At 45.7% G+C, this 72,089-nt stretch overlaps 3 protein-coding genes across 3 annotated transcripts; 1 reads left to right on the top strand and 2 right to left on the bottom strand.

Annotated features, from left to right (window-relative positions):
• Positions 1-260: 260 nt before the first annotated feature.
• LOC142920266 (uncharacterized) lies at positions 261-15,688 on the bottom strand (the record flags this gene model as incomplete). Its single annotated transcript, XM_076062782.1, has 2 exons — positions 261-2,115; positions 14,970-15,688. Coding segments are annotated over 2 exons (2,574 nt in total), but the record flags the coding sequence as incomplete, so codon positions are not given.
• Positions 15,689-24,319: 8,631 nt separating this feature from the next.
• LOC142920267 (uncharacterized) lies at positions 24,320-39,704 on the bottom strand. The gene is made up of 2 exons (XM_076062783.1): positions 39,675-39,704; positions 24,320-26,345 (listed from the first exon to the last, which is right to left on the bottom strand). The coding sequence occupies exons 1-2, from the start codon at positions 39,702-39,704 to the stop codon at positions 24,336-24,338; spliced, it is 2,040 nt and encodes a 679-aa protein (XP_075918898.1). The 3' UTR covers positions 24,320-24,335.
• A 4,842-nt stretch (positions 39,705-44,546) lies between these two features.
• Positions 44,547-54,023, top strand: LOC142920268 (baculoviral IAP repeat-containing protein 7-like). Its single transcript, XM_076062784.1, has 3 exons — positions 44,547-44,653; positions 51,817-52,370; positions 53,832-54,023. The coding sequence occupies exons 2-3, from the start codon at positions 52,041-52,043 to the stop codon at positions 54,021-54,023; spliced, it is 522 nt and encodes a 173-aa protein (XP_075918899.1). The 5' UTR covers positions 44,547-44,653; positions 51,817-52,040.
• The last annotated feature ends 18,066 nt before the right edge of the window (positions 54,024-72,089 follow it).

A 72,089-nucleotide genomic window follows, 5' to 3' on the forward strand; every position in this document is an offset into this window, starting at 1 on the left:
GTTTCAGACGAGATACAAAACTCCGAGTTGCTGAAGCGGTTAAGCAAGCACCGTGTAAATGCAATTATTATAACATAGTGAATGCTTGGGAGCGTATTGTCTCTCGCTCCTGGTTAGAGATCTACCCAACCCACAGGTCCACAAAGACTGGCCGCTCTTACTCTGCAGGTTGAACCTAGCAACTGAGTGTCCAACTTCACATTCTTGTCATTAAAGGCCTGTGACAAAGGTGCATCTATTGGAGCGACATCGTCTCAAGCTTACACATCTACCGCGTCTCTATTTGACTTTGTATTGTCTCGGAAGAAGTCCACCCACACCTCCACTTCCACAAACTGCTGGGAGTTGCCTCGCTCTGCCTCACAGGCAGAATTCACCTCCTGCTTCACGCTGTCTCCGTCGATGTGAAGGTCCGATTTTGGAGTTGCATCTTCATCTTCACATTTCACCTTCACTTCTTCCCTCTTCACCATCACCTCTTCATATTTCACCTCTATACCTTTAAAAGTGTCCAAGCTGGGATTTTCTTCCGGTTCTTGTTTAATAATGGATGGGCTCATTGCGGCACTTTGACTTTCACAAGCTGATTTCAGACTCCACTCCTTGTGGATCTTCTGATGCTTCTGTGTTCTCTGGTGTACTTGAAGATGTTGTTGCTGTGCAAACGTTATCTCGCACGGAATGCACTTGAAGGGTTTCTCTCCGGTGTGTGTTCTCTGGTGTGTTTTAAGAGCAAATGAATCTGAAAATGCCTTCCCACACACACTGCACCTGAAGGGTTTCTCTCCCGTGTGTGTTCTCTGGTGTTTTTTAAGAGTAGATGAATCTGAAAATGTCTTCCCACACACACTGCACTTGAAGGGTTTCTCTCCCGTGTGTGTTCTCTGGTGTGTTTTAAGAGCGGATGACCATGAAAATGTCTTCCCACACACACTGCACCTGAAGGGTTTCTCTCCCGTGTGTGTTCGCTGGTGTTCTACAAGTGTAGATGAATGTGCAAACGCCTTCCCACACACACTGCACCTGAAGGGTTTATCTCCCGTGTGTGTTCTCTGGTGTATTACAAGAGAACATGAACGTGGAAACGCCTTCCCACACACACTGCACTTGAAGGGTTTCTCTCCTGTGTGTGTTCTCTGGTGTGCTACAAGAGCAGATGAATGTGCAAACGCTTTCCCACACACACTGCACTTGAAGGGTTTCTCTCCCGTGTGTGTTCTCTGGTGTTCTACAAGATTAGATGAATGTGCAAACGCCTTCCCGCACACACTGCACTTGAAGGGTTTCTCTCCTGTATGTGTTCTCTGGTGTTTTTTAAGAGCAGATGATTGTGAAAATGTCTTCCCACACACACTGCACCTGAAGGGTTTCTCTCCCGTGTGTGTTCTCTGGTGTGTTTTAAGATTAGATGAATCTGAAAATGTCTTCCCACACACACTGCACTTGAAGGGTTTCTCTCCCGTGTGTGTTCTCTGGTGTGTTTTAATATGAAATGAATCTGGAAATGCCTTCTCACACACACTGCACTTGAAGGGTTTCTCTCCCGTGTGTGTTCTGTGGTGTTTTTTAAGAGTAGATGAATCTGAAAATGTCTTCCCACACACACTGCACCTGAAGGGTTTCTCTCCCGTGTGTGTTCTCTGGTGTGTTTTAAGAGCAGATGACTGTGAAAATTCCTTCACACACACACTGCACTTGAAGGGTTTCTCTCCCGTGTGTGTTCTCTGGTGTTTTTTAAGAGCAGATGACTGTGAAAATGCCTTCACACACACACTGCACTTGAAGGGTTTCTCTCCCGTGTGTGTTCTCTGGTGTTTTTTAAGAGCAGATGACTGTGAAAATGCCTTCACACACACACTGCACTTGAAGGGTTTCTCTCCCGTGTGTGTTCTCTGGTGCCTTTGAAGATTAAATGAATCAGGAAATGCCTTCCCACACACACTGCACCTGAAGGGTTTCTCTCCCGTGTGTGTTCTCTGGTGTGTTTTAAGAGCAGATGACCGTGAAAATGCCATCCCACACACACTGCACTTGAAGGATTTCTCTCCTGTGTGTGTTCTCTGGTGTGTTTTAAGAGCAGATGAATCTGAAAATGTCTTCCCACACACACTACACCTGAAGGGTTTCTCTCCCGTGTGTGTTCTCTGGTGTATTTTAAGAGCAGATGACTGTGAAAATGCCTTCCCACACACAGTGCACTTGAAGGGTTTCTCTCCTGTGCGAGTTCTCTGGTGCTGTGTCAAATTTCCAGTCCGATCCGTGCTGTATGCACGCTGGTCGCATTGTTGACTTGTCGTACCGAGCTGCTGTGCTGAGGGCCTTTGCTCCATCAGACCAGCGTCAGCTGCAGACAGAAAATAAGAATATCCACACCATCTACACGTCAGTATCGAGCCATGGAGGAATTAATATATACAGTCACACGTGAATTACACGTCTATATTCATTCATATATTCACGACTAGCTGTACTACCCGGCTTCGCCCGGGACTTGGATCCACCACGTCCAGCCGCATTTGTCTCCCCAGTGGCGATGTTTACATCGCAACAGTTACTCGTTTGAGGCTGAGTCGACCTAGGGGAGGCCCAGAAGCGGTTAAAATAATCGTCGCCGGTGGTGTCCGTGAGTGGGAATCGAACTCGGGTCGCCGGGTTCGTAGCGTAGCGCTAACCGCTACACTACAATGCGTTACGCTTACACACACACACAGACGCACACACACACACAGACACACAGACACATACACAGACACAAACACACAGACACAAACACACAGACACACACACACAGACACACACACACACACAGACACACACACACAGACACACACACAACAACAACCGCCATTCGCCACTAAGTGGCGGTGACGTCACCACGACGCTTGTGCCAGGCTATGTGCACCATGAGGCCACGTGAAGTGTCGAACGCCCGCTGGCAGGAGGTCACTGGGCAGACCCAGGTGCCACGGGTCGACTGACTGAGATGACTGGCTGATGCACCACCTGTGCCCCCTACTGTGCCAACCTGCTGTGCTTTAGCCACCCGGCGCTCCGCTCGTTGTTGTGAGCGTCGCTCCTCCGCCCTCCGTTGTTGTTGGAGGGTGACTGCCTCCAACTGCCCAGTAGCATCCTTCACGAGCCTCCTACACAGAGGCCGATCTTGACACCGCTGGTACCAGTCATCGGCAAGTCCACTCAGCTCCACGTCCTCCTGTACCACATCACTCCATCTGTTCTCTAGCCCGTGCCGCGCCCGCTTAGCCCCCTCAATCCGGCCAAACAAAAGCTGTTTCGGCATGCGGTGGCTGGGCATGCGGGCTACATGACCCAGCCCATGCAGCCTTGCCTGCCGGAGGAGCTCACCGATGGGACCCTGCCCAGATCTTTCAAGGATTTGTGAGCTCCTCACACAATCCAGTCTGGTTAAACCCAGGATGGATCGTAGACACACACACACACACAGACACACAGACACACACACACAAACAACGCTAACCGCTATACTACAATGCGTGACGCTTCCACGTGCGAGGGTCACATGCAAGATTTGACGTCACAGCTCACTTGCCGTGCAAAAAATCTATACATTATTGAGCTCTCCCCCCCCCTTAAAAAAACTAAAAGTGTATTTGCATAATGTTTGTACGGTGTACATTCTGGAAAGTACCCACATGGAAAATGTACAGTTTGTTGCATGTCGGAAAGTACGCTAAACATTTTGAACAGACAACACACACAATCACAACTTTGCCTTTTATATATATTTGGAGATGCAGTGAAAAACTTTCCCAAATTCATCACGCGGTTTCAGTTTTTTTTTATTTTCAGTTTGATTTATTTTGGTTATAGTCCCGTGAGCCATTCGGCTCTTGAATCGGGTGCAACCACAACAAGCAACAAAACAAAAACACGACCAAGAAAATCATCTTACAGTGACTATGTGTGACTGTGCAAACAGCACTGTCATGGCACGCAATGAGAGGGCAAATGTCATAAATATCCCTGTAAGCCGTCGCATCTTCAACATTAATGTTGCCATAGAAACGTTGTGGGGTTTTTTGCTTCATTGTAAAAAAATATATGTTATTTTTATTTTATTTTCTATCTACGTGACTTTACCGAAAGAACCAAGAATATTAATTCCTGCAGTCACCAAAGTTTTAAGTCGAAACATTCACACACGTTGACAAAGCCTCACCTTGTGTTGTTGTGGGCAGGTCGCTTCTGATAACAAGAGCGGTATAGCAGCTCAAGCGGGCTTGGCCTGGTAACAAAAGAAAATAAAAACTGCGTGAATATTTACAATAAAACAAAGTTACAAAGTGGCGAGCCGGGTGAAGACAAATTAAACTTAAGCGAGATAATTAAAGTGAATGCAATCAGGCGAGGGCAGGAGGCAAGGCCCCGGGTGGCATGGCCCCGCGTTGTAAAGTTCCAACCTGGACATCGATTCCCATGCTCGCTGCTACTCAACTGACATCCCTGAGAGAGAGAGAGAGACTCTACCTTGGTAAACAACAACAACCACGACCACCATGAGAATTTCTCACCTCGGATTTCAGTGCAAGCGCGGATAGGCAGCCTCCTCTTACCTATCGACGTCACGCGGGTAAGCAAGTAACATGACGTCACTCCCGGGGTAAGAGACACGCCTCTTCCACAATGAGCGGCTCTGTAACTGAATAAATTATGTTAATGGTTCGGCCCATATGTCGAGCGTTGGGGGCGTGGCTGCTGAACCCGTCGCAATGAACTCTCGACGGCTTTAACGGATACATTATGTTAATGAGCCGCCAGTCACTGGGCGTAGCTTTGCCCAAATAAGGATTGCCACTGGATTGATATCGGCAGTGACCCAAGCGGAGGTGACGTCACGCTCAAGAGCGCTGTGGACGGGGGAGGGCTGAATACCTTGGTGACATGACACCACTAGCTGCCACTTCATGCCGATGAGGTCACGGGGATGGAGTTTAAGTTGATTTAGATTCATTTTCCATTGCCCCTCCCTTGAGTGCATGAACTCAGCAACAACGTGGACATTATTGTGTATACGTACACACTGTGTACACTTTGAGGCCACGTGAAGCGTCAAAGGCTCGCTGGAAGGAGGAAGTCGCGTGACAGACTCAGCAGTTGCGATGGGTTAACTGACGGATGGCTATCGATTAGAAATCACATATCCCCGAGTCTCACCTGTGAGTGGCACCGCCTCACGCTGTTGTGGATCCCCACGTGGCTCGGAGCCTCAAAAGCTCCGTGACTCCTGGGTGGTGATACAAAGACAAAGATCCCCCATGTAGCCTTAACAGACTGTTGGGGCAAGTGCTGTTAGCAAGTAGCAGCACCACCTATGAAGGCCAGAACAGTACACGAGGGGGTGGGTGGCCAGCACCGTGCCCGACCGCCTTTGTCTCCCCAGTAATGTTTACACACCGCACCGGGCACTCATTTGAGGCTGAGTTGACATAGGGGAGGCCCAGAACCGGTTCAAATAATCGTCACTGGGTGTTGGCTGTGAGCGGGAATCAAACTCGGGTCGTTATGTTCGTAGAGCAGCGTACTAACCGCTAGACTACCGCCACACACGTTACACACACACACGCACAGTACACACACACAGTACACACACACACACAGTACACACACACAGTACACACACACACTGTACACACACACAGTACACACACGCACAGTACACACACGCACGGGACACACACACGGTGCACACACACGCACGGTACACACACACGCACAGTACACACACACACACAGTACATACACACAGTACACACACACAGTACACACACACAGTACACACACACGCACAGTACACACACACACAGTACACACACACACGCACAGTACACACACAGACGGTACACACACACACGTTACACACACACACGCTACACACGCACGCACAGTACACACACACGGTGCACACACGCATGACACACACGCACAGTACACACACGCACAGTACACACACGCACAGTACACACACAGTACACACACACGCACGGTACACACACGCACGTTACACACACACGCACGTTACACGCACACGCACGGTACACACACACACGGACGGTACAAACACTCACGGTACACACACGCACGGTACGCACGCACACACGCACGGTACACACACGCACGGTACACACACACACGCACGGTACACACACACACGCACGGTACTCACACACACTCACAGTACACACACACAGTACACACACAGTACACACACACGGTACACACACACGGTACACACACACACAGTACACACACACAGTACACACACGTCCGCACGGCACGCTCACACTCCTTCAGTCACGTGACTAAGGTTGACGCGCCGCCCAGTCTCCCGAGGTGACCTCTTGGCTCTCTCGTCTCTCCTCGACACGTAGATTCATTTCTTACTCTTACCTAGAAACCTCATTGTCTGTCTCTGTGGAGGCAGCTTGCGAGGAATTGTACTCACAAACTGGGGTTTACGTTTCAAATAAAGTGCCCAGATACCACGCGATAAGCCCTGTGGTGAGCCAGTGCTATTCCTATTTCCAATCCGTCAACATGAAAGTAGTTAAATTAACAATTTATTACTAATCTCCATATATATCAAAGGCAAAGTTGTGAATGTGTGTGTCTGTTCAAAATGTTTAGCGTACTTCCCGACACGCACCAAGCTTGAAATTTGCGATGTGGGTAATTTCCAGACTGTACACCGCGCAAACATTATACAAATAGACTTTTGTTTATTTTTTTTGGAGCGCAATAATGGATAAGCATGAAAACACCACGATACATAGGACTTACTTTGATAAGAATCTTGGAATTGATTGTGTACATGTTGAAATTGTTAAATGAGCATTTTGAGCACACTGCTGTTTTAATAAATGTTCATGATTCTGAGAATATAAGTGTAATTCTGAGCATCATAATGACGATATTGGAATTGTCATCATGAATGGGGGTACAATGATTTTTAATAATAGGAATGCGGTTTTGAGCAAGATTATTGATATTTCAGACTCATTTATGACAATAGATTCACGATTAAATTGCGATTTTGTTTTGCTCATCAGGACACTGTTAATGATGCGCATGCCCATAAATTGTTGAAATTACTAGAAATGCAAGTTGTGTATACTCTCCAACCCCATTCCTCTACCTACCCATTCCCTTGACGGGCTCCGTGCCCACTTAAACCCCATGACGATGGCGGTGATGATTCCACCTCTTGCTGTAACAATCAAAGCACCTCCAACTTCTGAATGCAAAGGTGCTGGTTGGTGCAACGCCAAAACACATCGTCAACGCCGCTCCCAAGCCCGCCCTACGTCAGTTACATCGTTAGAATCAACAAAATAAAAAGTTCCACAGAGGAAACTAAAATGACATTACGCAATCCCCAAAGTGGCACGCGGTAGGCTACACGACTCAGAGAACAGCGTCAGACTTCAAGACTTGCATCGCCATCATCATCATTCTTCCTCTCCACAAGTCATCGCACGTCAATATTCAACAAGCTGCACACACGTGCAAGTAACCTCTAGACCCGCCACCTGCACAGTTAACGCGATCAGACCCGGGGGTCAAATTAAAATTGTGTCTTTGTTGACGTATTACAATCGGTGTAATTTTAATGATGTACGTACAGCAACTGCTGTACGTGTATCGAATTATATCATTGACAACGGGGTCCTTTTTTGCGATATCTGCGTGCGGTCTTTTAATTATATATATACGTAGTCAGTTCATTAGTATGGGGTTCCTCTATAAGGAATTGTAATTGTAAAATGTATTACTTATAAATACGATTCCAGGCCGCACTTAGCTTGTAGCAGTCAGAGCAGTTAAAATGACTGTACATGTGTAGGTATGAAATAAAATAAATTTAATTTAAATAAAATTAATTTTATTTATTAAAGCATTTCATTTCATTTAACGTAGGTATAAAATGAATGCAATTTAAATTAAATAAATGTAATTAATTTAAATTTTTTAAATGAAATAAATTTAATTTATTAAAAATTTAATTTAACGTAGGTATAAAATAAAATTAATTTAAATAAAGTAATGTAATATATTTTAAAAATTAAATTAAACGTAGGTATTAAATAAAATAAATGTAAATAAAATATATTTAATTTATTAAAAATTCAATTTAATTTAACGTAGGTATGAAATAAAATAAATACAATTTTATTTATTACAATTTAAATAAAATTTAACGTAGGCATAAATAAAAAGTAATTAAATAAAATCATAAATAAATTTAATTTTCTACCTCCGTGACTTTACCGAAAGACGCAAAGAGTGTGGACCCACGTGACATCAAGGCTGTCCTAGTCTAGGCAAGGCCTCAGGGTGTACCGGGCCTTTCACAACAACAGCCGCAGCAGCAGAAACAACGGTTCTCTTGAGAAAATGATTAAAAAAATAAAGTCAACGTAGCTTACCTTGACACTCGCGAACTTTAATGATGAAAATAATTAAAACAAAACTAAACACTCACACGCACATGGGCGCGCGGCATTCAGCGTGCAGGGCATTAAAAATGGTAGCGTCCTCCCGCGATCTGATTGGTCGCCGCGTGCCAAAGTGGGGAGGGGGGGGAAGGCCAGTGATCCGATTGGTCGAGAGGCAAACCTGGGAGCGTCTCCGGCGATGGTGCGCAGCGATTGGTCAACGGTTGTCCTATGCTAATTTTGGTATGCTAGTTAGTTTTAATCTGTATGCTAATGTAGTTTATTTATCCATACTCATTAAGTTCAATGTTTATCCTAAATTAGTTACAAATTTATGCTCGTTTAGTTAACATTCTATGATAGTATCGTTATACTTTTTTTATGCTATAACAGCAGTGCATACTGGCTGTGGTGGTACCTGCTATGATTACAGCAGGTATACTGACTAGAGGTACCTGCTATAATTACATCAGGGCATACTGTGGTGGTACCTGCTAAGATTACAGCAGGTATACTGACTAGTGGTACCTACTTTCACTACAGCAGTGCATACTGCTGTGGTGGTACCTGCTATGATTACAGCAGGCATACTGCTTAAATGCTTTATCACGTGTCGTGAATGTGATAGTTTCATCCCAGAAATGGTGTCCTTGACCGGCCCAGAGCAGACATTTCACTTTGCCTTAGAACCTGAGGTGGCACAGCATTAGCAATTCCAAGTTCTTTATGTGACCAATAGCAACGAATTACGTGGCAAGCATTTGAAATGAGTGGGTTATGACGTACTGTACTTCACTCTTATCGACCACTAACATAAGTCTGTGTGACTGGCGTTGTGCTGCCTTGGCTGGTACCAACTTCTTCTTTGACCACGTGGACCACACGGATGAACGGTCTACGCGAGTCGAGCGACCGATGGAGAAGACCTATGGGGGCACGCGGTGGGAGACTCTCAGGCGAAATCGTGGAAGTCGCGTGACAGAAGCCAAGCGTGGAGGATAGATGCATGCTGGCGAGACGTCGTCTTCAGTTTAATTTAAGTTTCATGTGTCAGGTGTAGAGCCCTGTGAGCCGTGCGGCCCTTGACTCGGGTGCAACTGCAACAAACAAAAACGTGAACATATTCATGTTGTGGGTCACTGTTGATGATGTGGGTCCCTACTGACGAGGTGAGTGTCCATATTCATGTTGTGGGTCACTGTTGACGATATGGGTCCCTAATGACGAGGTGAGTATCCATATTCATGTTGTGGGTCACTGTTGACGATGTGGGTCCCTACTGACGAGGTGAGTGTCCATATTCATGTTGTGGGTCACTGTTGACGATGTGGGTCCCAATTGAAGATATGGGTCCGGATTAAAGAGGTGAGCATCCCTTTTGATGTGGGTCTCTATTGACAAGGCGAGCATCCCTGTTGACGATGTGGGTTCCTGATCACGATTTGGGTCCGTGATAACGATGTTAGCACTGAATTGGTCCTCGTCTAATAGCCTATATGTTCTACCATATGTAAACCCATACGAGAATAAATGTTACAATACATAGCATGTATAAGAATTCAAATTCATGTCAACCACCACTCACCCTTCCCTCGACTCACTCCCACGCTCAGCCCTCCACTAGGGTACCCCCCCCCCCGCCCACACCGGTGGCAGAGGGCCTTGTTTGACCCAAGACACCTCTCCTTCTTTCCACAGAGCTACAAGACAATCAGAGTCTAGTCGTCCTTCACATCGTCAGCAAGACGGATGAGGTGAGCTACGTCTGGCTGTGTGTGGCGCTTAGCGTGAATATTTTCTTCTCTTCTGCAGCGTGCGTCCACGTCAACTTTCACCATCAAGCACGCCCAGACTCCTCCACGGCTCCGCTGTCTCTCCTGCCTTCGTCCTCCTGCTTCCGCTCCGTCCGATCGCCCCCCTCTCCTCCCGCCCCTTGCCGTCTCTCTTCACACGCGCACTCCGACCTCCCTCGCCTTCCACGTCAGGAGGTACGCCCGAGATCATTCGTCCTGCCCGCACCAGCGGCTCACCCATCGTCCGACCGCGTCTCCGTTCATGCAGGTAAGGGCACCATCACAGCATAGCGGTTAGCGGCGCTGCGCCATTCTCGCTCACGGCCAATACCAGCGACAATTAGGGGCCATCCGTGAATGACGTCACACACCTAGAGGGGGGGGAGGGGTTGAGAAATGTGACGTCACATCAAATTGCGCAACTTTAAATAAATATAAACACGTTCTACTTAATTAGACTTTGTATTGTTTTCTACCTACAACATCAGAGCGCAGCGCCACATTAACGACGCACTACAATGACAATAGTTTAAAGGGATTTGAAGCATGTTTTATTTTGGGGGGGGGGGCAGAGCTTTGTTACGTCATATTTGAGGGGGAGGGGTATGACTTTTCGTGACGTCATATGACGATGGGGGCGGGGGTCAAAAATCCTCTAAAATCGCGTGACGTCATTTAAGGTCGGCCCCTTACCTGAAGCAGTCCTGAGCGTCACTTAGGTGGACTCAGCCATAATTAAGGTGGTGGTGAGGGGGGTGGGGGTGCTAACATCAGAATTTGAGAGCGGCCAGCCGTGGTTCTGTCCACACCAGCCCCTGGTGTTGTTCCATCGCGACCCTCACCGGTGCTCGCTAACAGCGCACGCCCAGTGGGAGTCGATGAGACCATGGGTTTCTGTGCGAGTCCGTGGGTCCATGTGTGGGTCTGTGGATGCGTCAGTCTACATTGGGGAGCCTGTCTTTGCAGTTTGGGGACTAGTGCAGCACTAGTGTGTAGTAGTGTATAGTGTAGTGTATAGTAGTGTAGTGTATAGTAGTGTAGTGTATAGTGTGTAGTGTATAGTGTAGTGTAGTGTATAGTAGTGTAGTGTATAGTTGCAGTGTATAGTGTAGTGTATAGTAGTGTAGTGTATAGTGTAGTGTATAGTAGTGTATAGTGTAGTGTATAGTTTAGTATACTAGTTATCACGTGACTAGTGTAGCTAGCCAGGTGGTGACCACACCCGTGTTTGCATCTCCACTCGTCCGTGTTTGCAAGTAAGCGCTCGTGTGTGTATGTGCACCCGCGTGTTTGTTCGTGTCTGTATGTACGCACACTGTTGCACATGGTTCGCTCGTGTGGGTGTGTAGTGGAACGCACTAATGAAAACGTTGCCTCGTTACGCGGTAAATGATGCGGCACAACAGGAGGGCACTACAGGGATGAGGCTCTCCACTCTTGGTGCTGTGAATTAAAACAGCGCCAGGGTGGAGAATCCTGTCCCTACAGCTCGTAGCTGTGACGGAGCGAGAGTGATCAGCGGACAGCCACCATGGTTGCCAGGTAAGGGGAGACTTCACCTGGAACTCTCCTCCACACGTGTTCCCCGTGAACATTGTCGCAATAAACGTACGATCAGGAATCTTTAAAATATCAGATCTTCGTCGTTCCGCAAGAATATTAACGCTCAAACTCGTATCGAACTCTTCATGAATTCACTTGGTCAAACAGTTCAGGTACTCGGCAAAGCATTTCACCACCCGGTATGCAACAGTTAAACAATCTACTCCAAATCAACACCGAAATGTCAAATTATCATCCACCATTGACTTCCACATCGATGGAAGCCATTTGCCATGACGTCCAAGCCATTAAACAACGGGACAACGAACGTGCCATTCAAATACATCTTGAAACCCATTATCTGAAGTGTTTTGTATTAAACAATAACTAAATAATAGAAACACGTTTACAATTTCGATTTAAAGCTTTCGTGACTGCAATGATTCATCTTCTTTGGTTCTTTCGGTAAAGTCACGTAGAATGAGAATAAAATAATAAATTGATAAAATAAAATAACACAATATTCTCACGACGTTTCGGCCACAACACAAGCGGCTTTCATCAGGTGAAGGGACGAGACTGTCTGGTAGACAGTCTCGTAGACAGTCTCGTCCCTTCACCTGATGAAGGCCGCTTGTGTTGTGGCCGAAACGTCGTGAGAATATTATTGTTATTTTATTTTATCAATTTATTATTTTATTCTCATTCTACGTGACTTTACCGAAAGAACCAAAGAACACGTTTACAATATTGAGCGAAGTTATAGTCACGGAGTTTTTCCAACTTTAGCTCAACAGGACCACAAAAGCTCGGATGTGGTTCATAATAAATTAATCAATCTGATTGAAATCATCAACTGGCCAAACACTTTTCGATTTCAACATCACCTCATAAAAGAATAACATTTTAAATATAAGCGCACAACTTTATCTATCTGTGATGAGCGCTGCACCTTTCCGTTGTTTTCATGCAGGGGGCGCTGCAAACCTACGCACCCCCTGCATGGACGACAGAGGCGCAGGGACAGACGTTCGATTACGTTGGAATCGATCTGCAGACGGCGGTCTTCTCGCATGGCCAGCAGCTCCGTGTCGCCTTATCTCGATCCCGCAATCCCAAACAGGTGATAGTCCGAACCCCCGGCAAGGCCGTCTACTTAACGTTGAGAGAAAATTAACACGAAATGTCCTTTTCAATGAAGTCTTCCAGATGTAAATTGAGACAAGCTTTTAATGAAGAAATACAATAATCTAATCCAAAACACAACACAATTCAAAGATGTTTCATTTTAAAACTTCAAAACGGAGCATGGGGTACTTGCGTGAATGCGTCCTTCGTGTGCAAATGTTGTGACTTTCCTGGCCTGAAAGCCGTCAATGTGTTGGACCCTTATTGGTGCACAGCGTCTCAACAACAGCAGTGTGGTTTGCTTCAACCGATAGGTACGAACATCCAGACGTCAATCAGCAAGGACCACTTCCAGTCCTAGTTAGACAAAATCTATGTCGACACGTAAGACAAAACTACAATTCGTGTTGTAGAGAATGTACCTCCTCCTATACGTGTAACTTTCAAGTGGTATGCCTTGTAACTGATGAATGATCCGAGCGTGATCCCTATTTCAAAGACAATGAGTTGCTCCAGAGGCAGACGCTTAGTGGAACAAAAAAATACCCTTTGACCTGTATCACAAGAACAACGGATCTCAACTGAGTTCTCTGTACAGCTTACTTCCAAAACACACACACACACTTTGTCCTAACATCACTTATTCAATGTTTGACCCTCAGACAAAATGTTACATGTACGCGCACAATCAGACAAGTATTCATTCTAAATTATTGACAGGCATATTAACAAAATAGAATTTCTGCAGCGAAATTGACTGCATCACGTTACATCGTATTAACAAGAAGTTATTTTACAAATACGCACCGTCTGCTTAACCGTGTATGTACAACGTACTATTGTTGCGTCATTCAAAACGAGTAGGCCGTTGCATGCTGGCGCCTGGGTCAAAATGTAGCAAATTCAAACCATTACGCTACAAATAGATCACGGCACTTCGATGGCAACACAAGCAATCGTCATCAGGTGGGACAAGCACAGCAGCAAGAAGAAGAAACTGCTGGAGTAGGCGCCTACTACTTCAGCAGTTTCTCTTGCTGTGGTTGTCCCACCTGATGACGATTGCTTGTGTTGTGATCTAAACGCCGTGATCTGTTATGTTTCTACTACGTGGTGACTTTACTGAAAGAATTCAAGAGTGTGGATTCCTGCAGTCACGAAAGCTTCGAATCAAGATTGCCTACAAACTACACAACTGAGATGACGCATCAATCATCGCCCCCTACTGACAGGCTCTTGTCCACATGCAGGCCGGTGCAGGGCCACCACCTTGTGCCACACAGGGGCAGCTGCTACTTGGGGATGTTTCAGACGAGGTACGACACAAAACTCTGAGTTGCTGAGGCGGTTAAGAAAGCACCGTGTAAATGCAATTATAACATAGTGAATGCTTGGGGGCTTATTATCTCTCGCTCCTGGTTAAAGATCTACCCAACCCACAGGTCCACAAAGACTGGCCGCTCTTACCCTGCAGGTTGAACCAAGGAACTGAGTGACCAACTTCACGTTCTTGTCATTAAAGGCCTGTGACAAAGGTGCATCTATTGGAGCGACATTGTCTCAAGCTTACACATCTACCGGGTCTCCACTTGACTTTGTATTGTCTCGGAGGAAGTCCACCCACACCTCCACTTCCACAAACTGCTGGGAGTTGCCTCGCTCTGCCTCACAGTCAGAATTCTCCTCCTGCTTCACGTTGCCTCCATCGATGTGAAGGTCCCATTTTGGATTTGAATCTTCATCTTCACATTTCACCTTCACTTCTTCACTCTTCACCATCACTTCTTCACATTTCACCTTCACTTCTTCACATTTCACCATCACCTCTTCATATTTCACCTCGATACCTTTAAAAGTGTCCAAGCTGGGATTTTCCTCCGGTTCGTGTTTCATGAGGGATGGGCTCATTGCGGCACTTTGACTTTCACAAGCTGATTTCAGACTGCACTCCTTGTGGATCTTCTGATGCTTGTGCGTTCTCTGGTGTACTTGAAGATTTGATGAATTTGCAAATGACTTCCCACACACACTGCACTTGAAGGGTTTCTCTCCCATGTGTGTTCTCTGGTGTTTTTTAAGAGCAGATGACCGTGAAAATGCCTTCCCACAAACAGTGCACTTGAAGGGTTTCTCTCCCGTGTGTGTTTTCTGGTGTCTTTGAAGATTAGATGAATCTGAAAATGCCTTCCCACAAACACTGCACTTGAAGGGTTTCTCTCCCGTGTGCATTCTCTGGTGTTTTTTAAGAGCAAATGAACCTGAAAATGTCTTCCCACACACACTGCACTTGAAGGGTTTCTCTCCCGTGTGTGTTTTCTGGTGTCTTTGAAGATTAGATGAATCTGAAAATGCCTTCCCACACACACTGCACCTGAAGGGTTTATCTCCCGTGTGTGTTCTCTGGTGTGTTTTAAGAGCAGATGACCGTGAAAATGCCTTCACACAGACACTGCACTTGAAGGGGTTCTCTCCCGTGTGTGTTTTCTGGTGTCTTTGAAGATTTGATGAATCTGAAAATGTCTTCCCACACACACTGCACCTGAAGGGTTTCTCTCCTGTGTGTGTTCTCTGGTGTGTTTTAAGAGCAGATGACCGTGAAAATGCCTTCACACAGACACTGCACTTGAAGGGGTTCTCTCCCGTGTGTGTTCTCTGGTGTACTTTAAGATGTGGTGACTGTGAAAACGCCTTCCCGCACAGAGTGCACTTGAAGGGTTTCTCTCCCGTGTGTGTTCTCTCGTGTACTTGAAGATTTCATGACTTTGCAAACATCATCCCACACAAAATGCACCTGAAGGGTTTCTCTCCTGTGTGTGTTCTCTGGTGTATTTTAAGAGCAGATGACCGTGAAAATACCTTCCCACACACACTGCACCTGAAGGGTTTCTCTCCTGTGAGTTCTCTGGTGGGTCTTAAGAACTGATGGCCATGCAAATGCCTTGTCACACACACTGCACTTGAAGGGTTTCTCTCCCGTGTGTGTTCTCTGGTGTCTTTGAAGATCAGATGAATCTGAAAATGCCTTCCCACACACACTTCACTTGAAGGGTTTCTCTCCCGTGTGTGTTCTCTGGTGTGTTTTAAGAGCAAATGAACCTGAAAATGTCTTCCGACACACACTGCACCTGAAGGGTTTCTCTCCCGTGTGTGTTCTCTGGTGTTTTTTAAGAGTAGATGAATCTGAAAACGTCTTCCTACACACACTGCACTTCAAGGGTTTCTCTCCCGTGTGTGTTCTCTGGTGTGTTTTAAGAGCAGATGACCATGAAAATGTCTTCCCACACACACTGCACCTGAAGGGTTTCTCTCCCGTGTGTGTTCTCTGGTGTGTTTTAAGAGTAGATGAATCTGAAAATGTCTTCCCACACACAGTGCACTTGAAGGGTTTCTCTCCCGTGTGTGTTCTCTGGTGTATTTTAAGAGTAGATGACCGTGAAAATGCCTTCCCACACACACTGCACTTGAAGGGTTTCTCTCCCGTGTGTGTTCTCTGGTGGGTTTCAAGAACTGATGGCCATGCAAATGCCTTGTCACACACAGTGCACTTGAAGGGTTTCTCTTCTATGCGAGTTCTCTGGTGCTGTGTCAAATTTCCAGTCCGATCCGTGCTGTATGCACGCTGGTCACATTGTTGACTTGTCGTACCGAGCTGCTGCGCTGACTGCCTTTGCTCCATTAGACCAGCGTCAGCTGCAGACAGAAAATAAGAATATCCACACCATCTACACGTCAGTATCGAGCCATGGAGGAATTAATATAAACAGTCACACGTGACTTACACGTCTATATTCATTCATGTATTCATGACTAGCTGTACTACCCGGATTCGCCCGGGACTTGGATCCACCACGTTCGGCCGCCTTTGTCTCCCCAGTGGCGATGTTCACACCACAGCAGTTACTCGTTTGAGGCTGAGTCGACCTAGGGGAGGCCCAGAAGCGGTTCAAATAATCGTCACCGGTGGTGGCCGTGAGCGGGAATAGAACTCGGGTCGCCGGGTTCGTAGCGCGGCGTAGCGCTAACCGCTACACTACAATGCGTTACGCTTACACACACAGACACACACACAGACACACACACAGACACACACACAGATACACACACAGACACACACACACAGACACACACACACACAGACACACAGACAACGCTAACCGCTACACTACAATGAGTGACGCTTCCACATGCGAGGGTCACGAGACAGATTTGACGTCACAGCTCACTATACATTATTGAGCTCCCCTCCCCCCCTAAAAAACACAAAAATGTATTTGTATAATGTTTGCACGGTGTAAAGTCTGGAAAGTACCCACATGGCAAATTTCCAATTTGTTGCATGTCGGGAAGGTCGCTAAACATTTTGAACAGACAACACACAATCACAACTTTGCCTTTTATATATATTTGGAGATGCAGTGAAAAACTTTCCCAAAATTCTTCCCGCGTTTTCAGTTTTTTTTATTTTCAGTTTGATTTATTTTGGTTATAGTCCCGTGAGCCATTCGGCTCTTGAATCGGGTGCAACCACAACAAGCAACAAAACAAAACACGACCAAGAAAAACATCTTACAGTGACTATGTGTGACTGTGCAAACAGCACTGTCATGGCACGGAATGAGAGGGCAAATGTCATAAATATTCCTGTAAGCCCTTGCATCTTCAACATTAATGTTGCCATAGAAACGTCGTGGGGTTTTTTGCTTCATTGTAAAAAAAGAAAAAATTATTATCTGTTATTTTTATTTTATTTTCTATTTACGTGACTTTACCGAAAGAACCAAGAATATTAATTCCTGCAGTCACCAAAGTTTTAAGTCAAAACATTCACACACGTTGACAAAGCCTCACCCTGTGTTGTTGTGGGCAGGTCGCTTCTGATAACAAGAGCGGAATAGCAGCTCAAGCGGGCTTGGCCTGCTAACAAAAGAAAATAAAAACTGCGTGAATATTTACAATAAAACAAAGTTACAAAGTGGCGAGCCGGGTGAAGACAAATGAAACTTAAGCGAGATAATTAAAGTAAACGCAATCAGGCGAGGGCAGGAGGCAAGGCCCCGCGTGGCTAGGCCCCGCGTTGTAAAGTTCCAACCTGGACATCGATTCCCATGCTCGCTGCTACTCAACTGACATCCCTACCAGAGAGAGAGGCTCTACCTTGGTAAACAACAACAACAACAACCACCACCACAACGACCACCACAACCACAACGATGAGAATTTCTCACCTCGGATTTCAGTGCAAGCGCGCACACGGCAGCTTCCTGTTACCTCGCGACAGCAGGAAGTAGTATGACGTCACTTCCCTCCCTAGGGCGGCTCTGTAACTGAATAAATTATGTTAATGAGGCCGGCCCATATGTCGAGGGATGGGGGCGTGGGCGCTGAACCCGTCGCAATAAACTCGCGACGGCTTTAACGGAACATTATGTTAATGTATATCCTTAGTTTTTTCGGTAAAGTCACGTTGAAGGGAAACAACAAAATAATAAAACATATATAAAACAATAAAAAATTCTCACGACGTTTCGACCATAACTCAAACGGTCGTCTTCAGGTGTGTTGGTTTGCACAAATTTATTTTTAAACGGCGCATTTGTTTATTTATTAAAACGTTAGCGCCACGCGCAACGATTTGGCAGTTTATTTAGGACTAGTCCATCTATATTCTGAAAAGAGGGGGGAGACGAAATTTTTTATAATGTATGCTGTCTGAAAGCCACTGTAAGCGTGAATAATCAATTAAGACCTGAAATGGTTTATCAAATCTTTCCAATGATTGCTAAGATAGAATCCATCTTCTCGGTTGAAATTGTCTATGTGCTTGTATATGTGGATAGTCTCATGAACGAATCTCTCATGGTAGCCAGATGGCTTACAAAGAACCTCTGTCTTGGAAAAGTCAATGGCATGTGAGCCTACTAAATTAGAACAATGATCTGCCACGGCCGAGGTGTTGGTCCTACCGTGTTTAAGGTCTGCTTTGTGTTCACGAATGCGGTCCGAGACATGGCGTTTGGTTTCTCCAATGTAACTACTACCACAGAGGCAACTTAGTTTGTAGACACCAGGGTATTGTATGTCCGGAATCACATTTTACAGACGGAACCAGATCACGGATTTTATGTAATGTGTTGAAACGGACCTGGATCTTGTGTTTATTCAAGATTTTGGAGATCTTTTTTGTGATCCCCGCAATGTAGGGTAAAGTGATGGTTTTGAAAGGCTCCTCAAGAGGGTTCTTCTTCATGGTTTGAGTGATAGCTTTGCGGATTGTATAGTCGGAGTAACCATTAGCCCTAAGAGCTTGGTGTACGTGCTTGAGTTCACTGCTTATGTGTTCCTGGTCGGATATGCATTGGGCTCTATGATACAGAGTCTTGATGAGAGAATTCTTCTGTGATGGATGGTGGTGGGAATCCGGTTTCAGATAAGCATCCGTATGGGTAGCTTTCCTGTAGACAGAGTGGCTCATTGAACCATCAGGTCTCTTTTTAATTAGGACATCCAAAAAAGGTATCTTGCCATCTATTTCGACTTCCATGGTAAATCTGATGGCTGGGTGTATGGAATTGATGTGGTCGAAGAATTGGTCTAGAGCAGGCCGGCCATGTGGCCAGATGACAAAAGTGTCATCCACGTACCTCTTCCATAAGGTTGGGCGCAGAGTGGCAGTCTGGATGGCGTCAGTCTCAAATTTCTCCATGAAAATGTTAGCTATAACTGGAGAACGGGGGGAGCCCATTGGGGTGCCCTCAGTTTGTTTGTAGAAAGTTCCATTCCAAGTGAAGTATGTATTGGTTAAACAGTGTCTCACCATGTGTGGTGACGTCACAGAGTTGGAGTTTAAGTTGATTTAGTTTATTTTTCCATTGCTCCCTCCCTTGGGTGTGTGAGCTCAGCAACAACAACGTGGACATTATTGTGTATACACTGTGTGTGTACACTGTGTGTGTACACTGTGTGTCACTGTGTGTCGCTGTGTGTATACACTGTGTGTGTGTACAGTGTGTGTCTACCTGTGTGTGTGCGTCTACCTGTGTGTATACACTGTGTGTGTGTACACTGTGTGTGTGTACAGTGTGTGTACACTGTGTACAGTGTGTGTGTACACTGTGTGTGTACACTGTGTGTATACACTGTGTGTGTGTACACTGTGTACAGTGTGTGTACACTGTGTATGTACACTGTGTGTGCACACTGTGTGTATACACTGTGTGTGTGTACACTGTGTGTGTACATTGTGTGTGTGTACACTATGTGTATACAGTGTGTGTGTACACTGTGTGTACACTGTTTGTGTACACTGTGTGTGTGTACACTGTGTATACCCTGTGTGTGTACACTGTTTGTGCACACTGCGTATACACTATGTGTGTACACTCTGTGCGTGTACACTGTGTGTATAGACTGTGTGTGTACACTGTATGTACACTGTGTGTACAGTGTGTGTATACACTGTGTATGTGTACACTGTGTATGTGTACACTGTGTGTGTGTACACTGTTTGTATACACTGTGTGTATGTACACTGTGTGTGTGTACACTATGTGTGTACACTGTTTGTGTCCGCATTGAACCGAACCCCCGGCAAGGCCGTCTACTTAACGACGAGAAAAAAATCACACGAAATGTCCTTTTCAATGAAGTCTTCCAGATGTAAATTGATACAAGCTTTTAATGAGGAAATAAAATCATCTCATTCAAAACACAACACAATTCAAAGATGTTTCCTTTTAAAACTTCAAAACGGAGCATCGGGTACTTGCGTGAATGCGTCCTTCGTGTGCAAATGTTGTGACTTTCCTGGCCTGAAGGCCGTCACTGTGTTGGACCCTTATTGGTGCACAGCGTCTCAACAACAGCAGTGGGGTTTGCTTCAACCGATGGTTACGAACATCCAGACGTGAATCAGCAAGGAGCATTTCTAGTCCCAGTTAGACAAAATCTACGTCAACACGTAAGACAAAACTACAATTCGTGTTGTAGAGAATGTACCTCCTCCTATACGTGTAACTTTCAAGTGGTATGCCTTGTAACTGATGAATGATCTAAGCGTGCTCCCTATGTCAAAGACAATGAGTTGCTCCAGATGCTTCGTGAAACACAAAAGTACCCTTTCACCTGTATCACAAGAACAACGGGTCTCACCTGAGTTCTCTGTACAGGTTACTTTCAAACAGACACACTTTGTCCTAACATCACTTATTCAATGTTTGACCCTTATAGATCAAATGTTACAAGTATGCACAAAACCAGACAAGTATACATTCTAAATTATTGACAGGCATATTAACAAAATTGGATTACTGCAGTGAAATATACTGCATCACGTTACATCGTATTAACAAGCTTTTTAAAAAAGTTGCAGTCTGCTTCACCGTGTATGTAAAACATACTATTGTGTCATTCAAAACGAGTAGGCCATTGCATGCTGGCATCTGAGTGAAAATGTAGCAAATTCTAAACATTACCTACAAACTACACAACTGAGATGACACATCAATCATCGCCTCCTACTGACAGGCTCTTGTCCACATGCAGGCCGGTGCAGGGCCACCATCTTGTGCCACACAGGGGCAGCTGCTACTTGGGGATGCTCTTTGAGTGTTTCAGGCGAGTTACGACACACAACTCCAAGTTGCTGAGGCGATTAAGCAAGCACCGTGTAAAAGCAATTATTATAACATAGTGAATGCTTGGGAGCTTATTGGCTCTTGCTCCTGGTTAGAGATCTACCCAACCCACGGGCCCACAAAGTGTTCAACTTCACATTCTTGTGATTAAAGGCCTGTGACAAAGGTGCATCTATTGTAGTGACATCGTCTCTGGCTTACACATCTACCGGGTCTCCACCTGACTTTGGATTGTCTCGGAGGAAGTCCACCCAAACCTCCACTTCCACAAACTGCTGGGAGTTGCCTCGCACTGCCTCACAGTCAGAATTATAATCCTGCTTCACGTTGCCTCCATCGATGTGAAGGTCCCATTTTGCAGTTGAATCTTCATCTTCACATTTCACCTTCACTTCTTCCCTCTTCACCATCACTTCTTCCCTGTTCACCATCACCTCTTCATATTTCACCTCGATACCTTTAAAAGTGTCCAAGCTGGGATTTTCGTCCGGTTCTTGTTTCATAAGGGATGGGCTTATTGTGGCACTTTGACTTTCACAAGCTGATTTCAGATTCCACTCCTTGCAGATCTTCTGATGCTTCCGTGTTCTCTGGTGTACTTGAAGATTTTATGAATGTGCAAATGCCTTCCCGCAGAGTGCACCTGAAGGGTTTCTCTCCCGTGTGTGTTCTCTGATGTACTTTAAGATGTGATGACTGTGCAGACATCATCCCTCACAGAGTGTACCTCAAGGGTTTCTCTCCTGTCTTCTCTGGTGTACTTGAAGATTTGATTAATGTGCAAATGCCTTCCCGCACACACTGCACTTGAAGGGTTTCTCTCCCGTGTGTTCTCTGGTGTTTTTTAAGAGCAGATGACCGTGAAAATGTCTTCCCACAAACACTGCACTTGAAGGGTTTCTCTCCCGTGTGTGTTCTCTGGTGATTTTTAAGAATAGATGAATCTGAAAATGTCTTCCCACACACACTGCACAAGAAGGGTTTCTCTCCCGTGTGTGTTCTCTGGTGTGTTTTAAGAGCAGATGACCGTGAAAATGTCTTCCCACAAACACTGCACTTGAAGGGTTTCTCTCCCGTGTGTGTTCTCTGGTGTTTTTTAAGAGTAGATGAATCTGAAAATGTCTTCCCACACACTGCACCTGGAGGGTTTCTCTCCCGTGTGTGTTCTCTGGTGTTTTTTAAGAGCAGATGAATCAGAAAATGTTTTCCCACACACACTGCACAAGAAGGGTTTCTCTCCCGTGTGTGTTCTCTGGTGTGTTTTAAGAGCAGATGACCGTGAAAATGCCTTCACACACACACTGCACTTGAAGGGTTTCTCTCCCGTGTGTGTTCTCTGGTGTGTTTTAAGAGCAAATGAATCTGAAAATGTCTTCACACACACACTGCACTTGAAGGGTTTCTCTCCCGTGTGTGTTCTCTGGTGTGTTTTAAGAGCAGATGACCATGAAAATGTCTTCCCACACACACTGCACCTGAAGGGTTTCTCTCCCGTGTGTTCTCTGGTGTTTTTTAAGATTAGATGAATATGAAAATGTCCTCCCACACACACTGCACTTGAAGGGTTTCTCTCCCGTGTGTGTTCTCTGGTGTTTTTTAAGAGTAGATGAATCTGAAAATGTCTTCCCACACACACTGCACTTGAAGGGTTTCTCTCCCGTGTGTGTTCTCTGGTGTCTTTGAAGATGAGATGAATCTGAAAATGCCTTTCCACACACACTGCACTTGAAGGGTTTCTCTCCCATGTGTGTTCTCTGGTGTGTTCTAAGAGCAAATGAATCTGAAAATGTCTTCCCACACACACTGCACTTGAAGGGTTTCTCTCCCGTGTGTGTTCTCTGGTGTGTTTTAAGAGCAAACGAATCTGAAAATGCCTTCCCACACACACTGCACAAGAAGGGTTTCTCTCCCGTGTGTGTTCTCTGGTGTGTTTTAAGAGCAGATGACCGTGAAAATGTCTTCCCACAAACACTGCACTTGAAGGGTTTCTCTCCCGTGTGTGTTCTCTGGTGTTTTTTAAGAGTAGATGAATCTGAAAATGTCTTCCCACACACTGCACCTGGAGGGTTTCTCTCCCGTGTGTGTTCTCTGGTGTTTTTTAAGAGCAGATGAATCAGAAAATGTTTTCCCACACACACTGCACAAGAAGGGTTTCTCTCCCGTGTGTGTTCTCTGGTGTGTTTTAAGAGCAGATGACCGTGAAAATGCCTTCACACACACACTGCACTTGAAGGGTTTCTCTCCCGTGTGTGTTCTCTGGTGTGTTTTAAGAGCAAATGAATCTGAAAATGTCTTCACACACACACTGCACTTGAAGGGTTTCTCTCCCGTGTGTGTTCTCTGGTGTGTTTTAAGAGCAGATGACCATGAAAATGTCTTCCCACACACACTGCACCTGAAGGGTTTCTCTCCCGTGTGTTCTCTGGTGTTTTTTAAGATTAGATGAATATGAAAATGTCCTCCCACACACACTGCACTTGAAGGGTTTCTCTCCCGTGTGTGTTCTCTGGTGTTTTTTAAGAGTAGATGAATCTGAAAATGTCTTCCCACACACACTGCACTTGAAGGGTTTCTCTCCCGTGTGTGTTCTCTGGTGTCTTTGAAGATGAGATGAATCTGAAAATGCCTTTCCACACACACTGCACTTGAAGGGTTTCTCTCCCATGTGTGTTCTCTGGTGTGTTCTAAGAGCAAATGAATCTGAAAATGTCTTCCCACACACACTGCACTTGAAGGGTTTCTCTCCCGTGTGTGTTCTCTGGTGTGTTTTAAGAGCAAACGAATCTGAAAATGCCTTCCCACACACTGCACTTGAAGGGTTTCTCTCCCGTGTGTGTTCTCTGGTGTGTTTTAAGAGCAGATGACCGTGAAAATGTCTTCCCACACACACTGCACAAGAAGGGTTTCTCTCCCGTGTGTGTTCTCTGGTGTGTTTTAAGAGCTGATGACCGTGAAAATGTCTTCCCACAAACACTGCACTTGAAGGGTTTCTCTCCCGTGTGTGTTCTCTGGTGTTTTTTAAGAGTAGATGAATCTGAAAATGTCTTCCCACACACACTGCACCTGGAGGGTTTCTCTCCCGTGTGTGTTCTCTGGTGTTTTTTAAGAGCAGATGAATCAGAAAATGTCTTCCCACACACACTGCACCTGAAGGGTTTCTCTCCCGTGTGTGTTCTCTGGTGTTTTTTAAGATTAGATGAATATGAAAATGTCCTCCCACACACACTGCACTTGAAGGGTTTCTCTCCCGTGTGTGTTCTCTGGTGTTTTTTAAGAGTAGATGAATCTGAAAATGTCTTCCCACACACACTGCACTTGAAGGGTTTCTCTCCCGTGTGTGTTCTCTGGTGTCTTTGAAGATGAGATGAATCTGAAAATGCCTTTCCACACACACTGCACTTGAAGGGTTTCTCTCCCATGTGTGTTCTCTGGTGTGTTCTAAGAGCAAATGAATCTGAAAATGTCTTCCCACACACACTGCACTTGAAGGGTTTCTCTCCCGTGTGTGTTCTCTGGTGTGTTTTAAGAGCAAACGAATCTGAAAATGCCTTCCCACACACACTGCACTTGAAGGGTTTCTCTCCCGTGTGTGTTCTCTGGTGTGTTTTAAGAGCAGATGACCGTGAAAATGTCTTCCCACACACACTGCACAAGAAGGGTTTCTCTCCCGTGTGTGTTCTCTGGTGTGTTTTAAGAGCAGATGACCGTGAAAATGTCTTCCCACAAACACTGCACTTGAAGGGTTTCTCTGCCGTGTGTGTTCTCTGGTGTTTTTTAAGAGTAGATGAATCTGAAAATGTCTTCCCACACACACTGCACTTGAAGGGTTTCTCTCCCGTGTGTGTTCTCTGGTGTGTTTTAAGAGCAAACGAATCTGAAAATGCCTTCCCACACACACTGCACTTGAAGGGTTTCTCTCCCGTGTGTGTTCTCTGGTGTGTTTTAAGAGCAGATGACCGTGAAAATGTCTTCCCACACACACTGCACAAGAAGGGTTTCTCTCCCGTGTGTGTTCTCTGGTGTGTTTTAAGAGCAGATGACCGTGAAAATGTCTTCCCACAAACACTGCACTTGAAGGGTTTCTCTCCCGTGTGTGTTCTCTGGTGTTTTTTAAGAGTAGATGAATCTGAAAATGTCTTCCCACACACACTGCACCTGGAGGGTTTCTCTCCCGTGTGTGTTCTCTGGTGTTTTTTAAGAGCAGATGAATCAGAAAATGTCTTCCCACACACACTGCACTTGAAGGGTTTCTCTCCCGTGTGTGTTCTCTGGTGAATTTTAAGAGCAGATGACTGTGAAAATGCCTTCCCACACACAGTGCACTTGAAGAGTTTCTCTCCCGTGTGTGTTCTCTGGTGTTTTTTAAGAGTCGATGAATCTGAAAATGCCTTCCCACACACAGTGCACTTGAAGGGTTTCTCTCCCGTGTGTGTTCTCTGGTGTTTTTTAAGAGTCGATGAATCTGAAAATGCCTTGTCACACACACTGCACCTGAAGGGTTTCTCTCCCGTGTGTGTTCTCTGGTGTGTTTTAAGAGTCGATGAATCTGAAAATGCCTTGTCACACACACTGCACCTGAAGGGTTTCTCTCCCGTGTGTGTTCTCTGGTGTCTTTGAAGATGAGATGAATCTGAAAATGCCTTGTCACACACACTGCACCTGAAGGGTTTCTCTCCCGTGTGTGTTCTCTGGTGTGTTTTAAGAGTAGATGAATCTGAAAATGCCTTGTCACACACAGTGCACTTGAAGGGTTTCTCTCCTGTGTGAGTTCTCTGGTGCTGTGTCAAATTTCCAGTCCAATCCGTGCCGTATGCACGCTGGTCGCATTGTTGACTTGTCGTACCGAGCTGCTGTGCTGAGTGCATTTGCTCCATCAGACCAGGGTCAGCTGCAGACAGAAAATAAGAATATCCACACCATCTACACGTCAGTATCGAGCCATGGAGGAATTAATATATACAGTCACACGTGACTTACACGTCTATATTCATTCATGTATTCATGACTAACTGTACTACCTGGCTTCGCCCGGGACTTGGATCCACCACGTCCGGCCGCCTTTGTCTCCCCAGTGGCGATGTTCACACCACCACAGCAGTTACTCGTTTGAGGCTGAGTCGACCTAGGGGAGGCCCAAAAGCGGTTCAAATAATCATTACCGGTGGTGGCCGTGAGCGGGAATCGAACTCGGGTCGCCAGGTTCGTTGCGCAGCGTAGCGCTAACCGCTACACTACAATGAGTTACTCTTCCACACACACACACAGATACACACACAGACACACAGACACACACAGACACACACAGACACACACACACAGACACACAAACACACACACAGATACAGACACACACAGACACACACACAGACACACACACACAGATACACAGAGTCACACAGATACACACACACAGACACACACACACACAAACAGACACACACACACAGACACACAGACACACACACACAGACACACACAAACAGACACACACAGACACAAACACACAGACAACGCTAACCGCTAGACTACAATGCGTTACTCTTCGACATGCGAGGGTCACGTGACAGATTTGACGTCACAGCTCACTTGCCGTCCAAAAAATCTATACATTATTGAGCTCCCCTCTACCCACCTAAAAAAACACAAAAGTGTATTTGTATAATGTTTGCACGGTGTACAGCCTGGAAAGTACCCACATGGCAAATTTCCAGTTTGTTGCATGTCGGGAAGTACGCTAAACATTTTGAACAGACAACACACACAATCACAACTTTGCCTTTTATATATATTTGGAGATGCAGTGAAAAACTTTCCCAAATTCATCACGCGGTTTCAGTTTTTTGATTTTCAGTTTGATTTATTTTGGTTATAGTCCCGTGAGCCATTCGGCTCTTGAATCGGGTGCAACCACAACTAGCAACAAAACAAAAACACGACCAAGAAAAACATCTTACAGTGACTATGTGTGACTGTGCAAACAGCACTGTCATGGCACGCAATGAGAGGGCAAATGTCATAAATATTCCTGTAAGCCCTCGCATCTTCAACATTAATGTTGCCATAGAAACGTTGTGGGGTGTTTTGCTTCATTGTAAAAAAAGAAAAATTATTATCTGTTATTTTTATTTTATTTTCTATCTACGTGACTTTACCAAAAGAACCAAGAATATTAATTCCTGCAGTCACCAAAGTTTTAAGTCAAAACATTCACACACGTTGACAAAGCCTCACCTTGTGTTGTTGTGGGCAGGTCGCTTCTGATAACAAGAGCGGTATAGCAGCTCAAGCGGGCTTGGCCTGGTAACAAAAGAACGAAAATAAAAACTGCGTGAATATTGACAATAAAACAAAGTTACAAAGTGGCGAGCCGGGTGAAGACAAATTAAACTTAAGCGAGATAATTAAAGTGAACGCAATCAGGCGAAGGCAGGAGGCAAGGCCCCGCGTGGCTAGGCCCCGCATTGTAAAGTTCCAACCTGGACATCGATTCCCATGCTCGCTGCTACTCAACTAACATCCCTACGAGAGAGAGAGCGAGGCTCTACCTTGGTAAACAACAACAACGACCACCACCACAACGATGAGAATTTCTCACCTCGGATTTCAGTGCAAGCGCGCACACGGCAGCTTCCTGTTGCCTCGCGACAGCAGGAAGTAGTATGACGTCACTTCCCTCCCACGAGCGGCTGTGTGACTGATTAAATTATGTTAATGAGGCCGGCCCATATGTCGAGGGATGGGGGCGTGGGCGCTGAACCCGTCGCAATAAACTCGCGACAGCTTTAACGGACACATTATGTTAATGAGCCGCCAGTCACTGGGCGTAGCTTTGCCCAAATAAGGATTGCCACTGGAACGATATCGGAAGTGACCCAAGCGGAGGTGACGTCACGCTCAAGAGCGCGGTGGACGGGGGTCGGGGTGAATACCTTGGTGACATAACGTCACTAGCGAGGTACACCTCCCCCTGGCGTTTCACGCCGATGAAGTAATGCAGAGTGGTGACGTCACAGAGTTGGAGTTGATTTAGATTCATTTTTCATTGCTCCCTCCCTTGGGTGTGTGAGCTCAGCAACAACGTGGACATTATTGTGTATACACTGTGTGTGTGTGTACACTGTGTGTGTACACTGTGTGTGTGTACACTGTGTGTATACACTGTGCGTGTACACTGTGTATACACTGTGTGTCACTGTGTGTCGCTGTGTCACTGTGTGTGTAACTGTGTGTGTGTACACTGTGTATATATACACTGTGTGTGTACCCTGTGTACACTTTGTGTATATACAGTGTGCCCTGTGTGTACACTGTGTATATACTGTATGTACACTGTGTGTACAGTGTGTGTGTACACTGTGTGTGTACACTGTGTGTACACTGCGTACACTGTGTGTGTACACTGTGTATACTGTGTGTACACTGTGTGTGTGTACACACTGTGTATACTGTGTGTGTGTACACTGTGTGTGTATACTCTGTGTGTGTACACTGTTTGTGTCCGCATTGAACCAAACCCCCGGCAAGGCCATCTACTTAATGACGAGAGAAAATTCACATGAAATGTCCTTTTCAATGAAGTCTTCCAGATGTAAATTGATACAAGCTTTTAATGAAGAAATACAATCATCTAATTCAAAACACAACACAATTCAAAGATGTTTAATTTTAAAACTTCAAAACGGAGCATGGGGTACTTGCGTGAATGCGTCCTTCGTGTGCAAATGTTGTGACTTTCCTGGCCTGAAGGCCGTCAATGTGTTGGACCCTTATTGGTGCACAGTGTCTCAACAACAGCAGTGGGGTTTGCTTCAACCGATAGGTACGAACATCCAGACGTCAATCAGCAAGGACCATTTCTAGTCCCAGTTAGACAAAATCTACGTCAACACGTAAGACAAAACTACAGTTCGTGTTGTAGAAAATGTACCTGCTCCTATACGTGTAACTTTCAAGTGGTATGCCTTGTAACTGCTGAATGATCCGAGCATGCTCCCTATTTCAAAGACAATGAGTTGCTCCAGAGGCAGACGCTTCGTGAAACACAAAAGTACCCTTTGACCTGTATCACAAGAACAACGGGTCTCACCTGAGTTCTCTGTACAGGTTACTTCCAAACACACACACACACTTTGTCCTAATATCACTTATTCAATGTGACCCTCAGACAAAATGTTACATGTACGCGCAGTCAGACAAGTATTCATTCTAAATCATTGACGGGCATATTAACATTGAATTACTGCAGCAAAATTGACTGCATCAGGTTACATCGTATTAACAAGAAGTTATTTTAAAAATACGCACCGCCTGCTTAACAGTGTATGTACACCGTACTATTGCAGTGTCATTCAAAACGAGTAGGTCATTGCATGCTGGCGTCTGGGTCAAAATGTAGCAAATTCTAAACATTAGCTACAAATAATAGATCACGGAGTTTAGATCGCAACACAAGCAATCGTCATCAGGTGGGACAACCACAGCAGCAAGAAGACAAAACTGCTGAAGTAGGCGCCTACTTCAGCGTCTTCTTCTTGCTGTGGTTGTCCCACCTGATGACGATTGCTTGTGTTGTGATCTAAACGCCGTGGTCTGTTATGTTTCTACCCACGTGATGACTTTACCGAAATAACTAGAGTGTGGATTCCTCCAGTCACAAAAGCTTCGAATGAAGATTGCCGACAAACTACACAACCGAGATGACGCATCAATCATCGCCCCCTACTGACAGGCTCTTGCCCACATGCAGGCCGGTGCAGGGCCACCACCTTGTGCCACACAGGGGCAGCTGCTACTTGGGGATGCTCTTCGAGCATCTCAGACGAGATACAAAACTCCGAGTTGCCGAGGCGATTAAGCGAGCAAAGCGTAAAAGCAATTATCATGAGAACATCGTGAATGCTTGGGAGCTTATTGGCTCTCGCTCCTGGTGAGAGATTGACCCAACCCACAGGTCCACAAAGACTGGCCACTCTTACTCTGCAGGTTGATGGTAGGAATTGAGTGTTCAACTTCAAATTCTTGTCATTAAAGGCCTGTGACAAAGGTGCATCTATTGTAGCGACATCGTCTCTGGCTTACACATCTACCGGGTCTCCACTTGACGTTGTATTGTCTAGGAGTAACTCCACCCACACTTCCACAAACTGCTGGGAGTTGCCTCGCTCTGCCTCAGTAAGAATTCACCCCCTGCTTGACGTTGCCTCCATCAATATGAAGGTCCGATTTTGGAGTTGAATCTTCATCTTCACATTTCACCTACACTTCTTCGCTATTCACCATCACTTCTTCCTTCTTTACCATCACTTATTCCCTCTTCACCATCACCTCTTCATATTTCCCCTTGATATCTTGAAAAGTGTCCAAGCTGGGATTTTCTTCCGGTTCGTGTTTCATGAGGGATGGGCTTATAGTGGCACTTTGACTTTCACAAGCTGATTTCAGACTCCACTCCTTGCAGATCTTCTGATGCTTCCGTGTTCTCTGGTGTACTTGAAGATTTTATGAATGTGCAAACGCCTTCCTGCAGAGTGCACCTGAAGGGTTTCTCTCCCGTGTGTGTTCTCTGGTGTACTTTAAGATGTGATGACTGTGCAAACATCATCCCACACAGAGTGTACCTCAAGGATTTCTCTCCTGTGTGTGTTCTCTGGTGTGTTACAAGAGGAGATGAATGTGCAAACGCCTTCCCACACACACTGCACTTGAAGGGTTTCTCTCCTGTGTGTGTTCTCTGGTGTACTTTAAGATGTGGTGACTGTGAAAACATCATCCCGCACAAAATGCACCTGAAGGGTTTCTCTCCTGTGTGTATTCTCTGGTGTTTTTTTAAGAACAGATGACAGTGAAAATGCCTTCCCACACACAGTGCACTTGAAGGGTTTCTCTCCCATGTGTGTTATCTGGTGTTCTTTAAGAACAGATGACCGTGAAAACGCCTTCCCACACACACTGCACTTGAAGGGTTTCTCTCCTGTGTGAGTCCTCTGGTGCCGTGTCAAATCTCCAGTACGATCCGTGCTGTATGCACACCGGTCGCATTGGAGCCTTGTCCTACCGAGCTGCGCTGACTGCATTTGCTCCATCAGAACAATTCTGCGGAGGAAGCGTCAGAGGAAGCGTCAGCTGCAGACAGAAAAAAATATCCACACCATCTACACGACAGTATCGAGGCACAGAGGAATGCATATATAGTCACATGTGACTTACACGTCTATATTCATATATTCATGATGTAGTAAAAAGTTTCCCAAATTCATCACAGGGCTGTTATGGCACACAATGAGAGAGAAAATGGTTATAAACATGCCTGGAAGCCCTCGTATCTTCAAAATGAATGTTCACCCAAAACTCCGAGCACACAATATCGGCTGTCTGGCTACAAAAGGAATATTTATGAGAGCTAAATTCAGCTGACATAGCAAAGGGTGTTGAAAACAATACTATTTGTGTTAGGCAGAAATTCATAAATGAATGTTCAATCGCAACTTAGAGGTGTGAATCCAGGCTCAGATGTCCTTAAATGCTGGAGTGAGCAGTTCCGACTTCAGCTGGATGTGTGTGCTGTGTTTACTTCCTGTTTCCATTCTTATAAAGAGTACCAGAGGAAAACAAAAGTAAACTATTGTTACGCTATAACCTCCGTATTCAACAGAGTTAATAGACGTTGCTGCAAACACAAACTGTACACTGTCACTGGGTAAACAGGCGGTGGCGTGTCTAGAATCACGCCCGGCCACCTTCATCTGCTTGGCATGAATGCTTCCTCACTCCACCAAGTAATTAATTGAGGATCAACGAACATAGCCGAGGCTAACTGGAGTTTGCGTGTCTCTCTCCGTGGTGAGATGTTAACTACCTCACCTGGTATACAGGAAGTAGTGGGTTCGATCCCGACACTGTCGCCTGCTGTATATTTGGAGTTTGCGCGTCTCTCCGTATAGCGTCTTTGGAAGAGGTACGTGGATGACACTTTTGTCATCTGGCCACATGGCCGGCCTGCTCTAGACCAATTCTTCGACCACATCAATTCCATACACCCAGCCATCAGATTTACCATGGAAGTCGAAAAAGATGGCAAGCTACCTTTTTTGGATGTCCTAATTAAAAAGAGACCTGATGGTTCAATGAGCCACTCTGTCTACAGGAAAGCTACCCATACGGATGCTTATCTGAAACCGGATTCCCACCACCATCCATCACAGAAGAATTCTCTCATCAAGACTCTGTATCATAGAGCCCAATGCATATCCGACCAGGAACACATAGGCAGTGAACTCAAGCACGTACACCAAGCTCTTAAGGCTAATGGTTACTCCGACTATACAATCCGCAAAGCTATCACTCAAACAATGAAGAAGGACCCTCTTGAGGAGCCGTTCAAAACCATCACTTTACCCTACATTGCGGGGATCACAAAAAAGATCTCCAAAATCTTGAATAAACACAAGATCCAGGTCCGTTTCAACACATTACATAAAATCCGTGATCTGGTTCCGTCTGTAAAAGATGTGATTCCGGACATACAGTACCCTGGTGTCTACAAACTAAGTTGCCTCTGTGATAGTAGTTACATTGGAGAAACCAAACGCCATGTCTCGGACCGCATTCGTGAACAGCAGATCACTGTTATAATTCAGTAGGCTCACATGACATTGACTTTTCCAAGACAGAGGTTCTTTGTAAGCCATCTGGCTACCATGAGAGATTCGTTCATGAGGCTATCCACATATACAAGCATAGAGATAATTTCAACCGAGAAGATGGATTCCAGCTTAGCAATCATTGGAAAGATTTGATTAACCATTTCAGGTCTTAATTGATTGTTCATGCTTACAGTGGCTTTCAGACAGCATACATTAATTTTTCGTCTCCCCCCTCTTCTTTTCAGAACAGAGATGGACTCGTCCTTCTAAATAAACTGCCAAATCGCTGCGCGTGTGCTGACTTTTTTTACACTGTTTAAAAATAAATACATCGTTTAAAAATAAATAAATTATTGCAAACCGACACACCTGATGACGACCGTTTGTGTTATGGTCGAAACGTCGTGCAAATTTTTATTGTTTCATATATATTTTATTATTTTATTGTTTCCCTTCAACGTGACTTTACCGAAAGAGCTAAGAATATGAATAAATTATGCTAATGAAGCCAGACCATATGTCGAGGGATGGGGGCGTGGGCGCTGACCCGTCGCAACAAACTCGCGACGGCTTAAGGATACATTATGTTAATGAGCCACCAGTCACTGGGCGTAGCTGTGCCCAAATAAGGATTGCCACTGGAACGATATCGGCAGTGACCCAAGAGGAGGTGACGTCACGCTCAAGAGCGCGGTGGACGGGGGAGGGCTGAATACCTTGGTGACATGACGTCACTAGCGAGGTACACCTCACCCTGGCGTTTCACGCCGATGAGGTAATGCAGAGTGGTGACCTCACAGAGTTGGAGTTTAAGTTGATTTAGATTCATTTTCCATTGCTCTCTCCCTTGGGTGTGTGAGCTCAGCAACAACAACGTGGACATTATTGTGTGTACACTGTGTGTGTACACTGTGTGTACGTATATACACTGTGTGGACATACACTGTGTATACACTGTGTGCGTGTACACTGTGTGTGTGTACACTGTGTGTGTACACTGTGTATACACTGTGTGTCACTGTGTGTCGCTGTGTCACTGTGTGTGTGTACACTGTGTGTGTGTATATATACACTGTGTGTGTACTCTGTGTGTACACTGTGTGTATATACTGTATGTACACTGTGTGTACACTGTGTGTGTACTGTTTGTGTACACTGTGTATACACTGTGTATGTACACTGTGTGTGTACAATGTGTGTACTGTGTGTGTGTACACTGTTGTATACGGCCCCTTTTTCCACAATATCCATAAGAATATTTACGGATGCATACACATAGATTTATTTTTCCTTTCTTTCGTGACAAACAATATTTTTTTTATAATGAATAAAACCGTAAGCCAGAAACACGAAAAACCAGATGTCGGTCATAAACAGGCCATATATATAAAGAAATAATAAAACTCTCAAGAGTTTGATGGGCCCCTTAGGAAAGGTCCCTCCGAGGTCAGAACACCAAGAGACTAGACACGGAGACGCCAACAGGGTAAATCGTATACATTTTTTTTCCTTATTTGCCAGTAAAACAACAAAAAAATTAAAAGGCAACAACAAGAATAAGATAAAATTAGCAGTCCTAACGCTCACTCCAATTAAGAACAGGCCACCAGACACATCAGTGAATTATTATCCAATGATTAATTCGCTATCAAATGATTTTCACCTTTAATACCTTTACTGTTAAACCAAAGCTTGGAGCAGGAATACCGAGTCACATCAAAGGTTATCGAGAAGGAATGAGGCGAACGGGCAAACTTACAAAAGAGTTTAAACAATATCCCAAGCAACCCCGACCACCTCTGTCTCTCGCAACGCGGAGAAGCAGGAATCACACCTTATCACAAGGTGCCATCTGGAAAAGCCAGCCGGGTTTGATGAGGAGACACACCCCACCCCACACACGGCAACCAGGCAAACAAAGTTTTAAAGAAAATTGCAATATAACATTAATAATAACGTGTTCACCTTACACGACATTCCATTATAGAACCTTACAGAACCAAGAGACATGGATTCCAACAATCAAGAAACGGACCTCTTAAACTCAGGATGATAATTATTTTCTTTTTAATAATTCCATCATAATAATTCGAACCTTGGTAAAACCGAGAGGTGTCGGGAGGACGTAGTTACAAACACGAGTCGTGGCGAACATGGGACCAAATGGTATTTGAGAAATATAAGTCGAAAGTATAAAGAGATAGGTGCTCCCGACCACCTTTGTCTCTCCCGAAGAGCGCGAGAGAGGAATTTCACGCCAGGGCAAACAGATCGTTATCGCAGGAACCATCTGCCACACACGGGACTTAGTAGTGGCCCCACCCCACCCTGCACACGGGCAGCAAAAGAGCGAGCGAGCTTTAAGTTAAATAAACTCACACATTTATAAACACACAAAGTGACGAAAATTAATAAACTAAGTAAGAGCCAAGGTAACAGGGTGGATTAGGCTGGTAGAATGTGGAGTCGAAATGATATTTGCAAAGTATAGAGAGATGGGAAGATCCCGGCCACCTTTGTCTTTCTCTGCAGCACGTGATAAAATGCATAGCCTCGGAAGAGCATCTTCACTTGGAAATAAATCAAATACTATGAATCACAAGCAGGATCATAACTGTGTATGATAAGATACCAACTGTGATGTGAAATGTTAAACATAAAAAAATCTCAACCATTTCTTTGTGCGTCGAAAACGTGTACGAAAAAGGGGGGGGAACCCGCCCCTCTCTTTGGATGGATGGAGTAGACAACCAGACGCCTCCAAGATGAATCGAGGTGTCTGTTGTCTTGATGTTTATGGCTTCAGGAAAGACCCCAACAGAACCGTGTCATAAATGACACACACACAAACATACACAATGACATATGAACCCCCCCCTACCACCGACACACGAACCCCCCCCCACCGACATACGATCAGATCAGAGATAGCTCCGCCTCGTGAGGGGGAGCCGAGAAGGAGAGAGATTTTTGGCATAAAAAGGAGCCGTTTCAGCATTGAAATCAGCTCATCAGCCCTCGAGGCCAGCTCAACAGAAGAAGACTCATCTCAACTCAGCTCAACAGAAGAAGACTCATCTCAACTCAGCTCAACAGAAGAAGACTCATCTCAACTCATCTCAGCAGAAGACCCGCTCAACTCATCTCAGCAGAAGACCAGCCATCACCGACGCCAGAGACGCCTCTACAACTCGCCGAATTGGCGAGTGTCGCCGATTGGCGACCCGCTGCCGCTGTTAGCGGCCAGCGCCACCACGAGCGAATCGTGAGCCTGCAATCTACAACCACCAACGACGGAGCACCAGCGTGCCAGCTGCTCGCAGACGCCCTGCGCGCATTACATACCGTCCGCGTACAACCGCGCCGCTGCGGGCGTGCTTCTAACGCCATCTACCAGACGGTCATCGCAGCTACAACAACGTATCTACTCGTTCACCAACGTCCGTCGAGTCCGAACCAACTACTGAAAGAAGAATCAACTGATACGTATGATACACTGCCCCCCACTACACGACAAAACAGACGTCTGCTTGACGCAAAGAATCGATTCCGAACATTGGCCTACTCTTTCACCACTCATACCATTCAACACACACACGGGTCATTAACAAAGCCTAAAACCTCAAGCCATTGAACCATCCGTGATTGTGGAAACATCGCAACGACCGAGTGAATAATCCATCGTTTTTAAGAGTGTTCATAATTTTCCTCTGTAATATTGTGCCGGGGCTGTACTTCTAACCGCATAAATTACCAACTGACCCATTAACAAGGATTCATTATTGGCACCTCACCACGGAGCGCCGCTCGCGGGGGTGAAGAGCGTGTTCAACCGGTTCCCTGTCAAGGGTCTGGCCACAATTAATTAAAAGATTGGCCCGAGATAAGGATCTCAAAAGGAAACATCGCCACCCATTGAGTCGCGTTGAAAAGTCTATTAGAAATACTTGAGTCGTTCGTTAATATTTTTCTTTCTACATAATCTTGCTGGTATCCACGAATGAAATAACGAATTCAAACGCATATTTGTGCCTCCAAGAATAATACTGGTTGGAGTACCCTTTCAACGAGTAGCGTTGCATAATAATCAGTCATCATATTGTTAACGTGACAATAATTGCATTAAGGGCCGCGCATGATCAATGACCGAATGCTGTGTTGTGTGACAATTCAAGTAACGAAGCATTGCGGCCATCAAGTGGTGTTGATAAGGCAATCAGAATTATTTCAGTCGAACGCTTTAATTGCATAATCGTTGATGAATCAATTAACGAACATCGCCGTGGTACTGTGCTGACGATTTCAAGCATAATAATTTCGCATATCAGAATGTGTTAAGGATTGGATACGAATCAAAGACCGAGTGCCGTGTTGTGTAATCATTCAAGAATACGAGTTTGCATATTATAAGGTTAAGGTTTTGATAGAATAGTCCGCTTGTTTTTAATCTCTCTCTCAACAACCGATCGATTGCGTTACGCGTCGGGAATTAACCACAGGTGCCGCTATCGAGGTATAACAACGCAATCGTGATGGTATCATGTTAACGCTGTGTTGAAATTCCAACATCTAGAGATTGAGTTTTCATATTATCCAAAAATTTAAGTTAGCTAGAAAATAAAATTGATCAAAGCAGAAGGTTTGTGTGTGATTCTTCCTGAAATTCTGCATAATATTGTTCTGCGTATGAGATCTGAATCCTGGGGACCTATCATAAGCACACTATCACCACACATAATCCATAACACACATAATTCATAATGTTCAATCGAGAGTAATCGTATCCTTATCGATAATACGGAATTAAAGAGCAGAGTCGAATCGACTCTCTCTCATTCACGCTCACAACGCCTGCATCACTGCATACGATTAATTGCGTTATTCCAATTCATAACACAATCCTCGTCACCGAGGCTCGACCTTATAATCCATAACGACCTGCATTATCATGACCACGCCCACTCGCATAAATTAATACGATTATATCTCGAATCAGCATAATTTATGCACATAATTACACTGATGAACATAATTTCGGATAAATTATGCAAATTTCAAATTTCATTAATTTTTTGTTATTTTCATCAATTTTCATAACACCTATATATACAACAGTTTCTCCCCTGTGTGAGTTTTCTGGTGCAATGTCAAATGTTCAGTACGATCCGTGCTGTATGGACACCGGTCGCATTGATGCCTTTTTGCACCGAGCTGCACCAAGTGCCTTTGCTCCATCAGACAAATTCTGCAGAGGAAGCGACAGCTGCAGAGAGAAAAAAAGAATATCCACACCATCTACACGTCAGTATCGATGCACAGAGGAATGCATATATACAGTCACACGTGACTAACACGTCTATACTTATTCATATATTCATGTTATAGTGAAAAAGTGTCCCAAATTCATCACACGAGCTGTTATGGCACGCAATGAGGGCAAATGTCATAAACGTGCCTGGAAGTGCTCGTATCTTCAAAATGAACGTTAACCCAAAACTCCGAGCACACAATTTCGGCTGTCTGGCTTCAAAATGAATATTTATGAAAGCTAAATTCAGGTGACATAGCAAAGGGTGTTGAAAATAATACTATTTGTGTTATGCAGAAATGCATAAATTAATGTTCAATCGCAACTTAGAGGTGTGAAGCCAGGCACAGATGTCCTTGAATGCTGGGATGAACAGTTCCGACTTCAGCTGCACGTGTGCTGTGATAACTTCCCGACTACATTCTTAGAAAGAGTAGCAGAGGAAAACAAAAATAAACTACTGTTTTTATATAACCTCCGTGCTCAATAGAGTTAGACTTTACTGCAAATACAAACTTTACCCTGTCACACACTCAGAGGTGGAGCCAGGATTTTCAGGTAGGAGGGGCAACCCCTTCAGCAATGAAAAATGATAAGAGTTAGTAAGTAAGGAGTTGTTAGTAGGGAGTTGTTAGTAGGGAGTTGTTAGTACGTAAGGAGTTGTTAGTAGGGAGTTGTTAGTAAGTAGGGAGTTGTTCGTAAGGAGTTGTTACTAAGGACTTGTCCCTTATATTCTTAGCTCTTTCGGTAAAGTCACGTTGAAGGGAAACAATAAAATAATAAAATATATATAAAACAATACAAATTATCACGTTTTATATCTTTTTATATATTGAATATAAATTACTGCAGTCACGAAAGCTTTAAATCAAAATTTAGCTTGTGTTGCGCCCGAAACGTCGTGATTTATTTTATTTTGTACCTACCACGTGATGACTTTAACCTGAAAGGACCAAAGAGCATCACGCTGAAGAATATTCTCCGTGTCTCAGGTGGACTGGAGTAGGCTCGTGGCTCGTGGTCACAGCTGTGGGTGACAAGAGTGGCGGATGCGGCGTGCCCAGCCGACTTGGGGACAGATCTGGCTGAAATGAAGCTTTGTACATGACCCGCAGTGGTGAAGTATGGTCAAACAACCTCCCCCTCCTCCCCATTACCGCCATGGAGTTGGGGAAGCCTTCATCCATTGGTGGAATGAGATGGGCGGAGTTTATTCTGTATCAACGATATATTGAAATGACAAGAGGGACCTTGAAAGTGTTTCTCAGAGGGGAGAATCACATTAGGCTTAAGTTTCAATGCGTACCATTGAAGTATTGTTCATTGTAAGAGCTGGCTAAGTGTACATGTTGTGGCGGCTTGTAGAAGAATAAAAAAAGATTTCCCCCAAAAAAATATTGCTCAAAATGCCCCTCCAATATATTGCTATTAAAAATATTTAAACAAAAATAATAATTGCTGTGCTATGTAAATAAAAATAACAATTTTCTAAACCTTGGCCACAATATGTGGACTTGTCTTCATGTAACAATGCATAGATTTCTGTTTATATGATTGTGGTTATGAAGAAAAAAACAGCAATGTTGTAATAGAATAACACTCTTAGACATTTCATATTCTTAGTTTTTTTGGTAAAGTCACGTTGAAGAGAAACAACAAAATAATAAAATATATATAAAACAATAAAAAATTCTCACGACGTTTCGACCATAACTCAAACGGTCGTCTTCAGGTGTGTTGGTTCGCATACATTTATTTTTAAACGGCGCATTTATTTATTTATAAAAAAACGTTAGCGCCACGCGCAGCGATTTGGCAGTTTACCCAGGACTAGTCCATCTATATTCTGAAAAGAGGAGGGGGGAGACGAATTTTTTTATAATGTATGCTGTCTGAAAGCCACTGTAAGCGTGAACAATCAATTAAGAACTGAAATGGTTTATCAAATCTTTCCAATGATTGCTAAGATAGAATCCATCTTCTCGGTTGAAATTGTCTCTGTGCTTGTATATGTGGATAGCCTCATGAACGAATCTCTCATGGAAGCCAGATGGCTTACAAAGAACCTCTGTCTTGCAAAAGTCAATGGCATGTGAGCCTACTGAATTAGAACAATGATCTGCTACGGCCGAGGTGTTGGTCCTACCGTGTTTAAGGTCTGCTTTGTGTTCACGAATGCGGTCCGAGACATGGCGTTTGGTTTCTCCAATGTAACTACTACCACAGAGGCAACTTAGTTTGTAGACACCAGGGTATTGTATGTCCGGAATCACATCTTTTACAGACGGAACCAGATCACGGATTTTATGTAATGTGTTGAAACGGACCTGGATCTTGTGTTTATTCAAGATTTTGGAGATCTTTTTTGTGATCCCAGCAATGTAGGGTAAAGTGATGGTTTTGAAAGGCTCCTCAAGAGGGTTCTTCTTCATGGTTTGAGTGATAGCTTTGCGGATTGTATAGTCGGAGTAACCATTAGCCCTAAGAGCTTGGTGTACGTGCTTGAGTTCACTGCTTATGTGTTCCTGGTCGGATATGCATTGGGCTCTATAATACAGAGTCTTGATGAGAGAATTCTTCTGTGATGGATGGTGGTGGGAATCTGGTTTCAGATAAGCATCCGTATGGGTAGCTTTCCTGTAGACAGAGTGGCTCATTGAACCATCAGGTCTCTTTTTAATTAGGACATCCAAAAAAGGTATCTTGCCATCTATTTCGACTTCCATGGTAAATCTGATGGCTGGGTGTATGGAATTGATGTGGTCGAAGAATTCGTCTAGAGCAGGCCGGCCATGTGGCCAGATGACAAAAGTGTCATCCACGTACCTCTTCCATAAGGTTGGGCACAGAGTGGCAGTCTGGATGGCGTCAGTCTCAAATTTCTCCATGAAAATGTTAGCTATAACTGGAGAAAGGGGGGAGCCCATTGGGGTGCCCTCAGTTTGTTTGTAGAAAGTTCCATTCCAAGTGAAGTATGTATTGGTTAAACAGTGTCTCACCAGGGGGGGTACCTCAGTGTTTAGTCCTTGATGAACCAAGTCTTCAATGATTGCAATGGTGTCAGGTACAGGAACCTTGGTGAATAAGGAAACTACATCAAAACTGACAAGAAGGTCGTCTGGGGACAGGGAAATACCGTTGATTGTCGACACCAGGTGAGTAGAATTTTGTACCGCAGAGGTGGTCTTTCCAGTGAAAGGACGCAGGATTTCAGACAAAAAACGAGCTAGTTTGTAGGTGGGGGAGCTGATAGTAGAGACTATGGGACGAAGAGGTGTATCTACTTTATGTATTTTTGGTAAGCCGTATAATCTTGGTGGCCTGGCAGCAGAAGGTTTCAACGAAAACTGTTTAGATTGATCAATTAATGTGGTTGAATCAGAAATTATAAGTTTTCGTTGAAACCTTCTGCTGCCAGGCCACCAAGATTATACGGCTTACCAAAAATACATAAAGTAGATACACCTCTTCGTCCCATAGTCTCTACTATCAGCTCCCCCACCTACAAACTAGCTCGTTTTTTGTCTGAAATCCTGCGTCCTTTCACTGGAAAGACCACCTCTGCGGTACAAAATTCTACTCACCTGGTATCGACAATCAAGGGTATTTCCCTGTCCCCAGACGACCTGCTTGTCAGTTTTGATGTAGTTTCCTTATTCACCAAGGTTCCTGTACCTGACACCATTGCAATCATTGAAGACTTGGTTCATCAAGGACTAAACACTGAGGTACCCCCCCTGGTGAGACACTGTTTAACCAATACATACTTCACTTGGAATGGAACTTTCTACAAACTGAGGGCACCCCAATGGGCTCCCCCCTTTCTCCAGTTATAGCTAACATTTTCATGGAGAAATTTGAGACTGACGCCATCCAGACTGCCACTCTGCGCCCAAACTTATGGAAGAGGAACGTGGATGACACTTTTGTCATCTGGCCACATGGCCGGCCTGCTCTAGACCAATTCTTCGACCACATCAATTCCATACACCCAGCCATCAGATTTACCATGGAAGTCGAAATAGATGGCAAGATACCTTTTTTGGATGTCCTAATTAAAAAGAGACCTGATGGTTCAATGAGCCACTCTGTCTACAGGAAAGCTACCCATACGGATGCTTATCTGAAACCGGATTCCCACCACCATCCATCACAGAAGAATTCTCTCATCAAGACTCTGTATCATAGAGCCCAATGCATATCCGACCAGGAACACATAAGTAGTGAACTCAAGCACGTACACCAAGCTCTTAGGGCTAATGGTTACTCCGACTATACAATCCGCAAAGCTATCACTCAAACCATGAAGAAGAACCCTCTTGAGGAGCCTTTCAAAACCATCACTTTACCCTACATTGCTGGGATCACAAAAAAGATCTCCAAAATCTTGAATAAACACAAGATCCAGGTCCGTTTCAACACATTACATAAAATCCGTGATCTGGTTCCGTCTGTAAAAGATGTGATTCCGGACATACAATACCCTGGTGTCTACAAACTAAGTTGCCTCTGTGGTAGTAGTTACATTGGAGAAACCAAACGCCATGTCTCGGACCGCATTCGTGAACACAAAGCAGACCTTAAACACGGTAGGACTAACACCTCGGCCGTAGCAGATCATTGTTCTAATTCAGTAGGCTCACATGCCATTGACTTTTCCAAGACAGAGGTTCTTTGTAAGCCATCTGGCTTCCATGAGAGATTCGTTCATGAGGCTATCCACATATACAAGCACAGAGACAATTTCAACCGAGAAGATGGATTCTATCTTAGCAATCATTGGAAAGATTTGATAAACCATTTCAGGTCTTAATTGATTATTCACGCTTACAGTGGCTTTCAGACAGCATACATTATAAAAAATTTCGTCTCCCCCCTCTTTTCAGAATATAGATGGACTAGTCCTAAATAAACTGCCAAATCGTTGCGCGTGGCGCTAACGTTTTTATAAATAAACAAATGCGCCGTTTAAAAATAAATTTGTGCAAACCAACACACCTGAAGACGACCGTTTGAGTTATGGTCGAAACGTCGTGAGAATTTTTTATTGTTTTATATATATTTTATTATTTTGTTGTTTCTCTTCAACGTGACTTTACCGAAAAAACTAAGAATACTCTTAGACATTGTTAAAAAATAACATGGAGTCGATTCCCGTTGCGGCTTCCGACGTTCAGATGGAGTCGATTCCCGTTGCGGCTTCCGACGTTCAGATGGAGTCGATTCCCGTTGCGGCTTCCGACGTTTTAGATGGAGTCCATTCCCGTTGTTAGTAACATGGGAATCGATCGTTGGTGAATGGAGCTCGTGGAATCGATTTTCAATGGAGTGGGGGATAAAGCGGGAATCGAGATGGTGGTAGTGATTATAGCTGATGGAATCGATTACCATTGGGATAATATTGGTGTAGTTATATTATTGTTACTGCTCCTCTGTTTAAATATAATTTACGTGCAAACTTTTCCGACTACACACTTATTAAAACAATGCTCTCGATAACTTTTACCCCGGGGTATAAATATTGTTTTGTGATTTAAAAAAAGCGGGAAACATTGAACGTCCTGCTCACTGATTGGTCCCAGCGGCACCCGGCCACCTCCCACCATCGCCTTCTCCTATTGGACGCTGCCTTCAGCAGCGTTGCGCTCCTATTGGCTCAGCAAACGCGGACCACGAATCGCGTTTAGTCATCATAGCTCGACACGATTCAGGACGAGGATGAATCGAAACAACGGAATCGCGTTCGAGTCAAAAACATTTCATTTGAATATGGTACGTCAACAATGCAACTTTTATTTTTTACATTTATTTACACCGGCGCGAATGCCAACGTGAGTTTTATTGTCGATGTTGAGTTTTGTAATTTCGTAATGTAAAAATTTTTTGCCTCAAAGTCGCTTCCGCCTCGGAGCCAATCGTATTTGGCGTCTCCCTTCCCACGTGACGCGAAGTTTTTTTGTTTTCCCGCCAATTTGTTTTGGCTCCTCCCCGTCACCCACCGCCATTTTTTTTAATACGTGAGGGGGGTGCAGACGCCTGCAAATTTATTTTTGTTGCTCAATTAACGACGAGGAGGAGGACGACGACGAGGACCCGCTAGGAGTGTGAGGTCGCGACTTTTGAGAGAAAGCCTGAGGTAAAGAATGCCCTCTACCGTCCACTCCGTGATTTGCAGACGATTTGCAGGTGCAGCTGTTGTTGAGTCTGTGGACGCTAAAGGGGGCTGCAACTAACCCATCTATCGTGCAGTAAATCGATGTGAAAAAAAAACAAAGTATAAATTACATCAATATAATAAATGTACTCAGTATATTCTTCTTTAAGCTGAGCTATTAACACAGAGCAACTGGGTATACACTACGCTATATAATGAATGCCATATAGTAAACCAATAAAAAACTAAAATATAAACTACCTCAATGTTTTATGAGACCTTTACCAGTAACAAGATATAGTAATAGGTTGTACTCTTTTAACTGGCACAAAAACTGACACCTTTATTCAAGGCATCATGTGTTGTGGTTATTGCAAACATGATGCCTTGAATTTTGATTTAAAGCTTTCGTGACTGCAGTAATTCATATTCTTAGTTTTTTCGGTATTGCCGAAAAAACTAAGAATATGATGCCTTGAATAAAGGTGTCAGTTTTTGTGCCAGTTAAAAGGGTAAAACCTATTACTATACCTCAATGTTATCAATAAACTCTATATACTCTCCAACCAGCTGAGCCACCAACAATAAGTCGTTATATATCACAATGCCATATGGCGAAACAATGGGTGGATTCTTATACTAGATTTGAATCTTTCATGACTGCAAGGATCCATGCTCTTTGGTTCTATTCGGTAAAGTCACGTAGGTAACAAAAATAAAATAACAAAAATCTCACGACGTTTCGGCCACAACGCAAGCGGCCTTCATCATGACGGCACGGTCCCTTCACCTGATGAAGGCCGCTTGTGCTGTGGCCGAAACGTCGTGATTTTTTGTTATTTTATATTTTAATTAACCTACGTGGTGACTTTACCGAATAGAACCACAGAGTGTGTGGGATCCTTCCCCTCACCTCCAGCACCACGGACAGCGACGGGCCCCGTTCACACGGACGAGTCCATCCACGCTCCTCGGGACGGAGGAGGGGGGGAGAGAAACAGCCACGAGGCGCTGTTATACTCCACGTTACAAACCACAACGTTAACCGTGCTGTGAGAGGTGTTAAGAGGCGGTGCCAGCGAAAGAGCTGCGGTCTGAGGTCACCGTAAAAATACAATTAGTTAAGAACCGACGTGACTTTACCTAAAGAACCAAGAAGATTAATCCCTGCAGTCACGACAGCTTTAAATCGAAATCTATCGTGTAGTGTTGAGTCTATGGTGTAGTGTTGAGTCTATGGTGCAGTTGAGTCTATGGTGCAGTGTTGAGTCTATGGTGCAGTGTTGAGTCTATGGTGTAGTGTTGAGTCTATGGTGCAGTGTTGAGTCTATGGTGCAGTGTTGAGTCTATGGTGCAGTGTTGAGTCTATGGTGTAGTGTTGAGTCTATGGTGCAGTGTTGAGTCTATGGTGCAGTGTTGAGTCTATGGTGCAGTGTTGAGTCTATGGTGCAGTGTTGAGTCTATGGTGCAGTGTTGAGTCTATGGTGCAGTGTTGAGTCTATGGTGTAGTGTTGAGTCTATGGTGCAGTGTTGAGTCTATGGTGCAGTGTTGAGTCTATGGTGCAGTGTTGAGTCTATGGGCAGTGTTGAGTCTATGGTGTAGTGTTGAGTCTATGGGCAGTGTTGAGTCTATGGTGCAGTGTTGAGTCTATGGTGCAGTGCTGAGTCTATGGTGCAGTGTTGAGTCTATCGTGTAGTGTTGAGTCTATGGTGCAGTGTTGAGTCTATGGTGCAGTGTTGAGTCTATGGTGCAGTGTTGAGTCTATGGTGTAGTGTTGAGTCTATGGTGCAGTGTTGAGTCTATGGTGCAGTGTTGAGTCTATGGTGGAGTGTTGAGTCTATGGTGTAGTGTTGAGTCTATGGTGCAGTGTTGAGTCTATGGTGTAGTGTTGAGTCTATGGTATAGTGTTGAGTCTATGGTGCAGTGTTGAGTCTATGGTGCAGTGTTGAGTCTATGGTGCAGTGTTGAGTCTATGGTGCAGTGTTGAGTCTATGTTGTAGTGTTGAGTCTATGGTGCAGTGTTGAGTCTATGGTGCAGTGTTGAGTCTATGGTGCAGTGTTGAGTCTATGGTGCAGTGTTGAGTCTATGGTGCAGTGTTGAGTCTATGGTGCAGTGTTGAGTCTATGGTGCAGTGTTGAGTCTATGGTGTAGTGTTGAGTCTATGGTGCAGTGTTGAGTCTATGGTGCAGTGTTGAGTCTATGGTGCAGTGTTGAGTCTATGGGCAGTGTTGAGTCTATGGTGTAGTGTTGAGTCTATGGGCAGTGTTGAGTCTATGGTGCAGTGTTGAGTCTATGGTGCAGTGCTGAGTCTATGGTGCAGTGTTGAGTCTATGGTGTAGTGTTGAGTCTATGGTGCAGTGTTGAGTCTATGGTGCAGTGTTGAGTCTATAGTGTAGTGTTGAGTCTATGGTGCAGTGTTGAGTCTATGGTGCAGTGCTGAGTCTATGGTGCAGTGTTGAGTCTATGGTGCAGTGTTGAGTCTATGGGCAGTGTTGAGTCGATGGTGTAGTGTTGAGTCTATGGTGCAGTGTTGAGTATATGGTGCAGTGTTGAGTCTATGATGCAGTGTTGAGTCTATGATGCGGTGATGAGTCTATGGGTAGTGTTGAGTCTATGGTGCAGTGCTGAGTCTATGGGTAGTGTTGAGTCTATGGTGCAGTGTTGAGTCTATGGTGCAGTGCTGAGTCTATGGTGCAGTGTTGAGTCTATGGTGCAGTGCTGAGTCTATGGTGCAGTGTTGAGTCTATGATGCGGTGATGAGTCTATGGGTAGTCTTGAGTCTATGGTGCAGTGCTGAGTCTATGGGTAGTGTTGAGTCTATGGTGCAGTGTTGAGTCTATGGTACAGTGTTGAGTCTATGGGCAGTGTTGAGTCGATGGTGTAGTGTTGAGTCTATGGGCAGTGTTGAGTCTATGGTACAGTGTTGAGTCTATGGTGCAGTGCTGAGTCTATGGTGCAGTGTTGAGTCTATGGTGTAGTGTTGAGTCTATGGTGCAGTGTTGAGTCTATGGTGCAGTGTTGAGTCTATGGTGCAGTGTTGAGTCTATGGGCAGTGTTGAGTCTATGGTGTAGTGTTGAGTCTATGGGCAGTGTTGAGTCTATGGTGCAGTGTTGAGTCTATGGTGCAGTGCTGAGTCTATGGTGCAGTGTTGAGTCTATCGTGTAGTGTTGAGTCTATGGTGCAGTGTTGAGTCTATGGTGCAGTGTTGAGTCTATGGTGCAGTGTTGAGTCTATGGTGTAGTGTTGAGTCTATGGTGCAGTGTTGAGTCTATGGTGCAGTGTTGAGTCTATGGTGGAGTGTTGAGTCTATGGTGTAGTGTTGAGTCTATGGTGCAGTGTTGAGTCTATGGTGTAGTGTTGAGTCTATGGTATAGTGTTGAGTCTATGGTGCAGTGTTGAGTCTATGGTGCAGTGTTGAGTCTATGGTGCAGTGTTGAGTCTATGTTGTAGTGTTGAGTCTATGGTGCAGTGTTGAGTCTATGGTGCAGTGTTGAGTCTATGGTGCAGTGTTGAGTCTATGGTGCAGTGTTGAGTCTATGGTGCAGTGTTGAGTCTATGGTGCAGTGTTGAGTCTATGGTGCAGTGTTGAGTCTATGGGCAGTGTTGAGTCTATGGTGTAGTGTTGAGTCTATGGGCAGTGTTGAGTCTATGGTGCAGTGTTGAGTCTATGGTGCAGTGCTGAGTCTATGGTGCAGTGTTGAGTCTATGGTGTAGTGTTGAGTCTATGGTGCAGTGTTGAGTCTATGGTGCAGTGTTGAGTCTATAGTGTAGTGTTGAGTCTATGGTGCAGTGTTGAGTCTATGGTGCAGTGCTGAGTCTATGGTGCAGTGTTGAGTCTATGGTGCAGTGTTGAGTCTATGGGCAGTGTTGAGTCGATGGTGTAGTGTTGAGTCTATGGTGCAGTGTTGAGTATATGGTGCAGTGTTGAGTCTATGATGCAGTGTTGAGTCTATGATGCGGTGATGAGTCTATGGGTAGTGTTGAGTCTATGGTGCAGTGCTGAGTCTATGGGTAGTGTTGAGTCTATGGTGCAGTGTTGAGTCTATGGTGCAGTGCTGAGTCTATGGTGCAGTGTTGAGTCTATGGTGCAGTGCTGAGTCTATGGTGCAGTGTTGAGTCTATGATGCGGTGATGAGTCTATGGGTAGTCTTGAGTCTATGGTGCAGTGCTGAGTCTATGGGTAGTGTTGAGTCTATGGTGCAGTGTTGAGTCTATGGTACAGTGTTGAGTCTATGGGCAGTGTTGAGTCGATGGTGTAGTGTTGAGTCTATGGGCAGTGTTGAGTCTATGGTACAGTGTTGAGTCTATGGTGCAGTGCTGAGTCTATGGTGCAGTGTTGAGTCTATGGTGTAGTGTTGAGTCTATGGTGCAGTGTTGAGTCTATGGTGCAGTGCTGAGTCTATGGTGCAGTGTTGAGTCTATGGTGTAGTGTTGAGTCTATGGTGCAGTGTTGAGTCTATAGTGTAGTGTTGAGTCTATGGTGCAGTGTTGAGTCTATGGTGCAGTGCTGAGTCTATGGTGCAGTGTTGAGTCTATGGTGCAGTGTTGAGTCTATGGTGCAGTGTTGAGTCTATGGGCAGTGTTGAGTCGATGGTGTAGTGTTGAGTCTATGGTGCAGTGTTGAGTATATGGTGCAGTGTTGAGTCTATGATGCAGTGTTGAGTCTATGATGCGGTGATGAGTCTATGGGTAGTGTTGAGTCTATGGTGCAGTGCTGAGTCTATGGGTAGTGTTGAGTCTATGGTGCAGTGTTGAGTCTATGGTGCAGTGCTGAGTCTATGGTGCAGTGTTGAGTCTATGGTGCAGTGCTGAGTCTATGATGCAGTGTTGAGTCTATGATGCGGTGATGAGTCTATGGGTAGTCTTGAGTCTATGGTGCAGTGCTGAGTCTATGGGTAGTGTTGAGTCTATGGTGCAGTGTTGAGTCTATGGTACAGTGTTGAGTCTATGGGCAGTGTTGAGTCGATGGTGTAGTGTTGATTCTATGGGCAGTGTTGAGTCTATGGTACAGTGTTGAGTCTATGGTGCAGTGCTGAGTCTATGGTGCAGTGTTGAGTCTATGGTGTAGTGTTGAGTCTATGGTGCAGTGTTGAGTCTATGGTGCAGTGCTGAGTCTATGGTGCAGTGTTGAGTCTATGGTGTAGTGTTGAGTCTATGGTGCAGTGTTGAGTCTATGGTGCAGTGTTGAGTCTATAGTGTAGTGTTGAGTCTATGGTGCAGTGTTGAGTCTATGGTGCAGTGCTGAGTCTATGGTGCAGTGTTGAGTCTATGGTGCAGTGTTGAGTCTATGGTGCAGTGTTGAGTCTATGGGCAGTGTTGAGTCGATGGTGTAGTGTTGAGTCTATGGTGCAGTGTTGAGTATATGGTGCAGTGTTGACTCTATGATGCAGTGTTGAGTCTATGATGCGGTGATGAGTCTATGGGTAGTGTTGAGTCTATGGTGCAGTGCTGAGTCTATGGGTAGTGTTGAGTCTATGGTGCAGTGTTGAGTCTATGGTGCAGTGCTGAGTCTATGGTGCAGTGTTGAGTCTATGGTGCAGTGCTGAGTCTATGGTGCAGTGTTGAGTCTATGGTGCAGTGTTGAGTCTATGGGCAGTGTTGAGTCTATGGTGCAGTGTTGAGTATATGGTGCAGTGTTGAGTCTATGATGCAGTGTTGAGTCTATGATGCGGTGATGAGTCTATGGGTAGTCTTGAGTCTATGGTGCAGTGCTGAGTCTATGGGTAGTGTTGAGTCTATGGTGCAGTGTTGAGTCTATGGTACAGTGTTGAGTCTATGGGCAGTGTTGAGTCGATGGTGTAGTGTTGAGTCTATGGTGCAGTGTTGAGTATATGGTGCAGTGTTGAGTCTATGATGCAGTGTTGAGTCTATGATGCGGTGATGAGTCTATGTGCAGTGTTGAGTCTATGGTGCAGTGTTGAGTCTATGGGCAGTGTTGAGTCTATGGTGCAGTGTTGAGTATATGGTGCAGTGTTGAGTCTATGATGCAGTGTTGAGTCTATGATGCGGTGATGAGTCTATGGGTAGTCTTGAGTCTATGGTGCAGTGCTGAGTCTATGGGTAGTGTTGAGTCTATGGTGCAGTGTTGAGTCTATGGTACAGTGTTGAGTCTATGGGCAGTGTTGAGTCTATGGTGCAGTGCTGAGTCTATGGGTAGTGTTGAGTCTATGGTGCAGTGCTGAGTCTATGGTGTAGTGTTGAGTCTATGGGTAGTGTTGAGTCTATGGCGCAGTGCTGAGTCTATGGGTAGTGTTGGTTTTTCTCACACCAGATAACCCTCGAAATTCCGTTTGGTACAGGACCATCCAGACTGTGTGTGCCCCCTTTTATTGCAGTGCAGACGTTTGTCAGAAGTGACAGACTGAACTGTTTAATTTTTAACACGTAGGCTTTGGCGACCAATATCATCCATAATAGAGGTTGTTCTGTTTACGTGACAACCCTTACCAGTTGGCCGTGTCGGGTGGTGGCGGGTTTAACATTTATATATTTTGATTTAAAGCTTTCGTGACTGCAAGGATTCATCTTCTTTGGTTCTTTCGGTAAAGTCACGTAGAATGAGAATAAAATAATAAAATAACACAATAAAATTCTCGCGACGTTTCGGCCACAACGCAAGCGCCCATCTTCACATGAAAGGAACAGACCTGTCGAGACGACAGAGCTTCAGTGAACGATGTTAAGATTCGTAGCGACTTTTAAGCTGGTTGGGAGAAGTGAGGCACCTTGACAACATAGCCATTTCTGTGACCAGTCACAAAGCTAGTCCCTCAGCTATTTGATATGTAAACCCCTTTGTCAAGGTGCGTCACTTCTCCCAACCAGCTTAAAAGTCGCTACGAATCTTAACATCGTTCATTGAAGCTCTGTCATCCCGACAGGTCTGTACCTTTCACCTGAAGACGGCCGCTTGCGTTGTGGCCGAAACGTCGTGAGAATTTTTTTGTGTTATTTTCTTATTTTATTCTCATTCTACGTGACTTTACCGAAAGAACCAAAGAAGATTAATATATGTACGCGATCTAACCCCCAAAAAGCCTCTGTTATGGATGAATTGTTTAAACCAAACATTTCAAGTCACTAAAAGATGTCCGTTTTTAATGACGCTTGCCGCCCCAACATTTTTTTGTTCCCGCATTCAGGAGCCGTCGAAGGTGACAACAGGGGTCGTGCCATTTCCCATCGCCGGTTTTTAAACTACCCGTCGAGTCACGAGCTACGAGCCCCGGGATCTCTTCGACGCCTTGAAAGGAGAAGGCCCCGACATTTCTCGAGCGATCTTTAACAAGAGACCCCCGGGCGGACTCGTCCCTCGCAAAAGCATTCTTTTCACCCCAAATCCCCCCGTATTTTTCCCGCCGGGTCGATGCCGCACGTCGTAGACACTCGGGCCTCCCGCAGAGCGGCGTCGGCGGCGGCGAGACGCTCCGCCCCCCCGACGCCCCGCTTCGACCGGATCCCGCGACCGTCAGCCTCGAAGATGCAGAGCGAATCGGCCAGGCTGCTGTCCTTCTCCGAGGGGTGGCCCCGGTCGTCCCCCGTGCGGCCCGCGGACTTGGCGCGGGCCGGACTCTACCGCATGGGCTTCAGCGACCTGGTGGCCTGCTTCCGCTGTGGCGGGACGATGCATCACTGGGAGGAGGGGGACGACCCCGCTCGGGAGCACGCCAGGCACTTCCCCGCCTGCGCTCGCGCGGTGGGTGACGCCAGCGACGGCGCCGGTGACGTCCTGATGCTCGTTTTGGGGGGGCAAGGCCGGGTCCTTCCTAAAACTAGTGCGGGGTGCCGCTGAGAATTTGCAACGATTGGCACGAAGAGATGTGCCTTCGGGCTCTGGGTACCGATTGGAGATGATTCTAGGCGTGTTTAGACAACGATGGCGAACGAGCGGAGGCCCTTTGACTCGTTGAATCTATTGACGCGCATTCGCGGTCAGATTCGTGTTAGATTAAAAAACGATAGTCCAAAAATAAGTGTGAACATTTCTTTTTAAGCACCCTGTGCTGACACAGTTATTCTTGACCTGGCGAGGGCCCTACTCAGCGCTGCAATGACGTAGCTATTTGTCTCAGATGCCGACCCTCTCCGTCACGCAAAGCAGCGACGTTGCTCAACAAAGCGGGCTCAGCATCGTCGTGTGGACATTTATATTTGCCGAATACCCTCGCACGTGGCCTGTATTCTAAATGTGGAGGGGAGAAACCGGAGGTCCCGGGTAAAAATCCACGCGACCATGGGGGAACAGAGAGAGAGAGAGAAACACGGAAACTCCAAATAGGCAGAAGCAGGTGTCAGGGTCGGGATACTGCTGTGCCCTTGTAGATGAGTCTCAATCCTTCAATGCTTTGTGCCTGTAACCATGTTCAGTGATGAGACTTTCACGCTCCCTGCGCTGAAGAGTCGGCTCGCTCATTTGACAGCAGAGCCACGGCAACAAAATCAATTAAACTCTACCCACCGTTGTAAAGACGTTGCAGCTGCCGTGCCGTAGAGGCGATCACGTGGATTTCGGATTAACCGGGGCAACGTATTCGTTCGGTTTAAGCGCCGCGTGACTTGTAATAAAATTTTTGCAAGAATTGCCAATGTTGTATAAACTGTTTTTAGATTATTTGGACTTCAGGGGAATATCCACGAGTTCTTAATCTCCGTCAAAATCTCAGGTGTGCGGTTCATACAATCGAACAAACCGCGCGCGGATCATCCAGAGTGTACTGTAATTCAAATCTAGATTCTACTGTGATATTATCTTCTCTATAAATTCCTCCACCTTTTGTATATGCCGGGTCTTGAAAATTTTAATAAAAATAATCAAAATGAAATTAAATTTGGAAAAATGCGTAATTATCTGAAATAACGTTAATTGATGTAATTATGCGCATAAGTTGTGCTAGTTATGGAGATGTAATCGTATTAAGTCATGTAAATGACTTAACCTTTTTAGGCCAGTCTAAAAAGGTTTTGTTTCGAAGATGTCGTTTAATAAAAACGATTCTAATGCCCTCACGGCTTCCTGGGGAGCCGTTCCAAAGGGCGGGGACAATTCGATGAGCTCACTGCGTCACCGTCGTCACCGTCGACGCTGCCGTCGCAGTCGTCATCGTCGTCACCGTTGTCGTCGTTGCGTTTGTCCCTGGGTGGCGCCTTTTCCCCGCAGGCCCCGTTGCCGCCGGCCACTCAGGATGGCGCCGACTCCGCTCTGTGTCCAGAGATGCGTTCGTTCGGGGCGCGAATCAGATCTTTCGCGAGCTGGCCGTACACCGCCAATGTGTCCCCGCATGAGCTGGCCTACGCAGGCTTCTACTATTCCGGTACAGTTTGTGCTGCTGCTGCTGCTGCTGCTGCGTAGAAGTGGGTGGAGGCCTTCTCCGGCGCTGTAGTCGTCCCCGTTTTGTGGGGGGAGGGGCGGCTCTTTGGGGGCAAGCGCCACAGTGGCTCGGAGATGTTGGCTACCTCGCCTGGAAGGCAGGAGGTGGTGGGTTCCATCCTGACGCCTGGTGTGTATTTGGAATTTTCGTGCCTCCCTCCCTGTGGTCGCGTGGATTTTTTCTGCCGGTCCTCCGGTTTTGTGCTTACACATTTAGAAACACGCGTTTAGAGTATTTGGCTGCGTTTAAATTCTCACGCGATAAGCCACTTCGTTGAGCTATCGTTTGTGATAGCCAGGTGGTCGCCTCTGAAAAAGAGCTGAATAGCAACTCAATGGTCCTAACACCTGGTATCATAAAACAGTTTCAATGTTGGTTAATAGTTTTGGTCAAACACCTGAGGGAGGTCAGAATCAGAATATTTATCTATACTGGAGGAATCCATTGAGCTGTGAAGATCTTTTTCGCATGATGTCCAGTCGGGGCACAGGGGGTAAGAACATCACGGCAACGAACAGTTTACAAAAACACGATAGGAGTGCGAAGTCCTGTCGGTTCCAAACGTGTTGTAGAGTGTGTACACGAAACACGGGGAATGCCTTTACAAGTTGTATAATCTCCTGCAGATGTAGATGACGCTGGTTCTTCACGTCCTGTAGATGTAGATGCCACTGGTTCTTCACGTTCTGTAGATGTAGAAGCCACTGGTTCTTCACGTTCTGTAGATGTAGATGCCACTGGTTCTTCATGTTCTGTAGATGTAGATGCCACTGGTTCTTCACGTTCTGTAGATGTAGATGCCACTGGTTCTTCGCGTTCTGTAGATGTAGATGACGCTGGTTCTTCACGTTCTGTAGATGTAGATGCCACTGGTTCTTCGCGTTCTGTAGATGTAGATGACGCTGGTTCTTCACGTTCTGTAGATGTAGATGCCACTGGTTCTTCACGTTCTGTAGATGTAGATGACGCTGGTTCTTCACGTTCTGTAGATGTAGATGTCACTGGTTGTTCACGTTCTGTACATATAGATGACGCTGGTTCTTCACGTTCTGTAGATGTAGATGCCACTGGTTTTTCGTATTCTGTAGATGTAGATGCCACTAGTTCTTCACGTTCTGTAGATGTAGATGCCACTGGTTCTTCACGTTCTGTAGATGTAGATGCCACTGGTTCGTCACGTTCTGTAGATGTAGATGACGCTGCTTCTTCACGTTCTGTAGATGTAGATGCCACTGGGTTTTCACATTCTGTAGATGTAGATGACGCTGGTTCTTCACGTTCTGTAGATGTAGATGCCACTGGTTTTTCGTATTCTGTAGATGTAGATGCAACTGGTTCTTCACGTTCTGTAGATGTAGATGACGCTGGTTCTTCACGTTCTGCAGATGTTGATGCCACCACCTCCATCTATTGTGAGGCGGTTGAACTTACAACTCTTGGTCCGAACGGGCAACTGGATGGGTTTGTTTATCTCTGAAAAGTCGACAGTGTCGATAAGTAGGGGAGAGGTCCCTGTAATGTGTTTTCTATTTTGAGTAGGTCACGGAGATCTTGTGAGGTGCTTCAGCTGTGACGGTCGTCTACAAGAGTGGGCGCTGGGAGACAGCGCTTGGCATGAGCACGCAAAGTGGTTTCCCAGGTGAGGCGCTTGGCACCTGCTGCGCCTGTGAAATTTATATATATACAGTGAGGGAAAAAAAGTATTTGATCCTCTGCTGATTTTGTACGTTTGCCCACTGACAAAGAAATGATCAGTCTATAATTTTAATGGTAGGTTTATTTGAATAGTGAGAGACAGAATAACAACAACAAAATCCAGAAAAACGCATGTCAAAAATGTTATAAATTGATTTGCATTTTAATGAGGGAAATAAGTATTTGACCCCTCTGCAAAACATGACTTAGTACTTGGTGGAAAAACCCTTGTTGGCAATCACAGAGGTGAGACGTTTCTTGTAGTTGTCTCTCACTGTTCAAATAAACCTACCATTAAAATTATAGACTGATCATTTCTTTGTCAGTGGGCAAACGTACAAAATCAGCAGGGGATCAAATGCTTTTTTCCCTCACTGTAAATATTAAGTAATTATGTGTTCCCCAACACATCCATCGCATTATATAATAATGATGTGTTCCCCAATACAAACAACGCATTATAAGATAATAATAATAAAATAATAATAAACACAATAAAATAATAAATATAATAAATGTGTTTGTTGTATATATAGGTGTTATGAAAATTGATGAAAATAATGAAAATTAAATGAAATTTGTGATTTGCATAATTTATCTGAAATTACGTTAATCAGTGTAATTATGCGCATAAATTATGCTGATTCGAGATATAATCGTATTAATTTATGCGAGTGGGCGTGGTTATGATAATGCAGGTCGTTATGGATTATGTGGTCGAGCCTCGGTGACGTGGTTTGGTTATTAATTGGAACAACGCAATTGATCGTATGCAGTTCTGTAGGTGTTGTGAGCACGAATGAGAGAGAGAGTCGATTCGACTCTGCTATTTAATTCCGTATTATCGATAAGGATACGATTACTCTGGATTGAACATGATGAATTATGTGTGTTATGGATTATGTGTGGTGATAGTGTGCTTATGATAGGTCCCCAGGATTCAGATCTCATACGCAGAACAATATTACGCAGAATTTCAGGAAGAATCACACACAAACCTTCTGCTTTAATCAATTTTATTTTCTAGCTAACTTTAATTTTTGGATAATATGAAAACTCAATCTCGGGATTTTGGAATTTCAACACAGCGTTAACATGATACCATCACGATTACGTTGTTTCACTTTGATAACGGCACCTATGGTTAATTCCCGACGCGTAACGCAATCAATCGGTTGTTGAGAGAGAGATTAAACATGCATACTATTCTATCAAAACCTTAACCTTATAATGTAAATTCGTATTTAAACATTGCCCACACAGTACCACATCCATTCATAGACATTCAAGTCAATTCTTATCACGTTTTTAACAGTAGGACGATTGGTTATTAAGCAACTCAATGACAGCAGTATTTTTCGTTATGAATTGATTTTTAATGCACCACCTTGGAGTGGCAACCCTTCTTGATTATCCCGATATGCGTATCGTGTGTCTTCGTTATCACTGGTTCAATTCTTTGCGTAAAGCAGACGCCGAGGTTAGCATCTCGTGTGTCCAAAATGTGTTTCCTGTGTGTTGCGGCGCGGTGGGGGAGTGAGGGGAAGAGTGTGGGGGAGGGGTTTGGGCATACGAACGGCTGCCAGTTTCTGTCCACTGCTGGCTGGAAGAGTCAGCATGACACTCGCCGTCGTCGCGCCGATGGGTGTTGAGTGCGGGGCCGCTTCCCTCTCGGCCCTGGTGACGCGAAGTTGCGCGTTGTAGCACGCTGGTGGCACGCTGTTGGCACGCGCTGGTGCTGATGCTGGTGGCACGCTGGTGGCACGCTGCTGGCACGCGCTGGTGCTAGTGCTGATGGCACGCTGGTGGTGCGCGCTCCCTCTCCTTGAAGATGCGCGAATGCGCCCGTGCTGGTTCGCTGATAGCAGTTTTTCTCCACTGCTGGCTAAGCTGCTGCACGCTCTTGCTTGGCGTTGCTGGCCGCGCTCTTTCTCCTTGAAGATGCGCGAACGCGCCCGTGCTGATTCGCTGACAGCAGTTTCCTCCACTGCTGGCTGAGCTGCGCCGGTGCGCGCTCTTTCCGCTGCTGTAGTATCTGACGCTGCGCTCGCGGCTGACAGGTCAAGTTTTTCTTCTGCTGAGTGAGCCGAGTCGCACGCGCTCTCTTGTTGAGGTTGTTGGCGGCTCTCTGACAGCAGGTTTCCTCCACTGCTGTATTACTCAAGTCGCACGCGCTTGGTCACTGGTTTGCTGAAGTTGTTGGCGGCTGCTCGTGCTTTTCCGCTGCTGGTTAAGCCACGTTGCACGTGCTTTCTTTGTGGAGATGCTCGAGCGCTCTCAGCGCTGATTCGCTGATACTTTGTTGGCGGCTGGCCAAGCTTTTTCTTCAGTTGAGTGAGTTGAGTCGCACGTGCTCTCTCTGTTGAAGTGCGCGAACGCGCCCGTGCTGGTTCGCTGATAGCAGTTTCTCTCCACTGCTGTATGACTCACTTTTGTTGATACATCGCGACTCAGCGATCCTCGCTACTCAGCTAGGCTCGGAGCCAGCCGCTCCATGCGACTGCTCGTCCTGTGGACGTCTTGACTCACTGATCTGTCTCGACTCTTGACTTAACTTCACTGACTTTTGAAAATGCGGCTGACCGTTATATTCAAAGACAATTCTCTCTGCGCAGTGGAAAAGGGGGGGGGCGGGGTCTGTGTGTGTGAGTTCGTGTGTGTGTGTGTACAGATGGCTCCTGCGATAACGATCTGTTTGCCCTGGCGTGAAATTCCTCTCTCGCGCTCTTCGGGAGAGACAAAGGTGGTCGGGAGTACCTATCTCTTTATACTTTCGACTTTATATTTCTCAAATACAATTTGGTCCCATGTTCGCCAAGACTCGTGTTTGTAACTACGTCCTCTCGACACCCCTCTCGGGTTACCGAGGTTCGCATTGATATGATGGAGTTATTAGAAAGAAAAATAATTTTCATCCTGAGTTTAAGAGGTCCGTTTCCAGATTGTTGGAATCCATATCCCTTGGTTCTGTAAGGTTCTATAATGGAATGTCGTGTAAGGTGAACACGTTATTATTAATGTTATATTGCAATTTTCTTTAAAACTTTGTTTGCCTGGTTGCCGTGTGTGGGGTGGGGTGTGTCTCCTCATCAAACCCGGCTGGCTTTTCCAGATGGCCCCTTGTGATAAGGTGTAATTCCTGCTTCTCCGCGCTGTGAGAGAGACAAAGGTGGTCGGGGTTGCTTGGGATATTGTTTAAACTCTTTCGTAAGTTTGCCCGTTCGCCTCATTCCTTCTCGATAACCTTTGATGTGACTCGGTATTTTGTCTCCAAGCTTTGTTTTAACAGTAAAAGTATTAAAGGTGAAAATCATTTGATAGCGAATTAATTATTGGATAATAATTCACTGATGTATCTGGTGGCCTGGTCTTGATTGGAGTGAGCGCGAGGACCGCTAACTTTAGCTTATTCTTGTTATTGCATTTTAAATTTGAACCGTTGTTTTAATGACAAAGGAAAAAAAATATATGGTTTAACCCGTGGGCGTCCTCGTTTCTGGCTTGCGGAGGGCTTCCCTCTGCGTGACCTCCCTTAGGGCACATCAAACTCTTGTTCATCTGGAGATCTTCGCAGATAGCTGCTAACATCCTCGCCTCGAGAGTTTTATTATTTCTTTATTTTTTAATGGTCTGTTTATGATCGACATCTGGTTTTTCGTGTGCCTGGCTTACGGGTTTTATTGATTATTTTTTTTGTTTGTTAAAAAATATATATAGCGCAAATATTATTGTTAATATCAATTTTGGAAAAGGCTCATATACAACATGTTCCCCAACACAACCATCTCACTATAAGATCATAATAAAAATAATAATAATGGTGACGTGCTCCCCAATACATCCATCACAATTGTACCTAACCGGCGTAACGTAATGACCCCCCCCCCCTCTTTCCGCATCGTTTGCTGAACAGCTGCGTGTTTGTTGGACGACAGAAGGGGGAAGCTTTCGTCCGCGGGTCGACGCGGCCGCCGGTAACAAAACATTTTCTCGCCAACTTTTGGTTTCGCAGGAGAATCGAGTTTAACGCCGGCGTGCGAACACGCTGCACGTACGATTTTTTTGTTTAGTTTTTTAACGTTGACCTTGGTCAACTCCGGTCGTTGAACAGACGAGACCATCCTCGTCTCTTGATGGAGTTTATCAGCGGTCTTGAACACAAATAGACTCAAACTTAAACTTTGCAGGCAGCTTGAAATGTTGTTCATCATTCAGGGGTAAAAATACAAAAATAATGTGGTTTTATTACCAATATGCTTATTGTAAATATAGTAGTGTGTATGGTATAGTAGTGTATAGTGTAGTGTGTAGTGTATAGTATAGTGTAGTGTATAGTAGTGTAGTGTATAGTATAGTGTAGTGTATAGTATAGTGTAGTGTATAGTAGTGTAGTGTATAGTAGTGTAGTGTATAGTAGTGTAGTGTATAGTATAGTGTATAGTATAGTGCATAGTGTAGTGTATTGTATAGTAGTGTATAGTATAGTAGTGTATAGTATAGTAGTGTATCGTATAGTAATGTATAGTATAGTAGTGTATGGTGTAGTAGTGTATAGTAGTGCAGTGTATAGTATAGTAGTGTATAGTATAGTAGTGTATAGTGTATAGTGGTGTATAGTGTAGTAGTGTATAGTGTAGTAGTGTATAGTAGTGTATAGTGTATAATAGTGTAGTAGTGTATTAGTGTATAGTAGTGTAGTAGTGTATAGTGTATAATAGTATAGTAGTGTATAATAGTGTATAGTAGTGTATAGTGTATAGTAGTGTAGTAGTGTATAGTGTATAATACTAGTACAGCTCACACCGGTGTGTTGGAGAGCCAAGCTACAACATTTAGAATCTGAGTACGACGTTTCACCAGTAATTACAACAACAACGAGCTTCATCAGGCGACGGCCAGATTAAATGTACTCTATAACTATATATATAACTACGGGGATAATCGGTGTGTTTGGCATAGAGATCCACGGATTTTTTTTTTAATTTGATCTTTTTGGATGCTCCGCGATTTTGAGCCGTCCGCAGCCGCCCTGCCCCCCATCGTTAGCGGCGACAATCGAGAGCCGGCTCTTGCCGTTTGGTTTGCCGACACGCCGATTGCAAATCGAGCGCAGAGTAACGGTGCAAAAAGTCGCGATCGTTTTTAACGTGAGCGGTCGTCGCCTGCGTAACTTATCCATTTTGTCGGTTCTTCTGCGTGACACCGGCGATGATTCTTGCACGCGACGATGTTCATCTTCATTTGTCGGTTTAAAGGCTCGGTTACCGGGACAGACGCCGCAGAGTACAACCGCGGAGATTGAGCACGGTAAGATGACGGATCCCTGCGCACTGTATCAGACCCTCACCTGATACAGGTGAGAGACTGATACAGGTGAGAGTCTGATACAGGTGAGAGACTGATACAGGTGAGGGACTGATACAGGTGAGAGACTGATACAGGTGAGGGACTGATACAGGTGAGGGTCTGATACAGGTGAGGGTCTGATACAGGTGAGGGTCTGATACAGGTGAGGATCTGATACAGGTGAGAGTCTGATACAGGTGAGGGTCTGATACAGGTGAGGGTCTAATACAGGTGAGAGACTGATACAGGTGAGAGTCTGAGTCAGGTGAGAGTCTGATACTGGTGAGAGTCACGACCTCATGTATACCAGACGAGGTGGTCAACATCTCGCCAACTTTGCGCCCCATATGTAAGCAGTCTGGTGATGATCGACCATCACTTTTTGAAACCGCTGAAAGTGTGTGCGGGTGTGCCCGTGTGTGCGTCTGTCTGCGCGTGCGCTTGCGTCTGTGCATGCGCGCGTGTGTCTCTGTGCGTCTCTGTATGTCTCTGTGTGTCTCTGTGTGTCTGCACGTGTGTCTGTGTGTCTCTGTGTGTCTCTGTGTGTCTCTGTGCGTCTCTGTGTGTCTCCGCGTGTGTCTCTGCGTGCGTCTGCGCGCGCGCTTTTGTCCACAGCGGCGCCATCGACTGAGGAGCTTCTGGATAAGCTGGAAGAGCGGCTATCCTGCAAGGTGTGCATGGAGCGCGAGGTGTCCACGATGTTCGTGCCGTGCGGACACGTGGCCACGTGCGGCCACTGCGCCCTCTCCCTGAGCCGGTGTCCCGTGTGCCGCGTCGCCGTGAAGACGTCGCTCCGGGCCTTCGTGGTTTAGGCGGACGGCCGGGCGAAGGAGGAGGAGAGAGAAACGACCGCCAGGGATCCCGAACGCCCGTGGCTGCGACCGTCGGGGCGAGTTAGTTGATTCACCCCTCCCCTCTCCCGTGCCGAGGCATAAGCCGGTCGCTGGCGAGCGTTCGGCGTTCGTTTTTTCGCGCAGGGAGGCACGGGGAGGGCAATTTCACTTGGCCACCGGCCTCCACCCATAGAGCAGCCTTTTTTTGGGGGGGTTTCCGGAATGTGAAAGGGTTCATTAATAATTATCAGTGTGGTGGTTTTGAAGGCGTACGATGTCAGACTTGGAAAGTGAAGGAAGTGAAGTTTTAAGACTGTTCTGTAATCTTTGCTTTAACCGGATGGTACGCAAAGTTTACACGCGTTAACAGTTTCTACATTTGGGAGTTATTACATTTAGAACTCTGTGGAGCGCTTATTGCAACGGGTGGAAGGGTCAAAGATTGCGGTGATTTTATGGCGTACTTACATGTGCGAGTTATTACATTTATAACGCTGTGGGACAATGCAATGGGTGGCATGGGAAAGCGTTAATAAGAGTGCGTTGATTTTAAGGTGTACGATGTCAGACTTGGGAAGTGACGAAGTGAATGTAGATGCACATATACACGTGTAAGCTGTTACACGTTTAACAGCTTACACATATACATGTGTAACAGCTTACACATATACATGTGTAACAGCTTACACATATACACGTGTAAGCTGTTACACGTGTAACATGTAACAGCTTACACATATACATGTGTAACAGCTTACACATATACACGTGTAAGCTGTTACACGTGTAACAGCTTACACATATACACGTGTAACAGCTTACACATATTCACGTGTAAGCTGTTACACATGTAACATGTAACAGCTTACACATATACATGTGTAACAGCTTACACATATACACGTGTAAGCTGTTACACGTGTAACAGCTTACACATATACATGTGTAACAGCTTACACATATTCAAGTGTAAGCTGTTACACGTGTAACAGCTTACACATATACATGTGTAACAGCTTACACATATTCACGTGTAAGCTGTTACACGTGTAACAGCTTACACATATACATGTGTAACAGCTTACACATATACACGTGTAAGCTGTTAAACGTGTAACTCTGTGGATCGCTTATTGCAATGGGTGGAAGGGTTAACGAGTTGCGGTGATTTTAAGGTGTTTGGTGCTAGAAATTCACGTGCGTAAACATTTTTACGTTTGTGAGTTATTACATTAATAAGTAATATTTTAAAATACTTTTTTTATTTTAAACACTCTTTAATGAAATGTACCCTACTGGTAACGGAATAACTCCACGACTCCAGGAAGTGGCCCCAAGGCTTGGCCACGACGTAAGGGGACCGTGGCGATTTACAGCCAACAACGTCAGTTGAGCGTGGACAATTACACCCAAGACAAAACATAACGTGTTAAAAAAAGATTGTTGAAAAACATGTTTTTACGCTAGAATACAGTGTTGCCATCATTATGACATAAGTATACCACATTGGTAAGTGGGTTAAGATTGAGTTACTATATTTGATGATACAACAACAACAGACAGAGTGAGTTCATACACAGCGTGTGCAATAATAGCCCCATGGAGCACTTATTGCAATGGTGATGTCATCACAAAATGAATTGTTGCGGTCCACGGTGGCCGCTCTTTGTTGGTGGTGGGGAGCGGTGGGGGGTTGGTGGAGCGGTCAGCGCTACCAACGCCGGTGATCAGCCGAGTTCCATTCCCGCTCACGGCCAACGCCACAGTGATTGCGATCATCTGAACAACCGGTCCTGGGCCTCCCCTAGGTCGACTTGGCCTCGAATGAGTGCCCGCTGCGATATGTAAAGACATCACCACTGGGGAGACAAAGGCGGCTGTGCGTGGTGTTGACCACCCCACCCCCCCCCCACCCTCGTGTGCCACAGTGCCGGTAGCCTTCATAGCTGCTGCTAATCGCTAACAGCACTTGCCCCAACAGTCTGTTAAGGCTACACGGGGAGGGATCTTCATAGCTGCTGCTAATTGCTAACAGCACTTGCCCCAACAGTCTGTTAAGGCTACACGGGGGGGATCATCATAGCTGCTGCTACTCGCTAACAGCACTTGCCCCAACAGTCTGTTAAGGCTACACGGCGGTGGCTGGGGGATCTTTGGGGCTGTGTGTGGACGGCTTTGTGTGTTCCTCGCCGCTTTTGTTTCTAAGAAGTGCCAGGTTATTTTTCCATCGGTCGCGTGAGAGATAATTTTCGGGGACTCGTTAACCCGCTGCTGGATTAGGGCCCCTCGGCGCGCCTCGTCCCGCGCGGGTTTGTGTTGGACTCGGCACTTGGCGAAGAGAACGCCGGAGCAGTTCCCCCCGCGGGAGATTGGTCGCGGGCAAATTTAGAATCGCTGCTCGGAAATGTTGAAAAGGTCGAATCCGTCCTCGGCTGCGACGCTCGCTCGTTCATTCAGCTCCAGCAGCAGCGTCCGCCTGCACCTAGTTTCCGGCTTTGCCGCTCTTAACCCAGAGTTTTTAAGCGGCTGCTGCGTTGAACATCGTCGCGCGTAGTGTAAACTAAATATATATACACACAGCTTCCTGAGAATGTGTTAAGTTGGGGAAACGTGATTATTTTGCGCGTTTAAAACACGGACGTTGTAAAACATCCTTCAAGGTTTTGATTTAAAGCTTTCGTGACTGCAGGGATTCATATTCTTGGTTCTTTCGGTAAAGTCACCACCACGTAGAAGGGAAACAATAAAATAAATAAAATATAAAACAATAAAATTCTCACAACGTTTCGACTGCAACACGAGCAATCATCATCAGGTGTGAAAACCACATAGCACCACGGAGAGCGATTTGGCAGTTGTTCAGACCGCATTCCATTCTCTTCCTCTCCCCCCTCCTCTTTTCCGAACATAGATGGACTCGTCCATTTGAACAACTGCCAAATCGCTCTCCGTGGTGCTAACGTTAAAAAAAACTCCACTTTTTAAAAATTTTCTTGCTGTGGTTTTCACACCTGATGATGATTGCTTCTTGTGTCGTAGTCGAAACGTCGTGAGAATTTTTATTGTTTTATATTTTTATTATTTTATTGTTTCCCTTCTACGTAGTGACTTTACCGAAAGAACCAAGAACATTCTTCAAGGTTCTTTCGGTCGAGCGACGTGGGGACAAAATAAAATAAATCACGACGTTTCTGTCGCAACACAAGCGACCCCCCCATCAGTTGAACTGTACCTGTTCCGCCTGATGACGGGTGCTTGTGTCGCGATGGAAACGTGGTGATGTATTTTATACACCTACCACGTGATGACTTTGAGAGCGTAGATCCCTGCAGTTTTCACGAAAGCTTCAAGTGAAGATTCTCAAGGCTGCTTTCAATGTTGCGTTCAGTCAGTGAAACGTCCGCACATTCGAGTCGAGTGCCCATTAATGGGCCACGCAAGGCCCAATGCGTAGGGCCGAGGCTTCGCTCTGTGGCTCGTTTGATCGTCTCGTTATTAAATAATTTTTGATGTCACCAGAGGACTTGGGAGTCTTGTTGTGTTTAGACTGCGGGAGCGGTGGGAGGGGTTTTAAGAGCTATTAAAGCTCTTGGTTGTCTCTCTCTGTCTCTGTGTGAGTCTCTCTCTCTGTGTGTCTGTCTGTGTTGTGTGTCACTCTGTGTGTGTCTCTGTGTTGTCTCTCTCTGCTTGTGTGTATGTCTGTGTGTCTATGTTGTGTGTCTCTCTGTTTGTCTCTGTGTGAGTCTCTCTCTCTCTGCTTGTGTGTCTGTGTTGTCTCTCTCTGCTTGTGTGTCTGTGTGTGTGTCTATGTTGTGTGTCTCTCTCTGTGTGTCTCTGTGTTGTCTCTCTCTGTGTGTCTATTTTGTGTGTCTCTCTCTGCGTGTCTCTGTGTTGTCTCTCTCTGCTTTAGTGTCTGTCTGTGTGTCTATGTTGTGTGTGTCTCTCTCTGTGTGTCTCTGTGTAAGTCTCTCTCTCTGCTTGTGTGTCTATGTTGTGTGTCTCTCTCTGTGTGTCTCTGTGTGAGTCTCTCTGCTTGTGTGACTGTCCGTGTGTCTATGTTGTGTGTCTCTCTGTGTGTCTCTGTATTGTCTCTCTCTGTGTCTATGTTGTGTGTCTCTATCTGTGTGTCTCTGTGTTGTCTCTCTGCTTGTGTGCCTGTCCGTGTGTCTATGTTGTGTGTCTCTCTCTGTGTGTTTCTGTGTTGTCTCTCTCTGTGTGTCTATGTTGTGTGTCTCTCTGTGTGTTTCTGTGTTGTCTCTCTCTCTCTGCTTGTGTGTCCCCGTGTCTATGTTTTGTCTCTCTCATATTTATCAATCTTTGGAAGAACGTAATCAACCAGGTGGGGCGTTGATTGTTTTGTTTGCCGACTCTGTGTTATATTGCATTATATTTCCAAGTTTACTATGTTTGTTCTCATTCATTTGTACCTGATGATGGTCGCTTGTGTTGCAATCGAAACGTCGTATTCTATTATTAATTTTCTTCACCATTACGAATTGTCTGGGAATCAAAGCCAAGCAAGTTTCTTACCACAGTAACCGCACGAGACGTGAAACAAACGCTGCGCGTGTAGTGGGTGCAGGGAGATTGGAGACGGCGTGTAGAGGCAACACGTTGATTTAACAACAACGGTAACAGCAATAGTAGCGGTCCCTAACACAAAGGGGTAACGGCCCCTTAACCCGCTACCTGGGGGTGGTACGGCCCCCGGACAAGCGTGGCCTATCACTGGGACCACGGGCTCTCTCGCCTCCGGCTAACGGTGACCTAGGGGAGGCTACCCTGACCCGACCCAGCCAAGGTACGGGTCTCGACCACTGTCCCGCTCGGTCCCGGCCATTACAAGGACGTCGGGACCCGGGGGCTCCCAGGGTCTCACCACTGGTCCGCTCGGTCCCGGCCCTTAGAAGGGCAGCGGGTCTGGGGGAATTGATAGGACGAGTGGAAATCAAGTAACCTCTGAGCTATTTTGATTAGTCTTATTAAATAATACAACAAAATTAATGACATTCAAAAAGTAATTTAGATTAAACACGTATTAGAACATTGCAACTTCAACAATCTCTTCAAGCAACGTGTATTACTAATTACTCATTCGTTAGCCCCCATTAGTCAATCGCGACTTCACGCTCATAATAATTCCATCAAACCCCCAGCTTTAAAGAACACAATACACCTGAATATAATTAAGGAAGGTCTATTTTCACCAAACACTAAACATATTAATCTTACATGATTCTAATCCGCCAAATCACAAACCAATGAACACACAACTCTAATGATCACGCTGGTTCACCTGCATGGCTGTCCTTACGATATCATCAGGCCCCAGAGCTAAAAGATATTTCGTTTGAGTGTAACCTGGTCGATTAGGATAATGATTAAACGGCGCATACGTAGAGAAGCTTTTGACGACTCGGAGACGGATATGGTAAGGGCTTCCGTCAGTTTATTCAGGGGCTTTACGCCGTACATTAGCTGACATAACTGTCCCCCCAGGGGAAGGGTACTGGGAGATTCCTAACACACCCACAGACTGCTCAGTTCTTCCCACTGCACCGACCGAGGGATCAGCCAACTCGGCTGGCTGGGTGAAGCAGCCTCTCCAGCCTGATCCCTACCCCGGCTCCCAACTCCCAGCCATCTTGTTCCCGGCTTCCACAACGACTCTGTCTCCATCCCGGGCTCCCCCTTAAATCCCCGACACGAGACATTATATTACCGTACCGGAAAATGCGCACATCCCTTGACGTCACATCCCATGACATCACATCCTGTGACATGTGACGTCATCGCACCGGAAGGCTCCCGTGACGTCACATCCCGTGACGTCATCACAACCGGGAGGTAAGTGTGACGGGAGTGTCCCCGACTACTCCTCGACACATATAAAGGCGTCTCCTTACTGACGAGGCTAAGAGAATCGCAGCTAAGGAAGAGAGATCACGGCAATGGCTGCGCGGTTGACTCGGCACGCCATCGACCTTGGCAGACGGCTCTCTGGGGGGGAGAGCGGGGGGGGGGTGTCTCTTCCGTTCCCTGGCGTGCACGTGGCTTGCTTGTCCAGAACCAGGCAGCCATTGAAAGGGAACGGCGGAGGCAGCGAATTGGGATGGGAGACAATTCAACTTGAAGCTTTCGTGACTGCAGGAATTCGTCTTCTTTGGGTTCTTTCGGTAAAAGTGACGTCGATGGGTCGAAAAAGTAGACAAAAAACGGTGACGTTTCGATCGCAACGCAAGCGATCATCATCGGGCGTCGCGATCAAAACGTCGTAGTTTCTTCAACCTATCTACGTGGCTTTACCAAAGAGAACATGGGAGAGCTCTTCACGGCCGAATCACGTGGCCGAGAAGCGTCGCGTTCGAAGGCTTCGACGCTGTCGGCGCCCTTCTGCTGTGCACATTTCAGGTTGCGAGTTCTTACACCGGCTGCTTGGAAGTCCCCGCTGTGGAGCATCAGAAACTCATCGGGAGCGCTGGCTGTGGAAGGCCGGGTTTCTGAACGCTGCTCAAGTCAAGTTAAGGTGTGTTACGTTGGAATAAAATTGTGAGATTTGAAATAAGGGGCCGTCCATAAATTACGTCACGCACCTGGAGGGGTCAGACATTTGTGACGATGTGTGACGAGGGGGGGGGGGGGGTGAGAAATGTGACGTCACATCAAAATGCGCACCTTTAAATAAATATAGACAACACGTTCCACTTAATTAAATAGACTTTTAATAAATGTTTTCTCCCACAACATCAGAGTGTAGCGCCACATTAAATACGCACTACAATGGCAATAGTTGAAAGCGATTTGAAGCATGTTTTATTTTGGGGGGGGGGGGCAGAGCTTTGTGACGTCATATTTGAGGGAGGGGTCTGACTTTTTGTGACGCCGTGTGACGAGGGGGGGGGGGGTCAAAAATCGTCCAAAATCGCGTGACGTCATTTATGGACTCCCCTAAAGTAAGGCGATTGCTGGACACATTATTACTTAGCTTTTGAACGTTATAGTTTGCTGGGAAAAAATGTATTGGGCATATTTTCCCATGCAACCACAGCTGTCGACTTTAAGAAAACTGAAGTTTGTGTTCGTCTTTTGGCATCCTCTGGTCTAACACCGTTTGAGACGAGGCTCAAACACATTCCTGCAGAGGGAGCTGGTTGGAACGTGTTGGGTTGCTCGGTCAATGGCCAGGGTCAACAGCGGCACCACGTGGTGTATTCAGCAAATATTCCCGACTGTGAGGGCGGGCCCAAGCCGACGTGAGTAGGTGAAACGTTGAGTTTTATAAGGGCACCACAGGGTGACCAGCCCCTCCCCACCCAGCCCCACCCCTCTCACCCACCACCCAGCCCCACCCCACCCTCCCCAGCTCAATACACCAGAGATGTAGGTCTTGTTGGAATTCCCTACATCTCTGCTGTAGCAAACGGACAGAAAATATGGCATCTGTGCAGGGCCGCCCTTTCCTCAAACCGCATTTTGGCTCCGCAAGCCACTCCTTAGCGTGCCTAGCAAGGCGATGTTGGATAATCCTTGCCAGGACCTTTCCCGGCATACTGAGGAGTGAGATGCCCCTGTAGTTGTTACAGTCTGTGCGGTCCCCCTTCTTAAAGAGGGGGACCACCAGAGCATCCTTCCAATCCTGCGGAACCCGTCCAGTGGTCCAGACTGTTGTTATGATGTCATATAGGGCAGTCTGTGCAAAAACGCCACCCTCCCTCAGCATTTCGCTTGGGAGATCATCATTGCCCGGTGCCTTTCCTGGTCTCAGACTCCAGATTGCCTTCAGTACTTTCTCAACAGATGACATCTCAGCCAGCCACTGACAGGGGGTGACTTCTTATTCCAATATTTGAGGCACCGCAGCCTCGGCAGGGTCATCCCCACTTTGTGCCACGTTGTTTTCCAGGCTGAGAGATTCCCCTCCTCCAGGACCTCAGAAATGCTCAGCAAATCTGCGAACCTGTTCCTGGGGGTTGGAGATTGGATCACCGTTCTTTTCCCTAGTGATGGTAATAGATGTCGTGCTGCAGGTTACTTTTTTTTATGGAATTTAAGAGCGATTTTTGATTGCGGGCCATTAAGGCAGACTCCATCTCCTCAGTGTGTATACCTGTGTGTGTATCTGTGTGTGTATCTGTGTGTGTATTTGTGTGTGTACCTGTGTGTGTGTGTATCTGTGTGTGCCCAGCCACCGCATGCCGAAACAGCTTTTGTTTGGCTGGATCGAGGGGGCTAAACGGGCGCTGCACGGGCTAGAGAAGAGATGGAGTGATGTGGTACAGGAGGACGTGGAGCTGAGTGGACTTGCCGATGACTGGTACCAGCGGTGTCAAGATTGGCCTCTGTGGAGGCGGCTTGTGAAGGATGCTACTGGGCAGTTGGAGGTAGTCGCCCTCCAACAACAACGGAGCGCCGGGTGGCTAAAGCACAGCAGGTTGGCACAGAAGGGGGCACAGGTGGTGCATCAGCCAGTCATCTCAGTCAGTCGACCCGTGGCACCTGGGTCTGCCCCGTGACCTCCTGCCAGCGGGCGTTCGACACTTCACGTGGCCTCAGGGTGCACATAGCCTGGCACAAGCGTCGTGGTGACGTCACCGCCACTTAGTGGCGAATGGCGGTTGTTGTTGTTGTGTGTATGTGTGTGTATGTGTGTATATGTGTGTATGTGTGTGTATGTGTGTATATGTGTGTATGTGTGCGTGTATACGTTGAACTCTTTCTGTCACACCACCACCGCACGTTGCCCAACCGTGCTGAAAGACGACAACAACAACAAGTGGCAATTCTAAAGAGTTCTCGGTGTAGTGTGTAGTCGTGTAGTGTAGTATATAGTGGTGTAGTGTATAGTGTAGTGTATAATGTAGTGTATAGTGTAGTGTATAGTAGTGTAGTGTATAGTACAGTAGTGTATAGGTATAGTCTAGTAGTGTATAGTGTATAGTAGTGTATAGTGTAGTAGTGTATAGTAGTGTAGTAGTGTATAGTGTATAATAGTATAGTAGTGTATAATAGTGTATAGTAGTGTAAAGTAGTGTAGTAGTGTATAGTGTATAATAGTGTAGTAGTGTATAGTGTATAATACTAGTACAGCTCACACCGGTGTGTTGGAGTGCCAAGCCACAACATTTAGAATCTGAGTACGACGTTTCACCATTAATTACAACAACCAGCTTCATCAGGCGACGGCCAGATTAAATGTACTCTATAACTATATATAACTATGGGGATAATCGGTGTTTTTGGCGTAGAGATCCACGGAAAAAAATTAAATTTTATCTTTTTGGATGCTGCGCGATTTTGAGCCATCTGCAGCTGCCCTGCCCCCCGTCGTTAGCGGCGACAATCGAGAGCCGGCTCTTGTCGTTCCGTTTGGTTTGCCGACACGCCGATTGCAAATCGAGCGCAGAGTAACGGTGCAAAAAGTCGCGATCGTTTTTAACGCGAGCGGTCGTCGCTTGCGTAACTTATCCATTTTTGTCGGTTCTTTTGCGTGACACCGGCGATGATTCTTGCACGCGACGATGTTCATCTTTATTTGTCGGTTTAAAGGCTCCGCTACCAGGACAGACGCCGCAGAGTACAACTGCGGAGATTGAGCACGGTAAGACGGCGGATCCCTGCGCACTGTATCAGACCCTCACCTGATACAGGTGAAGGTCTGATACAGGTGAGGGTCTGATACAGGTGAGGGTCTGATACAGGTGAGGGACTGATACAGGTGAGAGACTGATACAGGTGAGAGACTGATACAGGTGAGGGTCTGATACAGGTGAGGGTCTGATACAGGTGAGAGACTGATACAGGTGAGAGTCTGATACAGGTGAGGGTCTGATACAGGTGAGAGTCTGATACAGGTGAGGGTCTGATACAGGTGAGGGTCTGATACAGGTGAGGGTCTGATACAGGTTAGGGTCTGATACAGGTGAGAGACTGATACAGGTGAGAGTCTGATACAGGTGAGAGTCACGACCTCATGTATATCAGACGAGGTGGTCAACATCTCGCCAACTTTGCGCCCCATATGTAAGCAGTCTGGTGATGATCGACCATCACTTTTTGAAACCGGTGAAAGTGTGTGGGGGTGTGCCCGTGTGTGTGCGTCTGTGTGTGTGTGTGCGCTTGCGTCTGTGCGTGCGCGCGTGTGTCTCCGTGCATCTCTGTGTGTCTCTGTGTGTC

The sequence above is a fragment of the Petromyzon marinus genome, unplaced genomic scaffold (assembly GCF_048934315.1).
Source record: "Petromyzon marinus isolate PM22_M1 ecotype Great Lakes invasive population unplaced genomic scaffold, UKy_Petmar_22M1.pri1.0 PM_G_Scaffold_70, whole genome shotgun sequence".
Classification (NCBI taxonomy): domain Eukaryota; kingdom Metazoa; phylum Chordata; class Hyperoartia; order Petromyzontiformes; family Petromyzontidae; genus Petromyzon; species Petromyzon marinus.

Bases quoted from the DNA above. Each gene is read 5' to 3' on its own strand.
- LOC142920267 (XM_076062783.1), bottom strand. From the start codon at position 39,704: ATGGATGAAGGCTTCCCCAACTCCATGGCG. The intron at 26,346-39,674 runs GTAATGGGGAGG...AATTTGACACAG, and splicing joins GCTTCCCCAACTCCATGGCG to CACCAGAGAACTCACACAGG.
- LOC142920268 (XM_076062784.1), top strand. From the start codon at position 52,041: ATGCCGCACGTCGTAGACACTCGGGCCTCCCGCAGAGCGGCGTCGGCG. The intron at 52,371-53,831 runs GTGGGTGACGCC...TTTTCCCCGCAG, and splicing joins TCCCCGCCTGCGCTCGCGCG to GCCCCGTTGCCGCCGGCCAC.